This window comes from Hevea brasiliensis, chromosome 3 (genome assembly GCF_030052815.1).
Source record: "Hevea brasiliensis isolate MT/VB/25A 57/8 chromosome 3, ASM3005281v1, whole genome shotgun sequence".
Classification (NCBI taxonomy): Eukaryota; Viridiplantae; Streptophyta; class Magnoliopsida; order Malpighiales; family Euphorbiaceae; genus Hevea; species Hevea brasiliensis.
The window spans coordinates 92,304,499-92,376,587 of NC_079495.1; the positions used below are offsets into that span (position 1 = coordinate 92,304,499).

General features: G+C 33.1%; 2 protein-coding genes across 3 annotated transcripts; both read right to left on the reverse strand.

Moving 5' to 3' along the window:
- Positions 1-33,028: 33,028 nt before the first annotated feature.
- LOC110650362 (ankyrin repeat-containing protein At5g02620) lies at positions 33,029-35,975 on the reverse strand. Of its 2 annotated transcripts, XM_021805303.2 has the most exons (5): positions 35,621-35,975; positions 35,381-35,427; positions 34,872-35,263; positions 34,357-34,769; positions 33,029-34,108 (listed from the first exon to the last, which is right to left on the reverse strand). In XM_021805303.2, the coding sequence occupies exons 3-5, from the start codon at positions 35,203-35,205 to the stop codon at positions 33,233-33,235; spliced, it is 1,623 nt and encodes a 540-aa protein (XP_021660995.1). In that variant the 5' UTR covers positions 35,206-35,263; positions 35,381-35,427; positions 35,621-35,975; the 3' UTR covers positions 33,029-33,232. The 2 variants fall into 2 exon arrangements, with proteins under 2 accessions (XP_021660995.1, XP_021660994.1); XM_021805302.2 differs by having other exon boundaries at positions 34,872-35,427; positions 35,621-35,974.
- Positions 35,976-52,172: 16,197 nt separating this feature from the next.
- Positions 52,173-58,528, reverse strand: LOC110650363 (ankyrin repeat-containing protein ITN1). Its single transcript, XM_021805304.2, has 5 exons — positions 58,317-58,528; positions 57,692-58,038; positions 57,384-57,576; positions 55,843-56,252; positions 52,173-53,234 (listed from the first exon to the last, which is right to left on the reverse strand). Exons 1-5 carry the CDS (start codon positions 58,336-58,338, stop codon positions 52,407-52,409), a joined length of 1,800 nt encoding a protein of 599 aa, XP_021660996.2. The 5' UTR covers positions 58,339-58,528; the 3' UTR covers positions 52,173-52,406.
- Between the last annotated feature and the right edge of the window lie 13,561 nt (positions 58,529-72,089).

Sequence of the window (72,089 nt, forward strand, 5' to 3'; positions counted from 1 at the left end):
CCCACAGCAACATGACCAATGGAAAAGTACAAGACAGGACATCAAATCTGAAAATTTTAAAATTGTAACTAAGAGACCTAAAATTTAAAGAAACAATCAAAACCAACAAATTTGGCACCCAAAATGTGGTATGTGGGTATAAGTGGATTTCCCATACGTATTAAGCATAAGAAAGTCAACATATTGATATGAATAGTAACCCCAAAATGAAAATTTCCAAGAATGTTAATTTAAGCATATTGGGGCTAGAATTGAGTATGTATGAATTAATTATTAGATTTATTGTGAGATAAGGTACTAAAACACTGTCAATTGTATGTTTTAGCTGAAAAAGACCCAGAAGGGACAAAAGATTGAGTTAAGGCCTAGAGGCGACTCATATCAGGTATGTGTACAGTAATTTTTGTTTAAATATATGATTCTTGAAAATTTGATTTTTTTTGAGTTAATTATGAATTGTGTTGTCATTTATGACTGTGAATATGACTTTGGAAATTGACCAGATTTCTCACAAATTATTTGAATAAATTATTTTGAATTGATTTTGTGTTCACACTTAGCATGACAATATCACATTATTCCTCCTCCATTTATAGGGTTGACATCATTTATTTTCCTCCCTCTCTGGCTTACCAGCTAAGGTCGAGATCGGATGATTACTCATTAGCTAGCTAGCTACCTCCCTCATTGATTTCGATTAGTGAGGTTGTAGATAGCTTTGTCGTGGTATACAACACGGCATTGATCGGAAATTTTGTGTCATGACTTAAGTTGTATATGAATTGGCAACACTGTGTTTATTAAATTGTTTGACCAAAATTGTGTTATAATAAGCTTTAAAAAATTTGGAAATGTGATTGTGAGATTTTTAAATTGTGAATTATTCATAAATATTTTATATTACTCATTTTACATTTTATTGTGCACCACTGAGTATTTTTATACTCAGCGATAGCTTCTTTTACTGTCGCAGATAGAGGCAAGGAAAAAGCAGCAGAGTAAGCTGCTGATTGTGGGGACTACTCAGAGACTTTTGTACGGGTATTTGATTATACATTTGTAATTATTTAATGTAAATAATTTTGGAGTCATATGTATTATTGTAACTGAGCAGTTGTACAGTTAATATGTAATCATATTGTCCTTTGAATTTTGATGTTTGTAAATTTAAATGCTTTGTGTATAACTTATTTTGGAAAATTTGGGATAACAATCTTATTTTAAATTGTGGAGATGGATAAGATTTGTGTTGAATTGAGTTTTGGTGGTTGATTTGGTGAAGTGTAATATTATTGGAAGTGTTTTTCCTACAGGTAAAATTTTCGATTTTTGCAAATATTGTCAGCAATCTGCCGAAATTTTTCCAGAATTTATGGAAAAATAAAATGGACAACAATTTTAACTAGCTTTTAATCTTCAATTAAATGTTTTTAGTTCCTACCAAAAATGCTCACCACTTCCAAAAGGTAAGAAAATGGTTTCAAAATCCTTTGAAGTGTACTTAATGAGTTATCGGTAGGTGAAGTTCGGTAGTTCATTAGGTATTTTACGGGATCATATTATGCCTTACAGAGGAGTAAGGTGTAACATGTTTTAGTGGTATCAGAGCATGGTTTTGAAATGAATTTTGATTGTGCATGTGCATATTTCCTTTGATAAGTACAACTGCTCAAGTGTCCTAAATTGATACATATGATATATTTACATCATGAATATGCACTAAAGGAGGTCTACCTCCTTGTGTTTGATCTCAGGAAGTAGAAATTTTTGAAAACAGAATGAAAGAGGGAGATCATTCCGTAGAGCAATCTGTTGAGGTTGAGACCCAAGGGGAAGCCCCAGCACTCCAGAACATGAGTGGGTCAGCCACTCCAGCTCCTCCTCAAGCACTGCAGTTCCTTGCTCAGTTTGCATAGCAAATGGCTGCGTTCTTTCAACAAATGGCGGGAAACGTGCCACCACAAGCTCAGATGCAAGCACCTGCAGCATAACCACAGCCCCCGGCTCAGCAATATGAAAAATTAATGAAATTTGGGGCTATTGAGTTCAAAGGCACTGTGGATCCACTGAAAGCAAAACAGTGGTTAGAACGGATGGAATGGGTACTCAGAAAGCTGCAATGTGCCGGGTATTAAAATTTGAATATTCAGTCTCACTTTTGCAAGGGGATGCATATGAATGGTGGAAGATTATTCTCCACAGTCTGGTTGAGCCACCTGTTCTTACATGGGCAGATTTCTTGAAAGAATTCAGACAGAAATGGGTCCCCAATACCTATGTTGACATGAAGGTGCAAGAATTTTTGAATCTAAAGCAAGGGGACAAGACCATAGCAGAATATGAGCGGGACTTCTCAAGGCTAAGCCACTATGCTGGAAGCTTGGTCTCCACCCCTAGAGACAGATGTAAGAGGTTTGAGGCCGGGTTAAGGCCTACATTGAGAATGCAAGTAGTGGGTTTTTGACACCCAAATTTTTCTGAGTTGATATCACAAGCCTTGGAATGTGAGAGGATAGAAATGGAAGGGTCAGTGAAAAAGAATACTTAAGAGAAATAGAAAACTGAGAAAGCTACTGGCCAACCTACTGAGAGCAATTCTGGGAAGAGGAAACAATCTGGGGGATCCAGCTCTCGCCAATCTGTTACAGGCAGATTCTCTGGCCAAAGACCACCCCGGTCTGGTTAGCAGATTCTACAAGCATCTCGGGGAGCATTATCAGTCCAGCAGTGTGAGACTTGTGGTAGAACACATGATGGGATGTGTTTTAAGTGAAGGAGCGGAAGCATGAAAAACATAAGTTTAGATCATTGAATTCAAAATTTTTCTTCTAGGGTGTCATGCATCATGCAAGATTCATTGTTTATTTATTTGATTTCAATGTTAAACAACATATTAAAACTCTTTTAATATATTTTTAGATCTACATTTTCTATTTAAGATTTTAGAATTAACAAATTAATTCATTAGAACCCTAGATTAAATCAAGAACAAGTGCGCTAACCTTTTGATGCACTGTAGTTGTGTTTGGCACCTTTGGGATGCGCCTAGGACACCAGATGTTGTCCCTCTAGCTTGTCCACACCAAGATCACTAATGACAACCCCTTGAACAACTTCTCAAGCCTTTCCAATTAATTAGAAAATCAGGTTTTTCCTTAAAAGATATTATAAATGCATAAAGGACGCTAAAAACGATTTCTAGTATTTTTAATTCAAGAGAATGTTGGCAATTCTCTTTGAAGTGATGAGAGATGAAGAAGAAGAGAGGAAGAGCACTCCAAGGGTGGCGGCACCTATGAAGAACAGCAGCTTGTTATTTTACTCTTTCATAACAACACATTATATAGCTAGGTCAACACTTAAAACCCTTGCCACATGTCACCTTCTGATTGGCTCTTAATTTAATTGACCCAATCACATTGTGCCAAGTGTCAAACTTAGATTTAATCTTGACTATGATCATCTTACATGATTAAAAGACAATTTAAAAGCTTATGTGTAGTGCCACATGTCATCATCTCATGGTGCCACATGTCACCCGGTGAAATGACCAAAATACTCCCGTGTCTTAATTTTGAGTTCTCAACCCAAAATAATTATTTCTCTTCTTCTAATCAATTCATATCAAATATAAATTAATTAATTAATCTCTATTAATTAATTTCTTATAATTAAATTCATATTTAAACACTTTAAATATAAATTTAACTTATACTATACATCCAATAACCTAGATTTGATTTCAAGCCATGCTAGGGACTTTGCAATCTAATTACAAACCAAATCTATTTAATTAATTAATTAAACTCTTTAATTAATTAATTAAATCACATTTAACTTGGTGATTACTTGTGTATGTGTGTGACTCACTAGGCTCATCACTAATTGGCAATGAGATATGATATCAACTCTTAATATCATCAGAACCCTTTCTTACCATAAATGATTTCTCTAAATCATTTTATGCTCCTCATAGACCATGGTTAACACCTAGCATAGCATGCCATGGCCACTCGATCAGTAATAAGGTTTACCTTAAATGAACCTATAATCATATGTTACCATGCACTAAAATCTCTCTGTTACAAAATCCCAATTCAAGCTGGAGTCATAGTTTATGTCAAACCCCATTTGCTATGAATATTATGTTCTCTTTTAATTCCAGTTCTTGATTAAAAGATTTTCTCGTCATGAACTCTTTTCTGATTAAATAAGAACAATTAAATAAACATAGGATTTTATCCCTATTTACTTAGGATAACAAATTCCATCTTGATCAACACCTACCTCCATATATAACTAGTAGGAGCCAACACATGCCCATATACCCATACACAGTACAAGTATGAAAGCAGTATCAAACTCAAACCACCTATATACAAGATAACTGTGCTATCTCAGGTCTAAAAATTATATGCACTGATATGATTTATGACAATATATTGACAAGAGTAAACTCTATGTGTTTGTCATAAATGTCACTGCTTCGGCTTACTTATCATGTATAAGTGCCTATCATGTTTGTTATATGGCATGAGACTCACCATTCCATCTTATTTATATCTCATATAAATACATTGGAAACAAACATGAATACAATCTTTCTTGATAAGTCATGTCCTATGTGTAGTATCCTCGATTGTGAACTAATTTATGATACTTTGTGCTAGAAATACTGTCACTCATATTCTTAACAACTTAAGAATAGAATTTCTAACAAAATATCAATGGACCTTTTCTATTACACATAAATATATTATGTAAACAAAAAAAAGTGAAAATGCCTTTTATTAATAAAACATATACAAGATACATACTAAATAATATGCTCTAGGGCATACTACTAACAATCTCCCACTAGCACTAGACCCATTCATTATAATTTCTTAGACCCATCTTCTCAAGATTTCAGTCTAACTGTGCTTGTGACAAAGGTTTAGTGAATGGATCAGCTGGATTTTCAGCTGATGCTATTTTCTGCATGACTACATCACCTTGCCCAACTATCTTTCTAATAATGTGGTAGCGCCTTTCTATGTGTTTGGATTTCTGGTGAGACTGGAGTTCCTAATATCCAAACAGCCTCTTTTGCAGCATCTGATGCAGCAATGTACTCGGCCACCGTAGTGAAATCTGCAGTCGTACTCTTTTTGGAACTCTTCCAACTGACTGCACCTTCATTACAAATGAACACATACCCAGAGGTAGACTTTTTATCATCGATATCTAATTAAAAATCAGAATCAGTATAACCATCCAATTGCAAGTTACCACCTCCATATATCAAGAATAAATCCTTAGTTCTTCTCAAGTACTTAAGGATATTCTTGACAGCTATCCAATATTCCAAACCTGGATTGGATCGATACCTGCTAGTCAAACTAACAGTATATGCGATATCTAACCTAGTATACAACATTGCATACATCAAACTTTCAATAGCTGAAACATATGGAATCCTGGCCATTTTATCTCTTTTTTCAGGTGTCTTTGGAGACATCTCTTTAGAAAGGTGGATACCATGTCTCACTGGTAACAATCCTCTCTTAGAATCAAGAATGTTAAACCTCTTTAACACCTTTTCCAAGTATAGACTTTGGGATAAACTAATTTTTCTTTTTGTTCTATCTCTATAGATGCAAATCCCAAGAATATAGGTTGCCTCCCCTAAGTCTTTCATGGAGAATGTATTTGATAACCATACCTTTACAGTTGTCAACATACCTGTGTCATTACCCATCAACAGAATATCATCCACATATAAGACAAGTGATAGCATTATCACTAACCTTCTTATATACATATGGCTCATCCTCATTTTTAATAAAACCAAATGACTTAATGGCTTCATCAAAACGGATGTTCCAACTTCTCGAAGTTTGTTTCAACCCATAAATGGATCGCTTTAGCTTGCGCACTTTGGAACCATCTTAGGATTCAAAACCCCTAGGTTGTTCCATGAAAATGTTTTCTTCAATGTATCCATTGAGAAAACCTGTTTTGACATCCATCTTCCAAATCTCATAATCATAGTATGCAGCTATTGCTAATAGAATCCTAATTGATTTAAGCATAGCAACAGGCGAAAAAATCTCCTCATAGTCATTTCCTTGCCTTTGGCGAAACCCTTTCGCTACTAGCCTTGCTTTATAGGTCTCTACCTTTCTATCAGAACTAATTTTCTTCTTGAAAACCCATTTGTTCCCTATAGGTACAATACCTTCAAGTGGGTTAACAAGATCCCAAACTTGATTCTTATACATGGAATCAATCTCGGATTTCATAGCATCAATCCATTTTGAAGAGTCTATATCTGATATAGCTTCTTCATAGGTAAGTACATCATCTCCATCGTCTACTTCTTAATGAGTATACAACTCTTGTTCTTCTTCATGAAGAAAACCATATCTCACTGGTGGATGAGATATCCTGGTTGATCTACGAGGAATAACTGTAGATGTTTCATCAATAGGTATAGGTTGACTAGATGGATCTATATTCATCTGATTTATTGGTTGGTTAGAATTCTCCAATTCTAATTCTATTTGCCTTCCTTTGCCTCCTTCTTGAATAAACTGTTATTCAAGAAATATGGCATCTCTACTTACCACAATCCTTTGTCATGTAGGCAAATAAAATATAATATCTAAAACTATCTTTTGGATATCCAATAAATTGACCCTTTTCTGATCTGGTTTTCAATTTATCAGTGTTCAGCTTTTTGATATAAGCTGGACAACCCCAAATCTTAACATACTTAAGACTTAGTTTTCTTCCATGCCATATCTCGTAAGGTGTGGAAGATATTCATTTTGATGAAATCCTATTCAGAATATACAAAGCTGATTCTAATGCAAATATCCAAAAGGAGATTGGCATATCAGTATAGCTCATCATACTACGTAACATATCCAATAGGGTACGATTTCTCCTTTCAGATACACCATTCAGCTGTGGTGTTCCTGGAGGAGTCAGCTGGGAAACAATGCCATGATCTTTCAAGTATTTATCAAATTTAGTACTCAAGCATTCACCTCCATAATCTGATCGAAGAGTTTTAATACTTTTTCCTGTTTGATTTTCTACTTCAAGTTTAAATTCTTTGAACTTTTCAAAGGATTCATGTTTGTATTTCTTCAAATACAAATATCCAAACCTTGATTTATCATCAGTAAAGGTAATAAAGTAATGAAAACCATCTCTAGCCATTTCCTTAAATGGACCACATACATCACTATGTATTAGATCCAAAATATTTTCAGCTCTTAGTCCTTGTCCAACAAAAGGTGATCAAGTCATTTTACCTTGAAGGCAGGATTCACAAGTTGGAGTAGGTCCAAAGCCCAATGAGGATAAAATCCTCATTTTCCCCAGCTTTGCAATCCTATCTTCTGCAACATGACCTAAACTTAAGTGCCAAATATATTTTGAACTTGAGTTAATTTTCATCATGGCATTGCATTCTTTTAGATTGCTTGCAGTAGATTTGTATTTAACATTATTATCTAGATAATAAAGTCTATCATGCATATAACCTGAACCAACATATTTATTTCCAAAATAAATATAGCAAACATCATTTATGAAATGAAATTCATAACCATCTCTAGTCAAACTAAATATAGAAATGATGTTGTTAAAAAGTATCAGGTACATGCAAAACCTTATTTAAATACAAAACATATTCACGCATGTATAAAGATTTAGATCCTATGGCTAAAGCTTGAACAGTTGAGCTTTTGCCAACTCGGGGTCTAATATCTCGTTACTGCAAGCTGCTACTACTTGCTATACTCTGGGAAGTTTCTATTCCAGTGCCCATCTTTCTGGCAGTGGAAACACGTTCCTTTGCCTTCATCAGCTTTAGTCTTCCCTTTCTGTTTAGCTATTTTCTTGAAAGGACCAGGAATTTGAAGTTTCTTTTTCTTATTGCCCTTCTTCTTGTTGGACTTTCCAGCAGAAGAAGATGCAATCAAAGCTACCTCTTTTCCTTTATTGCCCGGCATATTCTTTTGGATAATAACCAGCATGTTAAGCAGACTAGCCAAGGTGTATTCCTGCTTAGTCATATGGAAATTTGTCACAAAATTCCCAAATAACTTAGGAAGGGACTGAAGGATCAAATCTGTCTGCAGTTGGAAATCCATGTTAAAGTCAAGATGTTCCAGCTGCTCGATCAGCCGAATCATCTTGTGGACACAATCCCCAACATTCTGTCCCTCAGACATCCTCATGCAGAATAGCTGTCTAGATATCTCATACCTAGCATTCCTGCTGTGCTCACCATACAACTCTTGTAGGTGAAGGAGGATCTCACTCGCACTCTGTATGTTCTCATGCTGCTTCTGTAACTCATTACTCATAGAAGCAAGCATGTAACACTTGGCTCTCATATCATGCTCCTTCCACTTGTCCAAAGTTTCATGTTCCTCTTGAGTAGCCTCTGGAGGTAAGGGACCAGGAATATTTGAATCTAGAGCATATCCTATATGTTCAAGGTTCAGGACAAGTTTTAAATTTCTTAGCCAATCAAAGAGATTAGGTCCTGTCAACCTATTGCGATCAAGTATGCTTGCAAGGATATTGGATGGTGGTGGTTGTGGTGTGCTCATTATTATCAGAAAATTAACTACAAAAAATAATCAGATTAATTAGTAAATGTATCATGTATTTAACCAAAATGATTATGGTCTTTTAATCAAATTGGTCCTCCCACTAACTTAGCGAATCCTACACTTCCAAAGAAGAAATCCTAATTGGATGGATTTCTAGTGGGTGATTGAATTCTTATAATCCTATTGATCATCCTTAGGTACATCCATTATTGGAATTACAATAAACTATAAGTGAGCAACTTCTTGCTCATCACATCTCATGTGAGGTTCAATCCTTTACCTAGCTCCTAATGCTCAAAATCTCATGTACATCCATTATTGACTTATCTTGCATTAGTTAAGTTGATCCCATTGAGCCAGTAAACATGCAAATAATTTTAATGTCCGCAGGTACATCCAATATTGGCCACCAAACCATTTACATATTTACAACATCTCATGCTTAACAATTATTCTTAAGAAAATCTCTTAAATTAATTGTATCATATGTAAGTATTTAAAATTTCTTAAATAATTACCTCAATGGAAGGCCCATGTTATAATTACTTTAATTATACCATTTCCAACTTAATCATTTGTTTGGAAGATTTTGTGATCGTCGTAATTACTATTAAGGTCTCACTTTGCACATTATTCAATTAGCATGAATATATCATATACTTGCATACATGCCCATACATCTCATGCATTCATGGATAATAAATAAATATGATATGATCATGGACTTTTTAAGGGATTTAATTCTAAGCCACCAAGAATTGAATCAGGCCATTCCTAGGTGCATTTCATTCATTCATATTACAAGAGTTGCTGAAGGAGTGCATAATCAACATTTGATCTTGAATTCCTCCAACTGGTCCCACTAATGCTCTTGACCTCCTTGATCTTCTTGCAATCCAATTACACGGTAATCCTTGGCATACCAAGGCGAATTTACAAGAATGAAATAAATGAAATTACAATCCAAAAAAATATTACAACCTTTATAATACATGCCACCAAAATAAATTAAAATAAATTAATTAATTTACAACCCAAAGAAACATAAAAGAAATAAATCCAATCACATTGATCTTTTATTGTCCATGTTCATCCATCATGCATATTACTATTTAACAATTAAATAAAACATACATACTTAAATTAAATTGAATATCTCATATTCAACTTAAAAATCCAGATTTGAATATGATTCAAACAAATTTAAAAATTCAGATTTGAATCACATTGAAACAAATTTAAAAATTCAGATTTGAATCACATTCAAACAAATTTGAAAATTCAGATTTGAATCAAAATTTAATTTTGTGATTAGCACTCCTAATTAAACACTTTAATTAGTCATGGGCCTAATTATGTGCCTTGAAACCAAGCCTACAAACAAGCCCAAATAGCCATGCGCATGGTTGAATGCATCAAACCATGCGCAACATGGTGTTCTTCATCAAGCCGCCACCTTTGCTTTGCAACCAGCAATGAATCAATCATCTCATGATCAAATCACACAATTAAATCATATAATCAACAATCTAAATGACAAATATAGTGGGTCTGATACCAATTAAAGGAGCGGAAGCATGAAAAACATAAGTTTAAATCATTGAATTCAAAATTTTTCTTCTAGAGTGTCATGCATCATGCAAGATTTATTGTTTGTCTATTTGATTTCAATGTTAAACAGCATATTAAAACTCTTTTAATATGTTTTTAGATCTATATTTTCCATTTAAGATTTTAGAATTAACAGATTAATTCATTAGAACCCTAAATTAAATCAAGAACAAGTGCACTAAGCTTTTGATGCATTGTAGTTGTGTTTGGCACCTTTGGGATGCGCCTAGGACACTAGATATTATCCCTCTAGCTTGTCTACACCAAGCCTTTCCAATTAATTAGAAAATCAGGTTTTGCCTTTAGAGATGTTATAGATGCATACAGGACACTAGAAACAATTTCTAGTATTTTTAATTTAAGAGAATGTTGGCAATTCTCTTTCGAATTGATGAGAGATGAAGAAGAAGAGAGGAAGAACACTCCAAGGGTGGCGGCACCTATGAAGAACAGCAGCTTGTTATTTTACTCTTTCATAACAACACATTATATAGCTAGGTCACCACTTTAAACCCTTGCCACATGTCACCTTCTGATTGGCTCTTAGTTTAATTGACCCAATCACATTGTGCCAAGTGTCAAACTTAGATTTAATCTTGACTTTGATCATCTTACATGATTAAAAGACAATTGAAAAGCTTATGAGTAGTGCCATGGGTCACCATCTCATGGTGCCACATGTCACCCTGTGAAATGATCAAAATATCCATGTGTCTTAATTTTGAGTTCTCAACCCAAAATAATTATTTCTCTTCTTCTAATCAATTTATATCAAATATAAATTAATTAATTAATCTCTATTAATTAATTTCTCATAATTAAATTCATATTTAAACACTTTAAATATAAATTTAACTTATACTATACATCCAATAACCTAGATTTGATTTCAAGCTATGCTAGGGATTTTGTAATCTAATTGCAAACCAAACCTATTTAATAAATCAATTAAACTCTTTAATTAATTAATTAATTAAATCACATTTAACTTGGTGATTACTTGTGTATGTGTGTGACTCATTAGGCTCATCACTAATTGGCAATGAGATATGATATCAACTCTTAATATCATCAGAATCCTTTCTTACTATAAATGATTTCTCTAAATCATTTTATGCACCTCATAGACCATGGTTAACACCTAGCATAGCATGCCATGGCCACCCAATCAGTAATAAGGTTTACCTTAAATGAACCTATAATCATATGTTACCATGCACTAGAATCTCTCTATTACAAAATCCTAATTTGAGCTGGAGTCATGGTTTATGTCAAACCCCATTTGCTATGAATATAATGTTCTCTTTTAATTCCAGTTCTTGATTAAAAGATTTTCTCATCATAAACTCTTTTCTGATTAAATCTATCTGTCCTGGCCAGGAAGTTAAAACATCAAGAATAATTAAATGAACATAGGATTTTATCCCTATTTACTTAGGGTAACAAATTCCATCTTGGTCAATACCTACCTCCATATATAACTAGTAAGAGCCAACACATGCTCATATACCCATACACAATACAAGTATGAAAGTAGTATCAAACTCAAACCACCTATATACAAGATAATTGTGCTATCTGAGGTCTAAAGATTATATGCACTAATATGATTTATGATAATACATTGACAAGAGTAAACTCCATGTGCTTGTCATAAATGTCACTGGTTCGGCCTACTTATCATGTATATGTGCCTATCATGTTTGTTATATAGCATGAGACTCACCATTCCATCTTATTTATATCTCATATAAATACATTGGAAACAAACATGAATACAATCTTTTTGGATAAGTCATGTCCTGTGTGAAGTATCCTCGATTGTGAACCAATTTATGATATTTTGTGCTAGAAATACTGTCACTCATATTCTTAACAACTTAAGAATAGAATTTCTAACAAAATATCAATGGACCTTTTCTATTACACATAAATATATTATGTAAACGGAAAAGTGAAAATGCCATTTATTAATAAAACATGTACAAGATACATGCTAAATGATATGCTCTAGGGCATACTACTAACATTAAGGCCACCGGTGCATGTTTTAACTGTGGAGGGACCAGAAATTTCACCAAGGATTGTACTAGTCCACGCCGATCTGGACCTCCTGCAACATCTGAGGGATCAGCCCAAATCTCTACACCGAGAAGGTTACAGTCATCTGGTAGAGGTAGAGGCAAAGGTAGGGGTAGCACCCCAGGAAGTCAAAGCACTATTAACCAGCCAGAACCTAGTGGCGCACCAGCCAGAGTGTATCTAATGCGTCAAAGGTAGGAGGCTGAAACATCAGATGTAGTAGCTAGTATTTTCTCAATCCTTGACCAACATGTATATGTGCTATTTGATCCTGGCTCCACACATTCGTATGTCATTGCTAGTGTGATTTGTTCTACTGCTATTCCGTGTGTAAGAATGAACTATTATGTGCTAGTAACTAGTCCATTAGGACAGGAGGTCAGGGTAAATAGAATATATAGGGATTGTCCTTTGGTGATCCAAGGACACACTTTTCTGTCCGACCTGATTAAAATGCCCTTCAGAGATTTTGACATCATCTTGGGCATGGATTGGTTAGCCAGACATCACACTATGATTGACTGTAGACTTAAGACAGTCACTTTTGGTCTCCCTCAGTATGGTGATGTAGTAATACACAGGGAGAGGCAGTTATTACCATCAAACATCATTTCAGCTGCACTGGCCAAAAAGATGATCAAAAAAGGGTGTGAAGCATACTTGGCACATGTGATGGACACCCAAGTGGGGAGTCCAGCGTTAAGGGACATCCCTACTATATGTGATTATCCGAATGTGTTTCTTGATGAGTTGCCAGGATTGCCTCTGGAGAGAGAGGTGCAGTTTGAGATTGATGTTATGCCCGGTGTGGACCCAATCTCCATAACACCATACAGAATGGCACCAGCAGAATTGAAAGAATTAAAAGTACAGTTGCAAGAGTTGCTAGACAAGGCTTTATTCACCCCAGTGTGTCACCTTGGGGAGTGCCAGTGTTGTTTGTTAAGAAGAAAGATGGAACTCTCCTTTATGTATTGACTACCGGCAGTTGAATAAGGTGACAATAAAGAACAAATATCCATTGCCTCATATTGATGACCTGTTTGATCAGTTGAGGGGTGCAGCTGTGTTCTCCAAGATTAACCTGAGATCGGGTTATTATCAATTGAAGGTGCAAGAGCAGAGTATCCCTAAAACTGCCTTTAGAACCCGCTATGGCCATTATGAGTTCTTGGTCATGCCATTCGGGTTAACTAATGCTTCAGCTGCTTTTATGGATCTGATGAACACTATCTTCAGACCATACCTCGACCAGTTTGTACTGATGTTTATTGATGACATCTTGGTTTATTCGAGGAGTGCAGAAGAGCATGATAGACATCTGCACATTGTCCTGCAAACTTTGAGGGAGAAACAGCTATATGCAAAATTATCGAAGTGTGAATTTTGGCTGAATGAAATATCTTTCTTGGGGTATATAGTATCAGCTGAGGGCATCAAGGTAGATCCAAGTAAGATAGAAGCTGTCCTTAATTGGAAGCCACCCAGGAATGTTACAGAGATTCACAGTTTTCTGGGTCTAGCTGGATACTACCACCATTTTGTGAAAAGGTTCTCCATGTTGGTATCTCCATTGACTAAGCTGCTTTAAAAAGATGTGAAATTTCAGTGGACAGATAAATGCCAACAGAATTTTGATGCATTGAAGAAATGTTTGACTGAAGCTCAAGTCCTGACTTTACCTACCCCGGGTAAAGAATACACAGTATATAGCGATGCTTCTCACAATGGGTTAGGTTGTGTACTGATGCAAGATCGGAATGTCATTGCATATGCATCACGCCAGCTGAAACTGCATGAGAGGAACTATCCGACACACGACTTGGAGCTAGCAGCTATTGTTTTTGCTCTTAAGATCTGGAGACACTATTTATATGGGGAGAAGTGCTACATCTATATAGATCATAAGAGTTTGAAGTATCTGGGCACTCAGAAAGAGTTGAATTTGAGACAGAGGAGATAGTTAGAATTGATTAAGGTCTATGATTGTCTGATAGACTATCAGCTAAGGAAGGCAAATGTTGTGGCTGACGCCTTAATGGTAAGACTATGGCAAGTCTACAGGTTTATCCTTTGTCTATGGTACATGAGTTGAGAGCATTATATGTCAGCTTAGAGATTAATGATAAGGGGCAGACAGCAGTTGCATGGCATATACAGCCAGTGTTGATTGATCATATCAGAATAGCTGCTCAAAATGATCAGAAATATCAGAAGCTATTAGAAGACATCAGACAGGGTAAGAAACCAGAATTCTCAGTTAGAGGTGACGGCCTACTGCTACACCAGAGCAGGATGTGCATTCCTAATGATATTGATTTGAAGCAGATCATTATAAAGGAAGCACATGAGTCTCCTTTTGCTATGCACCCTGGTGGCGCTAAAATGTACAGAGGACTGAAAGAGCACTACTGGTGGATGGGTATGAAAAGAGATATAGCAGAATTTGTTTCCAAATGTCTAACTTGTCAGCAAGTGAAGGTAGAGCATCAAGTTCCAGCTGGTTTGTTACATCCACTACCAGTACTGAAATGGAAATGGGAGAGAATAACTATGGATTTTGTGATGGGACTTCTGAGGACACAGAAGAGCCATGATGCAGTATGGGTCATTGTTGACAGACTGACCAAGTCTGCTCATTTTCTGCCAGTCCGGATGGACTATAGCCTGGAGAAATTGGCCAAGTTGTACATTGATGAGATAGTAAGACTGCATGGAGTGCCAGTATCCATTGTATCTGACAGAGATCCTAGGTTCACTTCTAGATTCTGGTGTAGTCTTCAGAAAGCCCTAGGAACTATATTGAACTTCAGCACGACATTTCACCTATAGACAGATGGCTAGTCTGAGAGAATAATTCAGATTTTGGAGGACATACTATAGGCTTGTGTGATTGACTTTGAGGGTAGTTGGGACAGACGCTTGCCTCTGATTGAGTTTGCTTATAACAACAGCTACCAATCAAGCATTGGGATGCCTCCATATGAAGCTCTATATGGCAGAAAATGTGGAACCCTGTTGTGTTGGGATGACATGGGTGAAAGAAAGATGATTGAGCCCAAAATTGTTCAACAGACTGAAGAGAAAATCAGATTGATCAGAGATTGACTCAAGGCTACATCAGATCGTCAGAAGTCTTATATTGATCTGAAGAGGCGAGACATTGAGTATGCAGTGGGTGAGAAGGTATTCCTCAAGGTTTCTCCTTAGAAGAAAATTATGAGATTTGGCAGAAAGGGGAAACTAAGTCCTTGTTTCATCGAGCTATATGAGGTTATGGAGAGAGTGGGTCTTCTGGCATACCGTTTGGCACTACCTCTAGAGTTGGGGAAGATACGTAACATCTTTCATATATCCATGTTGAGTAGATAGAGATCCGACCAATCTCATGTATTACTAGTGGAAGAAATTGAAGTGAATTCGGACCTCACATATGAGGAAGAACCCATAGAGATTCTGGCTTATGAGGTGAAGCAGATACGGAATAAGCAGATACCGTTGGTAAAGATGCTATGGAACCATCATTCAGGTGAGGAGGCTACTTGGGAATGAGAAGCGGACATGAGGAGACAACACCTACAGTTGTTCAGAGACTAATGCCAGGTAAAATTTCGAGATGAAATTTATTTTAAGGGGGGGGGGGGAATTGTAAGACCCCTATATGCATAGCCTGATACATTTTACTGTTACGGTGACCGATGTCGGTCTGGACAATTAAGGAAATTAGAACCATATTTAAGACATATAGATAAGCCCTGAACTCAAATAATTAGTGATTGACAGATAAGTAAGTATAAATAAGAAAAACAAAGAATAAGAAGTTAAATGAGCCGGGAGTCATAGCGATGGGCGACCTTCCAAGAGAGGGACTGCGAGGTCAGTCTTAACTCTAATTTTGAACTGAAAAATGTGACGTCACAGTCCTTAGGACTATTGCGAACACAGTGGAAAAGAGAAAATCACGAAAAAGAATTGTTTAGTATGTCAAATAATTAGGTAGGGGATTCGGAAGAAATATCGAATAATTTACAAATCGGATTGAATCAGCGAGGGGCAATTTGGTCAATTCACCCCTAGAGTTGACTCCTGACCTAACTGTCTAATAAAATCGAAGAAACAAAAATTATGGAATCGAGAATTAAATTAAAGAAACTATTAAAAAATAAAGGGAAAAGAAAAAGAATTTAAAAGTTTTATTACATCACTTTGCCCCTAATTATGACATCACAAATCAATTTAAAATTTCCTACAATTTTTTACTAAGTCAAATTGACTTAATAAAAGAAAAAATCCATAAAAATTAAAACAAAAAAACCTCATCTTCTCTCCCATGTAAATTTGGCAGCCACCTTCCCTAGCTCCTCTATTGCCAAATCCACCATTAAAGTTTGGGTAAAGCTTGAGTTCACCCAACTAAACCCTAAATTCCTCAAAATTAAACCACAAAGCTTGTTATCTTCACTTAAGGAGGCATTAGAAGAAGGAAAGAAAAGAAGCAAAGGAAGAAAGTGAAGAATTGAAAGTCAAGAGAAGGTAAGCAATTTAATTTGAAAATTTTAGTTTATTATGTGTGTGTTTAGCTCAATTAACCTAGAAATTAACTTAAAAATCAAAAGAAAACAACTATGGGGGATTAATATGGAATTCGGCCAGCCATAGGAGGGGTTTGAATTGAATGAATTTGATGCATTTGAATGGTTGTTTAGGTTGAATTATGTATGTAGACCATGGATATATACTTTGATTTCATTAGATTTTAAGTTTGTGTAATTAGGGTTCTTGAACATTTTCAAAATTTGGGAAAAATTGGAGAAATTGGTCAATTGAGGCAATTGACCTTATTTGAGTTGAAAAATGGTGAATTGTGACCATTTGTGGAGTGTGTGAATTGGTAGAACCAAATTGTAATTCAGATTGGTTAGTGTTCATATTCTAGCAGCTTGACCTAGGTCCATTTTAGGGACCAAAACTGAAAATTTATCAACCCAATTGGTGTGAGGCCAATTGGGAATGAAAATAGACACATAATGACACATTTTTCATTCAGGAATCATGCCCAGAAAATGACCATAACATAATGAACAATTAGGTCAAACCTGGATGTAGTGTACTGCCACTGTACCAAAATGACCAAATTTGTTCATTTGGCCATAACTTGGGCTATACAGGTCCAAATGACCTGATTTTTTGTAGCATTGGAAAGGTATGACATAGCACCACAACTTTCATGAAGAACACCAAACCAAATTCTGCCCATAACCCAGTCATTTTGCCACCCAAAATTAGTGATCCAAAACTGCCAGAACCAAATTAAGTGCCCAGAAATTCTGGGTAGACCAATCCGGCTAGTCATGTTCAAATGGCCATAACTTGGGTTACAAAACTCCAAATAGAGTGATTCAAAAAGAGGAATTAAAGTTAAGAAAATAAGGAACAAGTTTTATGAAGAACACTTTATCAAATTCTGACAGCAACATGACCAATAGAATAGTACAAAACAGGACATCAAATCTGGAAATTTTGAAATTGTACTTAAGAGACCTAAAATTTGAAGAAACAATCAAAACCAACAAATTTGGCACCCAAAATGTGGTATGTGGATATAAGTGGATTTCCCATACCTATTAAGTATAAGAAAGTCAACATATTGACATGAATAGTAACCCCGAAATGAAAATTTCCAAGAACGTTAGTTTAAGCATATTGGGGCTAGAATTGAGTATATATGAATTAATTATTGGATTTATTGTGAGATAAGGTACTAAAACACTGTCAATTGTGTGTTTCAGCTGAAAAAGACCCGGAAAGGACAAAGGACTGAGTGAAGGTCTAGAGGCGACTCATATCAGGTCTGTGCACAGTAATTTTTATTTAAATATATGATTCTTGAAATTTTGATTTTTTTGAGATAATTATGAATTGTGTTGCCATTTATGACTGTGAATATGACTTTGGAAATTGACCAGATTTCTCACAAATTATTTAAATAAATTATTTTGAATTGATTTTGTGTTCACACTTAGCATGATAGTATCACATTATTCCTCCTCCATTTATGGGGTTGAGATCGTTTATTTTCCTCCCTCTCTGGCTTACCAGCTGAGGTTGAGATCGGATGAGTACTCATTAGTTAGCTAGTCACCTCCCTCATTGATTTCGATTAGTGAGGTTGTAGATCGCTTTGTCGTGGTGTACAACACAGCATTGATCGAAAATTTTGTGTCATGGCTTAAGTTGTGTATGAATTGGCAAAACTGTGTTTATTAAATTGTTTGACCAAAACTGTGTTATAATGAGCTTTGAAAAATTTGGAAATGTGATTGTGAGATTTTTAAATTGTGAATTGTTCATAAATGTTTCATATTGCGCATTTTACATTTTATTGTGCACCACTGAGTATTTTTATACTCAGCGATAGCTTCTTTTGCTGTCGCAGATAGATGCAAGAAAAAAGCAACAAAGTGAGCTGCTGATTGTGGAGACTATTTAGAGACTTTTGTACGGGTATTTGATTATACCCTTGTAATTATTTGATGTAAATAATTTTGGAGTTATATGTATTATTGTAACTGAGCAGTTGTACAGTTAATATGTAATCATATTATCCTTTGAATTTTGATGTTTGTAAATTTAAATGCTTAGTGTATAACTTATTTTGGAAAATTTGGGATAACAATCTTATTTTAAATTGTGGAGATGGATAAGATTTGTGTTGAATTGAGTTTTGGTGATTGATTTGGTGAAGTGTAATATTATTGGAAGTGTTTTTCCTACAGGTAAAATTTTCGATTTTTGCAAATATTGTTGGCACTCTGCCGAAATTTTTCCAAAATTTGAGAAAAAATAAAATGGACAATAATTTTAACTAACTTTTAATCTTCAATTAAATGTTTTTAGTTTCTACCAAAAATGCTCACCACTTCCAAAAAGTAAGAAAATGGTTTCAAAATCCCTTGTACTTAATGAGTTATCGGTAGGTGAAGTTTGGTAGTTCATTAGGTATTTTACAGGATCATGTTATGCCTTATAGAGGGGTTAGATGTGACATATTTATTATTGTATTTGCTAATATAGACAAATTCTTTATAATATTATATGGTCTAATTTAAATGCAATTATACTATAAAAATATTATTGTCACGACCCAAGTTCTGGGCCGGACCGGCACTAAGATCTAGGCCAGCATAAAACCTCCGAGGCCTGTAGTAAGCATTACTGTTCCCAAATCCATAACCAGAGCCAAAAATTGAGGCCCAACATGTAAATAAAATAAAATAGAATAAAATATTACATCTTTATTTAGGCTAACCCAACCCGATAATTATAAGAAATTAGAGCTAGGGGGGCCCAGCTCAATTCTGATGCCATCATTTACAAACTATTTAACTATCACAAAATTTTTCATTTATTAATACCCAAAACTTAAATTAACACAGTACCTGACAAGTGTAATACTACTGCCAACACATGCAGAGTTCTAGATTACAAATTTAGAAAATAATAATTCAAATAAATAACTACAAATAAACCTGCAAGAAAGGAAGCAGGTTATTCTTAAAAACAACTCTTTCTGTAGCCTGGAAAAATAGGGTGAACAGGAGTGAGCGTTCAACTCATAGAGTAAGATATTGATTTTAAATATAATTTCTATAGCTATCTAAAGCTAATGTATCACTAAGGATGAAATGCATCATATACCATCACATTCAACCAAGTTCAAATAATATTTGCACAAAGAATAATTTGAAGCACTCACACACCCGTGTGTCACATCAATCATATATATATATGGGAGCTGATCCCCTACACAACTCTCTTAATTCCAACCTCTACTAGCAAGATCAACTCGAGCCGAAATTTCTCTTAATAATTCAAATGAGGGGGTCAACGAGATCAACTCAAAACCGTACTCACCTCGACTTCCACAAAAAGGACCGAGCCCCAAGCGAGACTAGCTCAAGCCGATTTGTCCATCCTACCCATATCCATTACACCATACCACATGCACACCGACACACGCATATAGCTCCAAATTACTCTAAAGCGACATTCACATCCATTTTTGCAAATAAGAAAATGCAGCATAAAGCGTGCCTAGTATTTAGTTACATACATATGTTTATGTATGATGCATGAGCATGCCTTGAATATATAATAATATTGAAATTATAAATAAAATCAATATCTACTCGCTAGTTAATCGATGACTATTTTGGCGGCTGGGTGGGAAGGATGACCGACTCTGATTACCTAAACAACTATATTATAAATTTATCAGTACTAGTTCAAAACAAAACTTCCGGCAGAGTCTCTCATGTACCTAGAACCTATCCAACTTACAAAGTAGTTTAAATAACACTTCTAAAATTACAAATCTCACATCCAAATCTCATCAACATTACATGGCTCCTCCTGGGCCCTCCAATCCAAGCAAATCTCACAAAATCAAAAAATTACATTTTTGCCCCTAAAATTGATATTCTATAAAAATCATTCAAACGAGCTTTAAAAATTCTAAAATTTTGTCTTGCAGTCCTTAATAAGGTTATAAGACTATTACAAAAAGAATTATAATTTTCTAATCACCCATGAATATTTTATGAATTTTTATTCTAAACTCGATACTAGGTAATTAAAGAAACTTAGAATTCAGGTTTACCTATGCCAATTCTATTGTTTAGAATGCGTCCGGGGCATCTGTAAATGCTAGGATCGACTATAATGTTGGCCACATTCCAAGATGGGCTGCCAGGCAGTCGAATCTGGCCAAAAACGCGATCCCAATGTCGGTGAGCTATTATTGATCCGATCACACCTAAATTAAGCTCAAATTTTGTTAATAATTATCATAAAATTATTTTTAATTTTTGAGAACTGAAAAGGCCCAAAAATCTCACCAAGCAATCTGGACAGTCTAATGATTGCCTTTTTCAAACGGTGTCCGATCAGAACGGGGCCCATCCCATCTCGAAGATTTTGTCGCCCTAAGTCCAACGATGGTCTCAGATTTCTAATTCGACAGTCGGATCACTAGAAAAAGTGGCTGGGAAACTTGAAACCCATATGCTTTTCTACGAACTTTCCCTTGCGGGTTCTCCTTCCTCCGGCCACCAAACGGATTGTCACTGGTTTCATCTGAAAGCCTATCATCTTAGGAGTCTGTGGCACTTGGAATCACTAGAAATGGCTACCGGAAACAGCCGGAATGGCATCGGGAAGTTGGGTCCCCGTTATGTGATTTCTCTCCCTCTCCTCTCTTTTCTCTCTCCCTGTCTCTCTTTTTGCAGCCTATTGCTGGGTGGTGCCACCGTCTGGTGGTTGCCCTAACATGGGGGAAGGCCACCGATGCCTCACCGGTGGTAATAGTGGTTGGTCGGAGTAAAAATGGGAAGAGAAAAATGGAGGAACGGGAAGATAAAAGAAAGAAAAAAAAGAGGGAGGGGGGGGGGGGGGAGGGGTCTGTTCACGTTCCAAAATGTGATTTTTCATTATTAATAATAATAATAATAATAATAATAATAATATTATTATTATTATTATTATTATTATTATTATTATTATTATTATTATTATTATTATTATTATTATTATTATTATTATTACCAATTCCAATAAAGCAATTAAGTAAATTTTTAATTACATTTCCTTAAAATCTAACCAATTAATAATTTAAATATTACTACTAAATATTTAAATATTTCATTTAACTAAGTACAAATAATAATAAAAAAAATCTAGGTGTAAATAAAAGCATGATAATATTAATACTTTAATACTTAGTATAATATTAAACTTTAAAACAAATTATTTAAATTTAAGATTCAAACTTTAAAATAATTTTTATAAAATATGTTTAAGAATAACATTAGAAATATATATAAATGAACATATTACAAAAATTATAATTTAGTTAGACAACATTAAAATAATATTTGAATAATGTATAAAAATATAAAATTTATATTTTTAAAATTCAGGTATTACAATATTTCCCCCTTAAGAAAAATTCGTCTTCGAAATTTCGAATAAACAGGGGATAAAGAAAAGAAAGTTATTGAAATAGGTGTGAGTATTGCTCATCCAGCTATGCAAAGATTGTTAAAATACTTTAATTTTCAAACTTTTCGTATGCTATAAATCACATTCTACTACTCTCTCACTCTGCTATAGTGTTCTAGTGATCATCATTCTTTCCTAGAGAAAATTTTACCTCTTAACTATTCATTGACCATTTTCTTCTCTGGAATGGAAGTATCTTGACTTCTTCCTAAAGCTTCTTATCCTCATCATTGTAATCGACTCTACCGAGCTTTTCTCTTGTCCTTTGGATCTTTTCCACTTTCTTTTTCCTGCTTCTGCTATTGTTGATATCCTTCTAACCTACTGTACTTATTTTTTAACCTTTGTCCTCTCTCACCCGTACACCTTTTTCCTTCAATTATGTCCATCTCATCATCAACTTTAACCTTCTTTTTATTTCTTAGTCCTATCTTGATTACTAGTCCTATTACTTCTGAAATTCTAACCTTACGATTGGCTCTTACTAACACATCCTTCACATTATGTAACACTTATAATTAACCATAGAAAATTCTTCTTGTATCTCTTCTCCCAACTTCAACATCAGAATATTATCATTCCCTACTGCCTTTTGTAGGAAATTGCTCATTATGGTTAGATAGGAGCCCTTGAACTATAAGTTCCACTTAAATTAACATGGCTATGAGAAATATGTGCTATGCCATAATTTCAAATAAGATACTTCACATATTCATTCTCTTTAATATTACCACATATACTGCCCATGGCTCTCCAAACTTTAGCCTCAAATTTACCCATCAACAACAATTTCATCCACTGAAACTCATCCACAAATAGTACTTCTTTCAGCTTATAGTTCAGAAGGGTTGTAAGCCTTGGTAACTAACTTGATTTAACTCTTGTCACTACTCTTATCATCCTTTCATACTTAACATTAGGCATACACTTACTGTTATTTCCTTCTTAAGGAGAATGTGTACAGACTGGTGCCTATCAAATTCTTAAATATTGAGTCACTTCAACACTATTTTCCTTGCTTATGTCATCTTCTAGAGCCTAAAATATGAGTTACACTTGAAGAGAAGGAGAAATCTCCTCCTACAGTCATTAGCACACTGTTGTCTGTAGAATAATGTTTAACCCATATCTCTTGTTCTTCTTTTGAAATTTCATCATCTCTTTCTATAAGATATCAACTATAACAATCCTTCTGTTATACCACCGATTTGCTTGACGTAGCACCTTAAGATTTACTATCTCTACTTATACTCCATTTTTACCTTTTATGCCTACCCTCATTCTTTTGCATCCCTACATCTTATTGTATTCTAGAAGACACCTCTCACTAACAGACTCTTCCAAAATTGATTTCAATCATACTTACTACCATAACTCTTATCCTAGTACTTCTCAGTGACTTGTGACTATCACTTATGCATATCTCTTCCGGCTCTATCTCTGACTGTAGTTCTGTCACTTATTTTCATTCATGTTTCCTTATAAAGTGACCCTATTTGTCATACTGAAAATGCTTACCTAACCCTTGATCGCAAACCCCATAAATGTTATCTCACCATCTCTTCTCAGGACCTAAGCTTATGTGCCATTTTCCACCATCCTTTTTGTTCATCATGCCAATTTAAACCATTAGGTTTAGTTTTATTTAATTTACTACTTATTAATTTACTCCTTTGCCTGATGGGACCGTTCAAGACACCATTGCACATCCTATATCTTTTGCCTACTCTGGTTGCATCCCTCAACTAACTTTCCTCACATTGTTAGAAGTTTAAATGGATCTTTTTCTAGTGCTACCTACTCCATCTTGGGAACAGGAATAGATAGAGTTTGATCCATATCCTGCAACTCTGAACTCCATGTTTGTCTCCTGACACTGCCCAAACTATGAACTGCTCTGAGTTCTACACTTCTGGATCCTATATCTTGACAAATATCCTCACTCATGTAATCTCGTTTCGGGCTTCCTATTATTGCTTTTTAGTTCATCCTATTTACCTTGCCCAGGATGGCACTTTATGTACTTTATATCTCACTTTGATCTTCCTAATCTTATCCTATTCTTGACTATTTGGTTTGTTATTTAATTCATCTATTTTATCTTCCCCAAAACAGAACCTTGATTACTTTATTCTCTAGTTCCATTCTTCTTCTTAACCTAACAGCTATACTAGATAACTGTACTTTTCAGTGTCTCTACTAGGTCATCTTCACCTTTGTACTACTCGGAATTGATCTTTCGACCACTCTGATTAGCACTTCCACTGTCATTCGAATTTCTCTCCTGTTACATCTGAAACCAACTATTCAAATTTTCATTTCTATAATTCCTTTTATCTACTGACATTCTATGACTTATTCTCGTTGACTTGCGGTCATTATCCTTTCCTCTGCTTAGCTGCAAACTACCCTCTAATACCTCAAGGAGGGAATCTACAGGATATTTTTTTCCCTCACTACTCCAAAGCTCTGCATCCATCATGATCTGATCTCTTATGAACCTTATAACAAAAATTATACTCTCCCTAAGGGGGGGTACTTGAGCCACTATTTTCTATTACACTACAGTCCCATGTAGGACATTATTCCATAGATTATTATATTAATGGTACTCTTCTCTCTCTCCTAAGAAAACATTACCATACTCTGTAGCATAACTGACTGCAAGAGAGGTACTACCTCGACTGCATTACCACAACTATACAAGGCTACCTACGTTCTTTTTATATTGTAAACTTTCCTAAATTACCATTTCGTAGGCTAAGAATATTATTCATAACCTCCAGTCTCCTTTAGGGAGTAGAATCGTATTTATTCTCTACTGTTACACAAAGGAGATGCTATCTTCATTATAGTTTAGGCAATACGTCCATCGTAATGCTAACACTGCCAGCGATCTCATACCGGAGACTAGATGATCCCACTAATTAGGGGTCATTATTATACTGTGACCATACTAAAAACCCCTAGTCCCGTGCCACTTATGCTGTAACTCTGTGCTCAAGTTAGGATAACTGAGTCACTGAATTTAATTATCACCCAACTACGACCTTTGATGTTCTACCTCTGGGGTCTTAAACTCTAACTAAGAGTTTTCCTAACTCCTCTGTAGAAATAAAACTCTGTCTTGATATAACTGTATCAAAATAGAGGCTATTGCAAACACCCTCATCATGGTGCACCACGGAGAAGCACGCAGCTCTACACAATAATCTCATGTCAGTACTATAATCTGCAGGTTACAGCACAAACATCAAGAATATTGCATAGTTATTATGGTACATCCCAATAGACTAGTTTTCCTAATTTCTTATCTCTCTTGAATCCACTGATACTATGAAGTTACTCTGACTGGGCCATCCACCAATGACTGCCAGTAGTGGTACCCTCATTCCCATCTAGGGCAGCTATAATGTCAAAAATCACCTTTATGTCCTTGTGCCTTGCACTAGATAGGCACACCATTTAGCCTCACTATGATGGAAACACAACATTTCTTTGGAATACGTATCCCCATGGTAGTCCTTGACACGTCTACTAACTCTATTTCACATCTCTACATACTTCACGAAAACCAAGACACTAACTAAAGGACTCTTAATTACCCAAGGAATAACGCAGAATCTAGAAACAAGAAATTACAAAAAAAAGAAGAAACAGGATCTTAGACTCCACATGTGACCTCCTAACAAGAGTCTTCTTAAGCCTTAGACATGTACTTTCCATGAATCTGGAGCTTAAGCTCTGATACCATTATTGTCACGACCCAAATTTTGGACTAGACTGGCACTAGAACCTGGGCTAGTGTAAAGCCCTTGAGGCCCATAGTAAGCCTTACTATTCCCAAATCCATAACCAGGGCCAAAAACTGAGAACCAACATGTAAATAAATAAAATAGAATAAAATATTATATCTTTATTCGGGCCAACCCAACCCAATAACTATAAGAAATTAAAGTTAGGGGGGCCCAACTCAACCCTGATGCCATCATTTACAAACTATTTAACTGTCACAAAATTTTTCATTTATTAATGCCCAAAACTTAAATTAACACAGTACTTAGCAAGTGTAATACTACTGCCAACACGTGCAGAGTTTTAGATTACAAAATTACAAAGTAATAATTCAAATTAATAACTACTAATAAACCTGCAAGAAAGGAAGCAGGTTATTTTTTTTAAAAAAAAAATTAAAAAAAAAACTCTTCTTGTAGCTTGGAAAAATAGGGTAACAGGAGTGAGCGTTCGACTCATAGAGTAAGATATTGATTTTAAATATAATTTCTATAGCTATCTAAAGCTAATGCATCCCAAAGAATGAAATGCAGCATATACCATCACATTCAATCAAGTTCAAATAATATTTGCACAAAGAATAATTTGGAGTACTCACACACCCATGTGTCACATCAATCATATATATATATATGGAAGCTGATCCCCTACACAACTCTTTTAATTCCAACCTCTGCCAGCGAGATCAATTCGAGCTGAACTTTCTCTTAATAATCCAAATGCGAGGGTTAACAAGATCAACCCAAAGCCGTACTCACCCCGCCTTCCACAAAAAGGACTGGGCCCTAAGCGAGATTAGCTCAAGTCGATTTGCCCGTCCTACCCATATTTATTACACCATACCACACGCACGCCGACATATTCACATAGCTCCAAATTAATCTAAGGTGACATCCACATCCATTTTTGTAAATAAAAAAATGCAGTATAAAGCGTGCCTAGTATTTAGCTACATACATATGTTCATTGATGCATGAGTTTGTCTTGAATATATAATAATATTGAAATTATAAATAAAATCAATATCTAATCACTAGTTAATCCACGACTACTTCGACGGTTGGGTGGGAAGGATGGCTGACCCTGATCACCTAAATAATTATATTATAAATTTATCAGTACTAGTTCAAAACAAAACTTTTAAAAAGGCAAAAGACGCCCTAATTCATGCCGAAAATCTGGCAGAGTCTCCCTTGTACCTGGGACCTACCCAACATGCAAAGTAGTTCAAATAACACTTCTAAAATCATAAATCTCACATCCAAATCTCATCAACATCACATGGCCCCTCCTGGGCCCTCCAATTCAAGCAAATCTCAAAAAATCAAAAAATTATATTTTTTGACCCTAAAATTGATATTCTACAAAAATTATTCAAACGAACTCTAAAAATTCTAAATTTTTATCCTGCGGTCCTTAATAAGGTTATAATACTATTACAAAAAGAATTATAATTTTCCAATCACTCATGAATATTTTATAAATTTTTATTCTAAACTCGATACTAGGTAATTAAAGAACTTAGAGTTCGGGTTTACCTATGCCTATTCTGATGCTTGGAACGCATCCGAGGCATTTGAAGATGCTAGGATCAACTATAATATTGGCCACGTTCTAGGACAGGCCGCCGAGCAGCAGATCTGGCTGAAAATACGGTCTAGGCGCCGGTGAGCTATTATTCATCTGATCCCACCTAAATTAAACTAAAAATTACTAATAATTATCATAAAATTATTTTAATTTTTGAGAATTGAAAAGGCTCAAAAATCTTACCGAGCGATCTGGATCGTTCGTTGATCGCCTTTTTCAAATGGTGTTCGATTGGAGCAGGGCCAGTCCCATCTCGAAGATTTCGTGGCCCTGAGTCTAACAGTGGTCTCGGATTTTCGATCCGACGGTCGAATCACCGAAAAAGTGGCCGAAAAGCTTGAAACCCATATGCATTTCTTTGAACTTTCCCTTGCCTATTCTCCTTTCTCCGGCCACCAAACGGAGTGCCACTGGTTCCATCTGAAAGCCTATCATCCCAGAAGTCCGTGGCACTTGGAATCACAAGAAATGACTGTCGAAAATGGCTAGAATGGAGTCGGGAAATTAGGTCCCCGTTATGCGATTTCTCTCCCTCTCCTCTCTCTCTCTCTCTCTCTCTCTCTCTCTGCCGCCTACTATTGGGTGGTGCCACCGCTTGGTGGTTGCCTTGTCGGTGCCTCACCGGTGGTGATAGTGGTTGGCCGGAGTAAATATGGGAAGAGAAAAATGGAGGAAAGGGAAGAGAAAAGAAAAAAAGGGGGGGATGGGGGAGGGTGGGGGGTCTATTCATATCCCAAAATGTGATTGTCTTTTCCTTTTCCTGCTGCACATCCCATCAAAGTAAGCTATATATATATATATATATATATATATATATATATATATATATATATATTTTTTTTTTCTTCTTCCTATTGGACGTCCCATCCTGTCCAACTTTTTTTTAAAATTATTATTATTATTATTATTATTATTACCAATTCCAATAAAATAATTAAGTAAATTTTTAATTAAATTTCCTTAAAATCTAACCAATTAATAATTTAAATACTACTACTAAATATTTAAATATTTCATTTAATTAAGTATAAATATTAATAAAAAAAATCTAGGTATAAATAAAAGCATGATAATATTAATACTTTAATACCTAGTATAATATTAAACTTTAAAACAAATCATTTAAATTTAAGATTGAAACTTTAAAATAACTTTTACAAAATATGTTTAAGAATAACATTAGAGATATATATAAATGAACATATTACAAAAATTATAATTTAGTTAGAGAATATTAAAATAATATTTAAATAATGTATAAAAATATAAAATTTATATTTTTAAAATTCAGGGTATTACAATTATATTGTTACATTATTATAAAGAAAGATCTAAAAAAAATAATTAATAATTATTTAAAAAATAAAAATTTAATTTAAATTTAATAGACATATAATTATTTAAAATTTTAATACAAATTTTAATTATATTTTATATAATTAACTAAGAATTTTATCATTAGCAAATGATTTTAAAATATAAAATTTTAAAAAGTATATATTAAACTATCTTATTAAAATAAAAAATAAATAAACTACGTAAAACAACTAATTGTTATTTTAAAAGACTTTGATATATAGCTCTCAAAGAGATTGATTCAGATGGTAGGTGAGATTCATTTTATTTGAGAAGTCTCAGGTTTGAACATAATTACTGATCTTTTGATAATGATAGCATATCTAAGTCTAACTGATCTATTTATGAAAATATAGTTTTTACCCAAATTTCACCGTATAATATTTGTAACTAATAAGCTAATGGAGATGAAATTTAACACTTTATTATCATTATACCTTCCTTTTTTCCTTTTTGGCATATATATATATATATATATATATGAATGAAAAAAATCATTAATTAGAAATAGAGTAAAAAGTACAAATCAATATATTTTATTTTTATAAATGAAATTAATTATTCATATAAAAAATAATGTAAAAAATTTAGAAAATCTGATTATATAGACAAAACATGTAAATTGATCAATAAATGAATTGCACGCTTTACTCTTTTACTTTTTATGTGCTCCATCAGATTACTTTTAAATTTAGATATCTTATTGGAAAAAAAATTTGTATCTTATAGAATACATTTCTCAATAAATAATATATATATATATATATATATATATATATATATATATATATATATATATATATATATATATATATATATATATATATATATAGATATATATATATATATCTTAGCAATCAAAACACATAATAATTTCATTAAAGGAGAGAAAGCACTATAAAAATTCCATATTTATTAATAAATATAAATATGATGATTTATTAACTCAAAATCTATAACAATATATCAAATCTATGAATTATTAAAAAATAAAAAAATATATAAAAAAGAATTATCACTAATAAAAACAATTATAGATGACAATTCAAAGATAACATCAAAGGGGAAATGAAATGCAATGCCCCTGCTCCAGTCACTAGAGGAATTGTTCGCTTTGGCCCACTCCATCCTAAGCCTCATGGTTTTGTCTCATAGGTGGAATACAGAACTTCCAAGGAGGTCACCCATCTTAGGATTTCTCTTAAGCGACCACGCTTAACCCCGGAGTTCTTCCAACTCTTCAGGCCATTCCACCAAAAGGCACCTCTAGTGATTAGTTTTCCTCGTTTCAATATATAATTCGGTTTATTCCTGCCCCCCATTTGGTCAAGGTCTCAAACGAGGCCCCGTCTCTAGCCGTAGATTATTTTCCCTTGCCGTACGGGATGTTATAGGCCCACTAACTTCCTTTTGGTTCGTCCCCAAACTACACATCTACTAAAGGGGGTCCGGCTCTAATACCATCTATATCGCCCCTGCTCCAATCACTAGAGGAATTGTCCGCTTTAGCCCATCCCATTCTGAGCCTCACGGTTTTGTCTCATAGGTGGAATGGAGAACTTCTCAGGAGGTCACCCATCCTAGAATTACTTTTAAACGAGCATGCTTAACCTTGGAGTTCTTTCAACTCTCTAGGCCATTCCACCAAAAGGTGCCTCTAGTGATTAGTTTCCTCTATTTCAATGTATAATTCAGTTCACTCCTGCCCCCATTTGGTCAAGGTCTCAAGCGAGGCCCCGCCTCCAGCCGTAGATTATTTCCCCTTGCCGCACGGGATGTTACATGAAAAAAAAAATTGAGAAAAATAAGAGAGTAAGGGATTTTAAGAGATTTTATATCAAGAGGACTATTATTTTAATCCAAGTATAAATGGCCTTCTTTTTATTATGTAGATCTATTTTAGGCCCTGTTCGGTAATATTGACTATTCTAGTAGTTGTTAGCTATTCTAATAACTGTCATCTGTTTTACTAGTTGTTAGTTGTTAGATATTAACTCTTAGTGATTAGTTGTTTATATAGCTATTAAAGTAGAAATGTTCGGGAAAAATAGTTATTAGATTAGCTATAAAAATAGTGATAAAATCTTATTAACTCTAATTAAAATATTCCCTCAACCTCTAAAAGTTAAGAAGGATAGTTTTTCATGAACCACTCCTTCAACCTTTAAAAGTTAATATAAACTCTATGTCACTGATCATAATAAATTAAAAAGTAATATTTTGATTCTAATCAAAATAATAAACGTTACCTTAAAAATTATTTTTAAACAGTACATTAACAGTATAGTCAATTATAGCCAACAAGAAAAGATATGCACTGACCTTAACAATATCACTTTTAAGATTTTCAAGATGATGATGGAATAGATCAAGTACAAGTTTTTTATTATAATTTTTTAATTTGATAAATTATAATAATAATTATGGATTGTTGATTAATAAAAAAAAAACAATGAAATGTGTTAATAAAAGTAAAAATACTTTATAACCACACATTTATAATTTATATTAAATTTCTATAAAATTATTTGAAGTAGATTTTTTTAACTCTAATTTTCTAAGTCATTAGAAATTTTTTAAAAATATATTTATAATTTTATATTATAATTTATATTAAAATTTAATACAATTTTATATTCAAGTCATTGGAGAGTTGATGAAAACAAAGCTTATCATACTAATAGTCAACTTGCAAAAAATAACTTTTTAAGCTCTTCCTTCCCTCTGGTCTATCTTTCCAGCTTCTATTATTATTATTATTATTATTATTATTATTATTATTATTATTATTATTATTATTATTATTATTATTATATGTTTAACTCTATTATCCTGATAGAGACAAAAAGATGTTCAAAGAAGAAAATAAAAATCTCTTTCATTGACTTCCTCAATCTTCAATAATTTGTATCGCTCTCTTTTCTTGTTTTATGCCTAAAATATATAAGAATAGTTTGGAATTTGGAATTGAGGTCGAAAGAAAATTTTTTTAATATTATTAAAAAATAATTTAAAATTTTTTAATTATTTTATATAATCAAAATATATCAAATTTAATTTTAAATTAATTTTTATTTTTAAATTATTTTCAAATATATTTTTTTTATCATTGTGTGATATCGAAACAGTAGAATATATATATAGACACACACGCACCAAATAGAGTCATAGTGTGTTTGCATTAATTTGATTCACCCAAAAACTCAATAATAATTTCAACGGAACGGATATAGGCCATCCTATCTTTATTTTGCCTCAATTTATTAATAATATTAATAATATTAATAATAATAACCTAACTTATATAATTAAAATTTTATTATAGTGTGCCACATAGTCTATTAAATATATTTGATGATTGCTAAGGATCCTACTAAGATAATTGATGTCAATGTTGACGAAAAACCAAAATTTTGACTGAAAAGGTTGAAGATTATTTCACAAGTTCATCATTTTTTCACATTCTCTTGAGATCGTTTTTCAACAAAAATGATGCTCTAGAAATAGCAGGGTCTTAATATCACCCAGGAAAAAAGTTTGTTTTATTTGCAGGCCCATGTGCCATTTGCAGGTGCCTTCAGTTGGATAACCTTTGCTTTTGCACTCGATCCATTTATCTCAATTCTACGGACCACTAAAATGATAAACCATCACAACCAACTGCTCACAATTCTATGAACCCTCCAATCAATCTCAGTCATCAGGAGCTTCCCAAACCATAAATGGAGTAGCTCTTCACTGGACGTATCTACCTTCTCTTTATAGTATATATATATATATATATATATATATATATATATATATAGACCTTGGCAGTAATGATTTTTCTGCCAGATGCTCAAGATGGAATTACAAGAGGCATGAAAATATGTTCAAGAAAGTGAATATTCTTGAATGTCATGATGGTCAGAGAGGCCAGATATCAAAATTACCAAGTTCTCATTAATTAAATTTCATAACAAAAATATTAACATATTCTGCTTGCTGCAGATTCTGAAAAAAGAGTTAGTCAGTCGCTTCAGGAAGAAGCGAAAGCCAATAAGGTTGAAGTAAAGTTACAATGATACATATACACTGAGATGAAGAAGGGGAAGTTTTCCTAAGCTATATAATTAAGACCCATCTCAAATTGCGTAGAGCTTCTTATACTCGTTCTCCAAAATTTCTGATTCTGCCATGATTGACATCGATCCTGATAGAGACCTACTGATCGATGACCTCCTAATGCTACGCAATTTGGAAGACTCAATTCTCTGAATGATTACCCAGTAACACATTGTTCCAATAGTTGTTACCATGATTACTGTCCCTATACCTGTTGTCCAAAGTGCCAACCATCTTTCCTTGTCTCCCACAACAACATATGCCAGTGCAAGAAATGCAACTGAAATCAGCACACAAGCCAACCACATTAGCTTGTTAATCACTGACATCATTTGTTTCTTTGCCTTTCTCTCTATAACCACAACAGAAGTTTGAACAACCACAACAGCCAATGATATGAAAAGAGCAATTGAGTCAAATATGATGAAGATCATGAACTCAGGTTTTGAAGCAGCATTTGCTTGTCCAGCAGATTGTCCAGGGGCTAGATTATTTGGATCATCAGCGAATTGGCCAGGGACTTGGAAGATGGCAGCAAATGCAACAGTGGCAATTAGAACAGCAACAACAGTGGTTGAGTTGATTGCATTGTTGAGCCCTTCTGTGTGCATTTTATTCAGCCTCTTGGCTATACCTTGAACACGTTTTCTTGTGAGGCGTGTGGTCTGAAGCTGGTTGTGAACTTCGTGTTTTATATCACTCACAGTTTGCTTTAGTTCACGGGCTGTGTTTGTGGTGCTAGGCTTTATGGATTTGGCAGATCGGACGCCATGCTCTTCTAAGAAGGAAGCAATTTCAGAGTGTCCAGTTTTCTCAGCGGTGTCAAAGGCGGTTTCACCAGATTTGTTAATAGCTATTTTGTCAAGTCCACCGTGATCAAGTAGCTTCGTTACAATCTGCAAGAATACCATCATTTTCAGTGTTGGACACAAAGCAATTAGGATTCCCATTGGATACCCTTGACCATATGTATTGATTTTGCACCATATTGCTTAAAATTTAAGTCCAATAGAAACTTAAATGAAATAGCTACAAATCCTGAAACTGAAACCCTTTTATGATTCAGCTAGATCTTGATTTTTCAATAGCTCAAGAAAGCACAAATTCTTCACTGATAACAAATAGAAAATCGATAAAGGATTACCTGATCTCTACCCTTACGGGCTGCAATATGCAACGCGGTGTTGCCTTTAGAATCAACCATGTTTATCAAGGAAGCATCTGACATCATAAGTTCAGCTACCAGCTCAACATTTTGTCCTTTAACAGCCATATGGAGAGCTGTTTGGCCCTTCTTATCGACCCTTGTTGTAATCCCAGGTTCTTTACTCAAAAGGGCCTTGACGATCTCCAAATGACCATTTCTTGCAGCAGAATGCAAGGCAGTTTTAGAATTGCTTTTTGCTATGGTAACCAGGTTGCTGCTACCTCTCTCCAATAGGAAATTCACCACTTCAACATATCCCTGTGATGCAGCAGTGTGCAACGCAGTAGTATTCGATGAATCGAAAGTCATTGCAAGTTCAGGATTAGCCTCCATGAGAACTATTAAAATCTCTGCATCAACAAAGTAATGGATTAACATACAGAGAAAATAATTTCAATCAGAAACATTTATAAATCATGTTGGAATGAAAATTGGAGATGCTTTAAGCTTACCCAAGTGACCTTGCTTAGCAGCAATGTGAAAGGCGTCATAGCCGTTTCTTGCTTTGATACCAGCTGCACCAGTATCATAGTACTTGATCATCTCCTTCACCAATTCGACATGGCCACACTCTGCAGCCACATACAGCGCAGTTTCTCCTGATTGGTTCTGCTTCGACAATTGCTCCTTCAATTCTGCTTCCCCAGTTTCAGATACCATCTCCAAAACCAGTTCTAAATCACCCGTCCTGGCCGCCGCATGAAACGGCGAGTCGTCCCTTTTCCCCGTCATCTGCTTCGTCATCTTCATCTGGCGGAAGCTTTTCTGCCTCACCGGACTGTCCATTAACAGGAAGTTGCAGACAAGAAAAACAAGAAAGCCTCTGTTTCTTCCTTGTAGAAAGCTGTCAAGATTTTCAAGATTTGATCGTAGACAAAAGATCAAGAATCATATATCATGGCAAGATACGGAATGGATAAGAGTAATTTTGGAAGATTAGAGCAGTATGCACGTGAGAAACCTAGCAGGCCGGTTCCTTGAGATGCATATCACAGCCCTTAAAATATTCTGCATAAAAATTTGAAGTATTAAATTATAATCCACTGGCACCCTTCTCTACAATTAAAAATACACTACTTTCTTCTTTTTCTTCTCTAATTGATTAAAAATCATAAAGATCAAGAAAACAGAAAAATCAAAGACTGTGGATCTTGAAAAGCTTGTAGCCAATCTGAAACGATGTATAGAGAGAACTAGTTACCTGACTTGACGGAGAGAGAAAGAGTGTCACATGACAGGTTCTTGAAAGGAAAATTGATGAAAACAGAAACTAGAGAAGAATTTAGAGATAATTGAGAGACACGAAGGGTAAGGAGTAGTAAAACCAGAGGCAAAAACAGAAGAGGATATTGTAAGTGGCCAGTTGGTGGCTAGAAGCTTGAGCTTGTTAGTAGTGGTTAATGGTGATGGTGGTGGTGGCTTGCAAGAAATAATTAAAGGAGGTCCTATGAGGCCGAACTTTGTGCCCACATGGCCACATCCACAAGGGGACAGGGCCACCCAAAGTTTTCACCGCGTCTCCAATGAAAGCCAAGCATTCGCAGTGGTCTCGCATGCCATGTTCTCCGTTGGATCGGATTTTGTTTTACTTTCTTGAATCAGTACCATCTGACTGTGATTTCTTCTTTTTCCAAGTTGGTGGGACCCATACGCATCGGCCTCATTTTAGAACCGAAGCGTTGGACGCAAGATTTTATCAATTATCATGAGGAATATTATTTTAATGTTTTTCATATTTATATTTTATATTTTTCTAAATTATTAAAAATAAATTTTATAATTATTACTTTTAATATATTTTATAATTTTTAATTATGTATCATTTAAAAAATATAATTATCACTTTATTTCTTTTTTAATTTAGCAAATTTTGTAAAACTTGTAATTTAATTAAAATATATTTAAAAAAAAAAGAATTATGAAACTCATAATTGTTTAAATTATTTTATCTTCTAAATTTTAGTGATAAAACAATAATTACAAGATCAAACTAATTAATTAATAAATTTTGGTTAATAATAAACCAATTTTAGTGATAAGACTAATTAATAAATTTTAATTTAGTAATATTTAATTAATCAATAATACTTAAATAAATTTTTTAATTTAAATACTAGTAGGAGTATAACCAAGTAATAATTTTTAATTTAGTATTATTAAAACTGTTTTTAAAATGGTTAAATTTTAAATTTGAATTTAATTAAAAATTTTAACTAAAAATGAAAATTGAAAAAAATGGAATTTTTAGAAATTTAGAAAAGCAAAAAAAAAAGGTGAATTAGACTTATGAAGTGACCAATCATCCGTATATTTGACCTTAGACGCTCAATATCGTGATAAACGTAGAAATGTAATAAATTGTAATAAATGCAAATAAAAAAATAATTAAGTAGCTATCCTTTGAGAGTAACAAATAAATAAATAAATAATGAAGAGCTTGTTGTAGTTTTGGATGAGCTTGGGCTCCCATTTTATTACCAAACAAATAAAATAAATAAAATAAATAAAAAGTGGAGAGAGAGAAGTTGACGGAGGCAAAACTTGGTCAAGGCCGCCACACAATAAGCGGTTTTTAATATAATTTAATTTAAAAATTAAAAAATTATTATATAAATTTTTTTATTTTAATAGAATTAATTACTCTCAATTGTTTAAAAAAATAATTTATATTAAAAATATTATTTATATAAATTATTTTTTTTAAAAAAATCTTTTATAAAAATATTTTTTATTATTTAATTATAATATTAAATTAATGATATATATTATTAAAGTTAAAAAATAATTTATATCTAAAAATATAAAAAATTATTTTTTAAAAAATAAACAGAGATTTAAAATCTATTTATTTAATAAAAAATAACTTATAAATGAAAATATTTTCTATATTTTTTTATAAAAATATTTTTATTATTTGATTATATCGTTAAACTAACGATATGTATTTATCTCATGTATATATAAGTATTTTATATTTTAATAATATTATTAAAAAATAAATTTTTTAATAAAAAATTATTTTAAAAAAATAATTTATTTTTTCTTTAATTAAAAAAATATTTTTTATCAATTTATTTTTTTAAATGTTCTATACGTTAAAAATTATAAAAAATATTTTATAAAAAAAATATATTTTTCAAGAACTAAAGGTCTAAAAATATTTTAGTTAGTCTTTAAATATTTTTTCATTTATTATTTAATCTCATTTATCATTTTAAACGTTAGTTCATTAATCTCTTAATTTAAAAAATGTAAATATACAGTCTCTTATTTTTTAAGAATGAAATTAATTAAATAATTTCTCTTTCATTTATATATATTAATTAATAAAAAATTTTAATTTAAATTAGAGGGATTAAAAAAATAAATAAAATAAAAATATAAAAATTAATTAATATATTATTTTACTAAAATAAAATTAAATAATAGTTTTTTTAATAACATTTAGATATATTGATAAATTGTGAGAGATTAAAAAAAATGAAATAAAATATAAAAAAATTATTTTTAAAATTAAAGATTAAATAATTAATATTATTAAAATAAAAAATTAAATAATAATTTTTCTAATAACATTATATGCTTGTTTTAAACACATGGTCACTTTAAAAAGTCATACGTAGGACAAAATGATGAAATAATGGCAGCCTGATATTTTAGTCTGTTTTCACATTACGCGTTACGGCCACATATCACACCGCGTGTACGTGTCTGCTTTTTGTCATTTACTGCCCACAATTAATTTCTAAGTTTTTTTATTTATAATCCTTATTATAAATTGATATAATTACAATCCTTATTATAAATTGAATATCTATTTATATTCTATTCAATATAATTGTAATGGAAAAGTACATTTAAGTTCTATGTGATTTATGTGCTGTATTGAAAGGAATTTGAGATTTTTTTTTTTAATTTAAAAGACCATTTAAGGGATAGATTAACTAAAGCATTTAAATGATAGATTGATTAACAGCTTTAGATATGTGTTAACATGATCTTGATGTGTCTGACATTACTAATGTAATATTGAAATGGCAGGCATGACAATAATATGGTAGTACATTATTAATTTTAATATCATTATTTATTTTTGAGTTCTAAATATAAAAGGCTGAAAAGTATAGATTTCTTAATTATAAAAAAAAAAGAAAAAAAGTTAAAACCTGAATGATAAAAATTTAAATTATAAGATATTTAAGTATATTTCTTCCTTTAATTTATAAATAATTCTTATATTGTGATAAATATATCTTTAAATGTTATAATTATTTTCAATTATTTCTAATCATTTCGTCTTTGTCTTTCCTTCTCTCTCTCTTTCCCTCTCTCCATGTCTTTCACCATTTTTCTCTCCTTATTTGGGTCCCTCTCCCTTTTCTCCGTCAATGTCTCCCTCTATCTATCTTTGTTCTCCCCCTCTCTTCCTTCATATTTGGGTCACTCTCCCATCTCTCTCTTCCTCTCTCTCCATTTCTATCTCCTTCTATCCATCTCTCTCCCTCCCCCTCTCCCTTTTCTCTCTCCTCATTTTCAGTTTTCTTTCTTGTGTTTCTCTCATAGTCTCTGTTTTATCCATCTCTTTTTATATTTCTCAAATGCATTTTCAAAATCCAAAAACAAGTTATAAGATTCACAACTCCAAAATAAATTGCAAAATATGAGTAAAAAATTTCTCCATGCAGTACCAAAATTGAGGAACATTAACTTGATCACAGATGGCAGGCTTTTAGATGAAAGATTGCAGGAATGAACCACCTCACATCGGAAAATAATGAAAAGAGAAGGGTTTTCATAAGGACATGATTTGCCTAATTGCATAACACACTTTTGGGCCTAATGATGGCAAGGCTCAAGGGATGAATCTATGGGATCAGGTGAGTCAAAGTAGATAATATTATGCAGTTGTCGTTACTATTCAATTCCATAGGATAGACCTGCACTAAGACTTGTACTGGCATAAGAATCTCGAAACTTATAGTAAGCCTTATTATTCACTAATCTCACATTCAAGCCCAAACTCAAATAAATGATAACAATAAATTAATTTGATTCAAATATAGGGAGTCCAACTCTATTCAATTCATAGCACAATAATATAGTTGAAATATCTATGTATTATTTGAAAATCATATTATTAAATAATAAAATATTAATAGATAATATTTAAAATTTATTTTAAAATTTTATAAGTGTTATAGTTATAGCGTGGACTAGCCTAAGAAGAAAATGAAAAAGAGAAAAAGGGAAAATTTTTAAAAGGGAAAAGAATGATAATAATTTGAAATAAGTATTCAAAATTTTTTTAGGAAAATGTACAGGATAAATTTCAACAACTATCCCTGAACTTATATGATTATAACACTACAGTCCATTAACTTAAAAATATAATATAAAACTCCCTCAACTTTTAAATTTTGCATAGTAAAATTTTTATGACTTCCAATTACCGGTTTCTCGATTAAATGTTGACGTGGACAAAATCAACATGTTACTTAGTCAGTATTTCTCTCTCCTCTCTCATGCCACATGTAACAAGACTATCTTTTAACTTTACTAGTCATAACATCATTGTCTTTTAACTTTATCATTTGTAACACCGTTATCTCATAGCTTTACATTAATGTAACACAATCATCAACATACTACTATTGATGTTTAAAACCACATTCCCATAATTCCATCTAACATAGATACACTGTAGAATTTTTAATCTTGTCTATTGAATGATATAATTTTTTTATTTTTATTTTTTATTTTTCTTAGGATATTTTTTTTACAATTTTTATTATAAATAATATATTGTTAAAAAAAATATAGACTAATTAACAATAGTTTTTTTTTATATTTTTTTAACAATATGCTACTTATAATAAAAAAAATGTAAAAAGTTAAATATACAAACAAAATTTAAAAAAAAAGTTTAAAAAAATTATATTGGTTAATAGATAAATTAAGATTAAAAATTGATATATCTATATTAAATGAGATCATGAGAATATGATTTTAAACCAGAATGGTGTTACATTGATGATTATGTTATATTGATGTAAAGTTATAAGACAATAGTGTTACAAATGACAAACTTGAAGGACAATTGTATTACAACTAATAAAGTTGAATAATGACCTTGTTAAACGTGACATGAGATAGAAAAGAGAAATACTGACTAAACGATACGTTGGATTTCTCCACGTTAGTCTTTAACTATAAAACCAGTGATTGAAGGTTAAAGGGATTTTACTATGCAAAATTTAAAACTTGAAGGAGTTTTATATTATATTTTTAGATTGAGTGATTGTGGTGTTACAATCGCATAATTTCGAGAACAGTTATTGAAATTAATTTAAAAAGTACACTTAAATATCATGTACTTTTAAACTTTTAGCATTCAGAATTTAAACTTTCTTATTTTGGCACTTAAAGGACCTATACTTTTTAGTCTTTTGCACTTAAGTGCCAAAAATAAATGACAACATTAAAATTGATGACATGGCGCCGTGTCAGTCACGTTAGCACATATTTGATGCTGTTAGTTAGCCTATTCCTTAAGTGATAACGACATTATACTTTAGGCCCTTAAGTGCAAAAAAAAAATAATAATAAATCTGGGATCTCTTTCAATAAAACACGTAAACTATAAGATACTTACGTATACTTTTCCTTATTTTTAATCTATTGAATTGAGGAAAAAAATTTGAAAGATTTAAGTTTCGATCAGGATGGAATTAGGATTTAATTAATATATTATTAAATAAATATTAAAAATAATTATAATATATTACTATAATCATTTATTTAGTATATTTTATAAATAAATATTAAATTAAAACTAATTAAATTTTAATATGTAGCTTTAAAAAGTAATTTAAAATTTTATTTACTTTTTAAATTTTAATAACAATATTTTAAAATAAAATACTTAAAAAATTTACAGTAACAAATTTATTTATGATAATAAAATTAAATTTTGATATATCAAATTTTATAACACAATAAATAAAGAAAGCTTTATTTATTTTTCTATTAGTTGAAATAAAAAATAAAAAATAATTTAAATTAGCACATTAATAAATTAAATTATTGACATTATATTAATTATTTACGTACGTTACACTTTAATAAAATGAATAATTTTTTTTATAATTATCACAAGTTAATAATTATTAATTAATTTAAATTAATAATTTAATATATAATATGTTTATATATATATATATATATATTTGTGCGAACAAAATGGACAAAAGTGAAGCGCAATTTAGTTGGCAATAAAAAGAAGGTTTTATACTGTAATCGATTCAAATTTTTTATTAAACTGATCTGATTAATCGTATCAATTCAATTCTTACAATAATAAAATTAAAAATTGCACTTTAATTTGATAATATAAAAAGGAAAATTATTATTAATTTTAAAATTTACTTTTATTTATAAATCAATTTCTTTATTTCAAAATTATATTAATTAATTTCTGTAGTTTTATTTTATCAATAAATTAATCTTTTAATTATATTTAATCATTAATAAACAATATAAAAATTACCCTCATTTAGACCCTCACCCTAAAATCTCCACCATTATTCCTCTCACCCACCCCAACGTCCTTTCAAGTTCTCACTTAGAGATGGTAACAAGTAAGTATTTTAAACATTTCACCCAACTAAATCCTATTAGAACAGAATTAAATAAGATAAATTTGAGTTTGAAAAATAATATATGTATTAAATTTAAATTTTATTTGTTAAATACATGTTAATTAAATTTATTATATAAATAATTAATTAAATATAAAATATATTTATAATTTAAATTTATACATATTAAATTAAAAAAATTTAAATATTGTGAATAATTATTAAACTTTAAAATATAAATTATAAATAAAATATATTATATATATTATTAATTAAAATATATAAAATTAAACTATTATTTAGATAACAATAATCAAAATTAGGATAGATTTAGATATTAGGTGTTTTTTACAAATATCATTTTCAATCATCGTCCTTCTTCTCTCCATTCAATTATTATATTCTGTATTTAATGAAATATGATGAACTAAGACGTTATTTTGTAAATACGTGACAATCTTGAATACATAAACTATTTTTTTTTTTATTTTTTAATCACGTGAAAAAGACAAAAATACATTTTGTTCTTTCTACAATAATTTCTAACCCCTAGTGGAGGATTCGAACCCTTACAAACCACAACTCTACATTTCTCACTTTGTCTACAAAAAGGACAGTTCATAGATTTTTCCCTTCCCATATTGCCCGTGGAAAATTCCAACGTCCTTTCCTATTCTCTTCTCCACTTCTCTAAAATTAAAAAAAAAAAAAATCTATTTGATGTATCTGAGCTTTTCAGAACTATTTTGCTCAGCTCAGCTTAACAGAGAGGGTATTATGTGAATTAGGGGTGTACAGTTTCAATATAATTCGGGATTTGCTTAGCAACTGAAACTGAATTAAAATTTCAGTATGGTTTAAATTATGTTTTTCATTGTTTCAGTTCTGGTTCATACGGTTCTTGGTTCTTCAGTTTCGATTTGATTTAATATGATTCCAATTCAATTTTTAGTTTTTGAAATAATTTTATGTAATTATTTTCTTAAAAAAATTTATATTTAAATTAGAATTTAAATTTTAAATTGAGTTATTAATACAAAATATAGCATATAATATAACTTTTAACTACTTCTAAATTATATAATCATTAACTATAAAGTAAATATATAATTTAGTATTAAGTATATTATATAATATAATAGTATAATATACATTTTTAACTATTTATTAATTATATAATATTTAACTATAAAATACAAATATAATTATAAATTAACATATATATAATATAAAAGTAAATTTATAATTAAGGTAATTTAATGTATTTATTATTAAAATTATTAAAAAATAGAGAAATAAAATATAATATTAAGTTGTATTTAGTTTATAATTAAATATACATATATAATTATATTAAAAGTATATACTATATATAAAAAATATGGAAAAACATATATATAAATTTAGTTTTCGATTTGATTTCAGTTTGATTTCGATACGGTTTTGATTTAACTCTTATTGAAGAACTAGAATCGAGCCAAAATTTCAAAATAAATTCGATTCGGTATAGTTTTTTAATTTGGATCGAAATCCCGAAAAACCGTGTACAGCCCTAATGTGAATACAAGATTTTATCTTTTTTCTTATTGTTATTGATTAATGAAATATTTCTAAAAAATAAATAAATAAATTCTAGAATTATTAGAAATTTTTTTTAAAAAAGTATATATATCTGTTTAATATATAAAAATTGATAATTTTAGAAAATTTTCTTTTATTTAATCTTAATAATTTTCATAAATCAATCTGTGTTTTAATATTTTAACAATTATTATAATTAAAGGAATTTTTAATATTTAAATTGAAAATATTTATAAATTTAATAAAATATAATTAAATACTAAATTTCTAAAGATAATTAAGCAATAACTTGATGATTTTTTACATTCTACAAATATAAAAATCTTCTATAACTCTTATTATTTGTCTTATTAATTTTTTTAATAAAAAATCACTATATAATTATTAGGTGATGCAATAGAGACTAGAATTCCGGCATTTATATACCTTAAGCTTTGCGTATGCACATGAATTGATTTTTAATTTTAGGCTTATTTAATTAGTTAATTTTAAAATTAAAATTAATTAAATCCTTAAAAAAAAAAATCAAATACAACCTGGTCCGTGATCTAAATCCACCTAGGTCCAATGCCCACAACCCAAGTCTACAATTTATCGACTCAAAATCAAAGATCCATTACCCATTTAATTTTGAGTGGTAGCCTAGCCAAATATCGATAAGTGAATTAAAAGGCCTGTTTGGTAATATTAACTGTTTTAGTAGCTATCAATTGTTTTAATGGCTATTAGCTATTTTAGCTGTTAGCTATTTTGCGTCGTTAGTCGTTAGATATTGGCTATAAATAGTTAACTATTTATATAATGATTTAAAGCATACGCGTTAGATAAAAATAGCTATTGGATTAATTGTTAAAAGTAAAACTAGTGACATAATCTTATTGATTTTAGTCAAAATGCTCCTTTAACCTCTAAAAGTTAGGTAGAGTAACTTTTCATGAACCTCTAAACATTAGTATAAACATTATGCCACCAAATAATATAAATAAAAGAGATAGTCAAAACACAAAATGCTATCTTAAAAATTATTGCTGAATAGGGTCTGTTAAATTCGGGGAGAATGTTGGTGAAATTACAATTTAATTCATTTTAATTCAGGCTTATATAAATGATTATGTTGCTTTACACATCAAAATGATTAGTCAAGTTAATGTTGCAACCCACCCACTTATATATTACTCTTTTACTTTATATTCTTTCGATGTGGGATTCCAACACTCCCCCCTCAAGTGCAACCACATGGTTGTCACTTGACAATTAGTTTGTATTTTTATTTTTTTCCCAATACGGGCCCAATTATACAGCCTTATGGGCCGCTAAAATCCAAAACCCAGTCTGGACTTTGATACCATGTTAAATTCGGAGAGAATGCTGGTGAAATTACAATTTAATTCATTTTAATTTGGGCTTATATAAGTTATTAGATTGCTTTACACATTAAAATGACTAGCCAAGTTAATGTTGCAACCCAACCACTTATATATTACCCTTTTGCTTTATATTCTTTCGATGTGGAATTCCAACAGGGTCAAAGCAGAAGTATTCGGTAAAAATATATGTGCCTCATTCTTTATAAGATTGAAAGAAGGGAAACACATCTACAAAAGTTTTGTATCGGAATCCACAAAGAAATGATCCAATTGATCAATAAGCACAATAAGGATCGTATCCATACAATTTTGCACGAAACTTCTAGTTGAGTTATCTATCTATCGCTTCTTGTATGGAACTGTTACCTTATCTTTAGAGCTCAATGGGTCTAGGGTTGTTCACCTGGTCTTCCATGCATAAATGAAGGATGTTGAATTTGATCATCACTTCGTTCGGGAGAAAGTTACTAGTGATGTAATCTTATTAACCATAGTCAAAACGTCCCCCCAACCTCTAAAAGTTAAGAGGGGTAGCTTTTAATGAATTACTCCCTTAACCTTTAAATACTAATATAAATATTATGCCACCAAACAGTATAAATAAGAGAAGTAGTATTTTAACAAGGGTCAAAACATCAAATGATACTTTAAAAGCTGTTACCGAACAGAGCCAAAAGCAGATTCTAGATTGTTCAAGAGACAATTGTTGTTTAAGGCAATTAATGGAATGTTAACTATCTGGATAAAATTAAGATGCAGTTATGACATGAGTAGTTATACATCATTTTCAGAGATAATTAAAGGAATGTGAGTAAGGGTAATGTTAAGTAATACTAGTGATTTTAGTAATTGTTAGTTGTTTTAGTAATTATTAATTATTTTCTTAGTTGTTGATTGTTATATATAGTGGTTTAAAGTAGAAGTGTTCAATAATATTTTATGATCTATTTCATCAACCTCTAAATACTAGTGTAAAAATTTATATTTTGATTAAAATCAAAATATTAAAACTATCTTAAAAATTATTACCAAGCAGAGCCTAATTGTAACACCCTTATTGGCATAGCCTGGTATATTTTACTATTCCGGTGACCGGTGTTAGTCCGGACAAATAAGAGAAGTAGAACCACATCTAAGACACCTAGGGAAATCCTGAACACAAATAATTAGTAATTGTCAATTAGTTAAGTATAAATAAGAAAAACAGAACACAAGAAGTTAAATGAGCTGAGAGTCACAGCGATGGGTGACCTTCTCGAGAAGGACTGCGAGGTCGATTTAAACTCAAATTTTGAAACATAAAATGTGACGCCGCTGTCCTTAGGACTATTGTGAACACAGTGGAAAAGAGAAAATCACAAAAAAGAATTGTTAAGCAGGTCAAATAATTAGGTCAGAGATCCGGAAGAAATATTGAATTATTTACAAACCGGGTCGAACCTGTGAGGGGCAATTTGGTCAATTGACCCCTAGAGATAACTCCTGACCTGAATGTCAAATAAAATCGGAGAAAAAAAAATTTCGGGATCAAGAATTAAATTAAAGAACTAATAGAAAAATAAATGTAAAAGAAAAAGAAAAAAAAAGAGAAAAAGTGTTATTACATCACTTGGATGACATCATGGGTGATGTCAAAATCCAATTTAATTTTTCCACAATCTTTGATCAAGTTAATTAAAGTTAAATACACATAAAATACCTTAAAAAGAAAAGAAAAAACTAATTCTTGTCTTCTCCCATCTAGTGTGCCGCCCCACCTCTCACTAAGTCACCATGGAAGAAACTCCATTGAAGCTTGAGTTCAAGCTTCAAAACTCCTACTAAACCTTACATTGACCCAAAATTAATCCATTAGAACCTGATAACCTCACTTGAGAAGAGGATTGAGCAAGAAAGAAAGAAGGAAAGAGGAGTGGAATTGAAGATTGAACTTCAAAGTTTAACATTAGTGAATTTAAATTGAAAATTTATGTTTAATATTTGTGTTCTTGGTGTAGGTAACTTAGATCTTAACTTAAAATTAAAAGAAAACAATTGTTGGGGGAGTAATATGGAATTTCGTCCATCTAGGGTTAGGGTTTGATATGAATGAGTTTGATGATTTTGAATAGTTATTTAAGGTGAATTAGGTGTGTAGATCATGAATGAACACTTTGAAATGCATTAGATTGAACTTTATGTGTAGCTAGGGGTTTGAGCATTTTGAAGAAATTGGAGAAAAATTTGAGAATTGGCCAAATGATGTAGTTAACCTTATTTGAGTTGAGAAATGGTCAATTGTGACCATTTGTGATGTGTGTGAATTGTTGGAAACAAGTTTAAATTTGAATTGCTTAGGGTCATTATGCAGGCAGCTTGACCTAGGTCCCTTTCAGAGACCAAAACTGAAAATTTACGGACCCAATTGGTGTGAGACCAATTGAGAATGAAAATAGACACAAAATGGCAAATTTTTCATTTAGGAATCATGCCCAAAAAGTGACCATAGCATAGTGAACAAATTGACCAAATCTGGACTTAGGTATTATGCCCTGTACAAAATGACCAAATAAATAGTATTTGTTCATTTGGCCATAACTTGGGCTAGGCAAGTCTAAATGACCTGAAATTTTACCAGTAGAAAGCTGAGATATATACCTACAACTTTCATGAAGAACACAAAACCTAAATTATGCCATTAACCAAGTCATTTGGCCACCTAAAATTGGTGACCTAAAACTGCCAAAACCAGTTTTGGTACCTAGAAATCTGGGTTAGGCCAATTCGGCCAGCCATGTTCAAATAGCTATAACTTGAGCTACAAAACTCCAATTGGAGTGATTCAAAAAAGAGAATAAATTTAAGATAATAAGGTATAATTTCTATGAAGAAAACTTGGCCAAATTCTAACAGCAACATGAACAATGGAATAGTGCAAAATAGGTCACCAAAACTGAAAATTTGAAAGTTTGCCTAAAAGACTTAAGTTTTGAGAAAATGACCAAAACCAACAAGTTAGGTGACCAAAATGTGGTATATAGGTATAATTGGATTTTCCATACCTTTTAAGCATAAGAAAGTTAATATTTTGAGTTGAATAGTATCGTGAATAGTAACTCCAAAATGAAAATTTTCAAAAACGTTAGTTTAAGCATATTTAGGCTAGAATTAAGTATTTATGAATTAATTATTGGATTTATTGTGAGATAAGATACTGAAACACTATAAATTACGTGTTTCAGCTGAAAGAGACTTGAAAAAGAATAGGGCAAACTGAGTCAAGGCCTAGAGGCGACTCACATCAGGTTTGTGCACAATAAATCTTAATTTATCGTTTTCTCCTAGAAAATTTGTTTAGTTATGCATTTTGAAATTATTGTGTTAATTAAGGGTTTTGAGAACTACTGTGTTGCCACTTTGGGAATGGAAATTTGACTTTAGAAAATGATTGTGTTTTGCATAAAATATTTGAATAACTTGATTTAAATTATTTTTAATTCACACTTAGTATGACAATATTAATATGTTCCTCCTCCACTTGTGGGGTGAGTTTGATATTTGACTATATTCCTCCCTCTTTGGCTTCCCAGTCTAAGGGGTGAGTTTGGATGAGTACTCATTAGCTAGCTAGCCACCTCCCTTATTGATTTCGATTAGTGGAGTGAGTTTGCCTTGTCGTGGTGTACAACACGGCATGTTTAGAAATTTTGTGTCATGGCCTAAGTTGTGTTATTGATTGGCAACATTATGATTATTAAATTGTTTGATCAAATTTGTATTATATTAAGTTTTGAAATTTGTGAAATGTTTAAATTGTAATTTGTTATAAATGTGATTTGAAAAAAAAATTTGTAAAATGTGATTGTGAAATATTTGAACTATGAATTAATGACAAATGTTTTATATTTTACATTTTATATTTATTATGCACCACTGAGTATTTTTATACTCAGCGATAGCTTTCTTTGCTGTCGCATATAGAGACAAGGAAAAAGCAGTAGAGTGAGCTACTGATTTTTTGGGACTACACGGAGGCTTTTGTACCGGTATTTAGTTATACTCTTGTAGTTTATTTTGATGTAAATAGTTTAATGTCATATGTATTAATGTAAAGTTGAGCAGTTGTACAGTAAATTGTAATAATGTTATTTTGGATTTTCTTTTGTAAATTAATATCTGTATTTATAAATTAAGTACTATATACAATGTGAATGAATTTGTGAAGTATTTTGAGATGACAAATTTTTGGTTGAGTTGTGAAATTGAATTAAACTGTGTTGACTTGAGTTGATTTGGGTTGGGAGTTGTGAAAATAATTATTGGAAGTATTTTTACAGGTTTTTAAAGAATAATTTTCTCAAAATACAGACGGCACTCTGCTGAAATTTTTATAAAATTTGCGAAAAAATAAAATAGGACAAAAAATCTTAACTAGTTTTCTAACTTCAATTAAATGTTTTTATTTCCTACCAAAATGCTTACCACTTCCAAAATGTAAGAAAATGATTTTAAAAACCCTTGTAGTATATTTAATAGGTTATCGGTAGGTAAAGTACGGTAAATCATTAGATGTACTACGGAATTATATTACATCTTACTAAGGAGTAGGGTGTGACACTAATGTATGGACAGGATTAGATGGCACAATAGTGGAGAAGTGCAGTTAACATAAGCAGTTGAAACAAATGGAATGTGGAGCCATAGAGTGTGATCAGCAAATTTCAATCTCTAGTATAGTTCAATTCTCAATTTTCAATTTCAATTTCAATCAAGCACATTTCAATTCCAAATCAGTACATACTTTTAATTTCAAGTTCAATCAATCGATTATTTACACTTTCAAGTGCAATCACTTTATTTTTCTATAATCAAGCTCTCATTTTACTTTTTCTACAAAATAAGACAAATCTCTTAAAACACTACCTATGGTACTATGACACAACTATCTTTTTGAATAGAGCTATTTATGACGGTTAGCGTATTTATTTTTAAGAGATCATATTTATTTGAAAAAATTAAACAATAATAATATGAAACTAATACATATATTTCTATTAAAAAAATATGAAAATACCCCCACAAAAGGAGAAGACAAGCACATAGAAAAATCAATGCTACACAAAGAGAGGAAAAAGAAAAAAAGAAACTCCACAGAATATAAGAAATAAAAAAAAGTGAATCTATCAATGATATGCAAAGAAAATAAAGAAAAAGAGGTCGCGATTACTGCATATTAATAACGATAATGCTAAATTAAATTTAAAATTAAAAAAATGCAAAAAAAAACAATACAATGTCTATTAAGAGATATGCTCATAAAAAGATGTTGAACTTTCAAATTTAAACCCCTTTTACTTATGTTATACCAAAATATAAAATTACCTTTAGTTTCAAATATATATATTTTTATAGAATTGGGTCTAATCAAAATTTGAATTTGAAAATTTCATAACTTTAGATATCACTCCAACACCATTAAGTTAAAATTTATTGGTAAAAATTAATTCGAATGGAGTCATTTTATTTAATATTCTTAAAAAATAAAATTATACAACACATTTTTTTTAAAATTTTCAAATGGAGTAGAGCTTATAACACTTGAAATTTGTTCAGTAATATTAATTATTTTAATAACTGTCAAATAGCTGATAGATATTAATTATTAGTAATGTGTTATTGATATAATAATTTGAAATAGAAGTTTTTAATAAAAATAATTAATAATATTTTTTTAATATAAATAACAAAAAATAATATTTTAATTAAAATTAATATATTAAATATTATTTTATAAATTATTGTCATATAATCTCAATATAAAAAAAAAATTAACCATGATAATAATATGGTATTAACGCATAAACACATTGTTTTAGATTTTGAATTAAATATGATGTGAAATTTGTGAATATAATTTTCTCGCAAGACTTACTAAAAAGGCGTTAGCTCTCCAATCTCAAAAAAGTGATGTAAAAGTTGAAGGTTCGACAGGGATGAATACGTAGACAGTCATAATGGAAGAGGAATGGAATTTCAGACAAGTCAGTGGAATTGTAACTCATAGTTGACAAAGTCCACACGCCTACTTTAAAAGTGGAAACGGGCAGTCATTTCACAAGGTCGATCATAAAAAGATTTTCTTCTTCTCGAATCTCAACTTTTTTATTTTTTATTTTTATTTTTTTGTGAAAGTGGGTGGCTGAAATAAAATTTCTCACTATTATTGATTGAGAGGAGAACAAGAAATTTCCACAAATATGAGGTAAAATTGTCATTTCCGCACCTGAGAACAATAACAAAATTAATAAATCATCAAAGGAGAAAGGCGGCTCAAAAGGGAAGCTGCGTCCATCTCATACGCACAAAAGGGACTATCACAATAGGGATCGCATCATATTTAATATTTTTAGCGTCCAATTGATCAAACCCTGTTAAAGTGAGCATGCTTAATATATATTCGTGTTTGAGGTTAGTTTAAATTTAAGAAATGATATTTATGTCGAATTTAAATTTAATATTTTTATTTTTTATTATTTAATTTATTTATATAAATAATTAATTAAATATAAAAAATATATTTTAATAATAATATTTATATTTTTTATATATTATATTTTAAATATCTAGAATTTAAATATTTTTATAATTACTAAACTTTTAAAATATAAAATAGTAATAAAAATATATTTTATATAAAATATTAATTAAATTATATAAAATTAAATAGATTTATATATTATTTAAATAATAATAATAATTAAATTTGAAGGGATTTGAAGTATTTTAGAATAAATTTTTAGTCGAATTTAAAAATAGTTTAGATAACAAAAATATTATTTGAGTTGGACTTTAATTTAAATTTTAAAAATATTAATTAAGTTCAAGTGGAATAATTTCCACTCACCAAATAACTTTAAAAGAATTGGGATGGATATTTTTTACAAACCTAGGCTTGACGTCCATTTATGAGCAGGCAGAGAAAAATTAGAATCAATCAGCACTGTAGATCCAGCTGCATCAGCTTTGGCCTTGAATGAAACAAATATGCTCTTAGATTTGTTTACCATTCATTGGAGCAGCTAGATTACATCACTTAAATATAATATAGGAGCGCTACCCTTTAGAACCAAGATATCCACCTGAAACATAATTTTTGGATAGCTTGACACTGTATCCAGTAGAAAATAACTTACAAAAGCAATTCTATACAGTGGATTGATCATATCAAATTTTCATTTGATGTGCATGAAGATGAGTAACAGAAATTTGGGTTCAATTGCAACATATCCATTCACTCCACCTTCTGCTTGCATATTTAACAATGTTGCATGCACATCAAATCATCTTACAAACATAAACTGTTCTCACTTTCTGTATAATTTCCTTTTTGTCATATAAAATTCAAAAAGAGATGGGGTTGACATCAGAGAGCATAAATTGATTTCACTTCTGACTCGGACTCAGACACATACCACGAGCTGTTTCCTGCACTTCTAGAGTGCTTCTCTTTCTTCCTCACTTTACGTTTCCTTCTTGACTTCATTACATAGTAAGTCATTGCACCAAGAACTCCTGCCATTATGACTCCTCCGATAACAGTAACAAGAATTGCAGCCCACTGGTGATGCCGACCAACCACTATATAAGATGATGAAATAAATGCCACAGAAGTGCAAACAGAGGCCAACCACATTAACTTATTGATCACTTCTACAACCCGCCTTTCTGATTTTGTCTCCCCTCTTACAATTGTGATTTGTACCACCACAACAGCCAGGGATGTGAAGAGAGCAATAGCATTAAAGACGAAGAATATCTTAAATGATGCACTTCTCACCATCACAGCCATTCCATTGTTATCATCACCACCAGGAACTGTGAAAATAGCAGCAAATGCAACTGTTGCAAAAAGTACAGCGACCACTGTGACTGAGTTAGTAGCATTGTTGATTCCTTCTCTATGGAGCCTACGGAGATCCTTAGCAATCCCACTAACATTTCTGTTGGTTTTTCGGGTTTGTTCAAGCTGAGAGTGCACATCTTTCTTTATCTGTGTTACAGTTTTCCGAAGCTCATCTCGCGGCTGGTTAAGTTCATTTGCTTTGACTGCACCATAACGAGTCAAACAATCTCTTATCTCAGAGATTTCTTCAGAGAGGGGGAGTCCCTCAGCTATATCAAGAGCTGTTTTATGGTCCCTTGTTAGTGCATTGACATTCGTGTCACGAAGAAGCAACAGTTCATTCACTATCTGCAATATAGAAGCTGCACCTTTGAGCATCCTTGTCATTGGCCAACCAAACTCATAAGCATTAAATGTAAATTTTTGGATAAACTTAAAGTTGAATATAGAATCAATTATCAGATGACATGCTCAATTTCTTTTGAGCCCTCTCAAATTAGCCCTTGCAAATTGATTGTAAAATTGAAATCATCCACGTGACCACTGAAGAAATTAATCTCTTATTTCTCTAGTAATAAAACTGATATAAACTGTGTTTTAGGGGCAGCTGGATTGGAGGGTTCTAAGATGGTGCGTGGTTGAGATATGCAGGCTGATCCTCCACACCATAGAAGGCAATAAATAATGTATGCTCCTTCTGATTAAGTTCAAAATGTACTAGATAGCGTATTTGGGGAAGAATAGCTTTTGTTGAGCCCTTTTATATTCCTTTCAGCACTTACACAGCAGGATAAGTAAATTTTGTTGATTATTCTAGCAACAGTCTGATGCAGAAAGGGGACTCTCTCATTTTATGAAATGCATTAGCAACTTATGATTCAAAAAAGGATTTGTGATCGATACAAAAGAAAATGTTTGCATTCAGTACTTGTACAAAAATTCACAGACGTGTAAGCCAAATTTTTAACTAATTACCCACTAACTTAAAACTATGTTTCAGATTTAGAGACAAAGATATCCTTAACCATACCATGCAGTTCTAACAAAAAAAAAAAAAAATAACTTCTTCAAAACCTTGCAAGCATATATAGCGGTGGTGAGTGTAGAGCCATCCCTAAATTTAGCTTGGACTATTAACCACCAAAAAGAGGAAAAGCATACAAAAGGGTTGTAAAAAAGGCACTCATATAAAGTTTAATCATCATCATCAACAAACTGAATAAGGGTCTGTTTGGTTTAATTGTTGAATACAGCTGATAACTGTTAGCAGATAGTTGTTACTGTTAGCTGATAACTAATAGCTAGTAATTGATGATAGCTGAATGTTAAGTGTTTGGTAAAACTATATTTAATTGTTATTGTTGATATGTGAAATGACTAATAAGGGTATATACTATATAATTTATTTTATTCAACTCAACTCAACTCAACTAAGCCTTTATCCCAAAAATTTGGGGTCGGCTATATGGATTCGCTTTTTCCACTCTGAACAATTTTGGGTTAAATCCTCAGAAATGTGTAATGCTTCTAAGTCATGTTGTACTACTTTCCTCCAAGTCAATTTAGGTCTACCCCTTTTTTTCTTTCTATCCTCTAACCTAATGTGCTCTACTTGTCTAACTGGAGCCTCCGTATGTCTACGCTTCACATGATCAAACCATCTCAATCTCCCTTCTCTCAACTTATCTTTAATTGGCACCACTCCTACCTTTTCTCTAATACTTTCATTACGGACTTTATCTATTCTAGTATGGCCACTCATCCACCTTAACATTCTCATCTCTGCAACTCTTATCTTAGATGCATACGACTCTTTCAGTGCCCTACACTCACTACCATATAACATAGCCGGTCGTATGGCTGTACGGTAAAAATTTCCTTTTAATTTATTGGAATCTTACGATCACATAAAACTCCCGTGGCACGTCTCCACTTCAACCATCCTGCTTTAATCTTATGACTAACATCCTCCTCACATCCCCCATCTACTTGAAGGACTGAGCTTAGATATTTAAAGTGATTACTTTGGAACAGTACCACTCCATTCAAACTAACTCCTTCCCTATCACCAGTTTGGCCTTCACTGAACTTGCAATGCATGTATTCTGTCTTCGTTCTACTTAACTTAAAACCCTTTGACTCTAGAGTACTTCTCCAAAGTTTTAGCTTCCTATTGACTCCTTCTCGTGTCTCATCTATCAGAACAACATTATCCGCAAATATCCGCAAACATCATTTATTATATTATATTATTTGTTTTATTATTAAATTAAATATACGATTATTAAATAATATATTATATCATTTATTATATTATTAAAATAAATATAAAATTATTAATCTATTATATTATATCATTTATTTTATTATTGAAATAAAAAAAATAATTAAATTTTTTTAAAAAATAATTAAATAACTTTAAAAATATAGATAAAATAATAAAGTAATTATTATTGTTGATAAAGAAAAAACTTATAATTAATTTTAAGTTTTTATATATAAATAAATATTTTATATTTTATGTTATTAATAAAAAATATTTTAATAAAGTTAAAATGTGTTAATTAAAATATTAAAATTATAAATAAAAAATATAATAGTATTAATAATATTAAATTTTGAGTTAAATTAAAAAGGATAATATGATCAAAATAAAAAATAAAATCAAATCAGCTATCAGCTGATGAGAAACAGCTCTAAAAAGCTGATACAAATTGCAGCTGTTGGGTACCATATTAGTTACCCATTAGCTATCAGTTTTATTTTTTTAAACTTATCAAACACTCCAGTTCACTCGTTTGGGTGTCTATCAGCTATCAGCTGCACTCAACAGGTGAACCAAACACCCTAAATCAAACAAATGACAAAAATTGTCCAAACAGACAGTAATTATCAACATGGTCAATAACTGAAATTATTTCTATATAATAAATGGATCAATTGTAGTAATTAATACCTCTGCCCGCTTTTTTCTTGTGGCTACATGTAATGCCGTATTGCCAAACCTGTCTGGTAGCATGACAATAGCTGCATCTGCCTGAAGAAGCAGCTTTACCACTGCACAGCTCACCCCTTTGACAGCCATATGCAATGCAGTCTGCCCCTTCTTGTCAGTCCTACGAGCCAATTGTGGGTCCTTGTTGAGCAATGCCTTAACAATATCTACATGCCCTTGGCGAGCAGCCAGATGTAATGCATTTTTTCCATTGGATCTTGCTATCTCTAGCAAACTTGAATCTTTTGACAGCAATTCGTGAACTACTGCTGTATGCCCTCTTGTAGCTGCAGATATAAGAGGAGTTGCATTTGATTGGCCAACAGTTTTGCTTAGCGAGGGGTCATGCTCTAATAGTACCTGGACGATGACTGCATAAAGGTTGTTTTTCAACTGCAATAGATCAGTGACCAGCTTTTTGCAATATGTTTACTTCTTCTCAGGAACAAGAATACAATAAACTAAGAAAAGGAAAGAATTGAAAGGGTTGACATGTAGTAGATGAACTGCATAAAAAAAATGGAAACTTGGCGGCATATAGAAAGTTCAAGTAGGAGAATCAATTGTAAAGGGGATGCAAGTTCATTTCAACACAATTGTCTAACTGTAGTCAGTAACTAAATAGTGTCACCTTTTTTTTTTCTTTTTTTGGAGCAGGTATTTGGCAACTGATTTTACTTTGGTAAAAATTACCATATTAAGATTTAGTAATTTTAAGACTAGCTATCTCTCTTGACCAGTCATTCTCATACCGAAATCTATCGAAAATGTTCACCATTGCAAAATGTTGGACAGAATATAACATTTCAGGATCCATTGACTTTTTCTTTCGTTTTCTTTTCTTTTCCTTTCCCCCCACCCCCCTCCCTCCCTTCAAATAGAAAAGAAACACAGAGAGATTTTTCAATATCTCTACAACATATTTTGCCATATGATGTGGAATCCCCCTATATACTTAAAAAAAAAAAAAGAATGAAAACTCGTCTTTTTAATTGATTTGCAAACTTCCTAAATTTATATGCATTTCCTACACAGCATTTATTTTAACAGAATATACCTTGAAGCATTCCTCCTCGATGACAACTTTTCGACCTTCTCTAGCAAAACCAATAACAATACTATATGAAACCCCTCGAGGGAGTTAATTACAAGCAATAAGGTAGTGCTACACTGAGTACCGACTTATCTCATCTAAGGAGAAAGAATATTGTACGATCAAGTTTGAACTCCCCGCATGTAGCTATGGATAATGACAAATATTATCTTGTAACATCAGGGGGATGGTTACAGGCCATTTAAAAAATGTGGTAAAAGACCAATGAGCTTTTGCTTCTCTAGGATTATCAGGTTATTATAAGTTCGAACCCATTCCAGCTCCAGAAATATCACTAGATCAGTGCAATATTTTAATACTCAAATTATTATAAAACTGATGATGGAGTTTGAACTAGTTACATACTAAAGTATAAAATCTGTGGTGTAGAAATCATAAAAGCTATCACCTTGATGACCTTGGCTTGCAGCAACATGGAGAGGATCAAACCCAGATCGACTCTTTAATGAAAGGGCCTCCTTAGTCGTATACGGCAACAGCTCCTTCACAACCTCCAAATGCCCTTTCTCAGCCGCCGTGAACAGCGCTGTTTCTCCCAACTCGTTCACCTCATTCACCACCGCAGACCTTATCTCCGCCACCTTGTCAGAAATAACCATTTAGAAATTGGTTAAACAACCCCTTACCTATAGACTTACATTGTTGAAAATACAACCATGGAAAATTAATATGAGCTGATTAAGCTAATTAACTCACCTCAGCATCAAAATCAGCTCCGCTCAGCGTCCCCATCATCTGGGCGTCAATTTCCCCGAGAATTTGCTTCACGGCGGCCAAATCTCCACGTTGTGCAGCGAGGTGCAGCTCGGTGTCATTGTGACGGCCAGTCACCTGCTTCACGTACTTCTTTTTATCGAAGCGCTTACCGGAATTAGAAAGAACTAGAGACTTGTGAGAATTGGATACAATCAGAGCCTTGCCGGAATTGGATAGCACCAGATTCGACCTTGGCGTTGACGCCGGTGACGGAGCCGGAGAAGGAAATGATGATAATTCTGAAAGACAAACCTTTCCCAAACCCTTCTCCAGATCCCTCTCAACTCCTTAGCATTAACAATCAAAACAAAAAAGTTTTAGAGGCAATTAAACGTAGTGAATACGTTAGATCTTACTACTCTGTTTGGCTGCATCGAAAACAGAGTAATTACAAATCACGAAAAGAAAACAAAAGTATCATTTCCTGACGATTCTAACAAATCATACATTCTACAAATTCATGAAAAAGAAAAATAAAACAGAATGATCATCAATGTTAACCATCATTTTTCGTGTTTCCCGGAAACCAAACAGATCGTTTCAAAGCAGAAGAAAAATAGAGCACCTTCTTCGATTCCGGAACCCATGTGGAGAAGCAAAAACGATCTCTATCAAATCATTCTAATGAATAGATAGCAGGAAAGAGTTACAGGAGAATGTAGGTTTGAAAGAGAGAGAGAGAGAGAGAGGAGTGGACTGGATGGGCAGAAAGTTGAAAGACGAAGAAGCAGAGAAAGAGAGGAGGGAAAATGGAGGGAGTGGTTCGTTTTGTGGAAAATGAGGGAAAGTTTTGTCCTGTTAACGCCGCCGGACCTACCGGGCCCACCGGATCCCGCAAGACTTTTTAGGAAGGTGCATTTCAGTTTCACAATATAATTTTGATAATATATTTTGGAAAAGGCCTTTTCAGGGCTTTTGAGATCTTTTCTTTTGAGAGGGACTTTTGCTCCCCGATTTTTTATGGCTAGGATTTTGATGCTTGATTGAGTTTGGTTTTGATAGCTTTTTCACATTCTTGTCAGTGTTAAGAAATATTGGTTGAAGCTGTTGAAAATGTTTTTGCCTCTTTAAAATTAAGAAATGGAGGAGATGCCAGATGAAGTTGTCAAATTATACCATTGTTGCTGCGAATTCTACCCAAAAGGTTAAGATTTCCTTATGCCTGATTGGGAAGCTCCTTTCATTAAAGGAGTTTAATATTCCTGCTTTTCGAACCATAAAGTTACGCAATTAAAGGCTACATAAAGGCTTTAGTTTTAAACAATTGGGTGATAACATGTTTGTCTCTCAATTGTTCTTAGCTTCTGATCGTATTAAGGTGTTAAATTGCAATGACCCAATTAAAAGTCGTTACCGGTGCTATAAAATGGGTCAACTCAAGACTGCTAGAATTCATAGCAAGCCTAAAACTTAATAAAAATATTTATTTATTTCTTAAAAACTAAAATTCCAAACATTTTATAAGCAACTACACTTTAACATTTCCATCATAAGCATAATACATTTCTTTGAAAATGGCTCAGAATTTTGAACATTCTCATAACATTTGTGAAAAGCTAAAATGTAATCCATCAATTCATACATAAGTATAAAAGAGTCTATCCATTCATACATAAGTATAAAAGAGTGCTTAAAGATTAAGGTAAATATGTAGACTATTTTGTTCTTGCATATTACATACCGACAAAATACTGAAGTAAAGCAAAGTATCTAACTATTACAATTACATGTCTACTGTTAAAGAAAAGCTCAAGTCATACATAAAACTATGCTAGACCTCTTAAATTGGCTAGCCTTGCTATAGACACCTTCTAATTTTGTTTTTCTATACTTGGGGTTAAGGGAAGAGGGTAAGCTTTGGAAGGCTTAGTAAGTAAACTAACAGAAATCATATTTCATTTTATTCCTATCATACATATGCAATGCATCAAGCATATAATTTTACATAACACAAATAATGATTTCCCATAACCAATTTGTTTGGCTCATAAAGATACTCCTCAGGACTTTCTCTTAATATATAACATAACCAATATGCTGACTTATAAGGAAGCTCCTCGAGTCTTTCTCTATCATAAATAGTTAGCCAGGGGCTTGTAACACCCCGTTTGTATAGCCTGGTAGATTTCACTGTTCCGGTGTCCGGTGTTGGTCCGGATAATTAAGGGGATTAGAACCACACTTAAGGCAACTAGATAAACCATAAATACAAATAATTAGTAATGTTCAATTAGTTAAGTATAAACAAGAAAAACAGAACAGAAGAAGTTAAACGAGCCGAGAGTCACAGCGATGGGTGACCTTCTCGGGAATGACTGCGAAGTCATTTTAAACTCAAATTTCGAACCGTAAAAAGTGACGCTACGGTCCTTAGGACCCTTATGAACACAGTGGAAAAGAGAAAATCACGAAAAAGAATCAAGTTACCAAATAATTAGGTCAGGGAGCCAGAAGGAATATAGAATTACTTGCAAACCGGGATGAACCGGCGAGGGGCAATTTGGTCAATTGACCCCGAGAGCTGACTCCTGACCTAACTGTCAAATAAAATCGGAAAAAAGAAAATTTCGAAATCGATAATTAAATTAAAGAACTAATAGAAAAAAAAAAGAGAGGAAAATGAAAAAGTAAAAAGGTGATGACATCATGCATGACATCATGCATGATGCCATAAGTGTTAATTAATAAATTAATTAATTTGATTTTTTTTGTGGTCTTCCATAAGATAAAGATAAAAGAAAAGAAAAGAAAAAAAAAATAAAACACAAGTCTTCTTCAAAAAAACGTCACTCTCTCTCTCCCACACCAAAACCACCATGAAAGCTCATTTTTGAGCTTGAAGAACCCAAAATCCAACCATAGAAAATTGTCCTACCATAACTAGACTTTGTTTGGGCAACTAGGAAAGAAGATTCAAGGAAAAGAAAGAAGAAAAATTTGAAGAAAAGGGAGAAGAAATTCTGCACACAAGGTTAGTAAACTAAACTTGAATTGTTAGTTGATTTAGTTATGTTTATAGCTTAATTAACCTAGAAATATACTTAAAATGAAAAGAAAACATCTCTAGAGGACCAAAAGAAAATTCTTCCAGCCTATGTAGGGGTGAGAATTGCATGAGTTTGATTGGATAAAATATGTTAGAAAGCTTGAATAAGTTGAGGAATTGTGTTTGTATGGTTGGAATTAGTAAAATGCAATAATTTAGTGTGATTAGGGTTTTGAGGCAAAATTTGGAGAAATGAGTAAATGGCATGTTTGACCTATTGTGAGATGAAAAATGATAAAAAATGACCAAAAGAGATGTGTGGAAATTGTAAGAATGGAAGTTAAATTCGTAGGGCAAATGGTCATGCTGCTGGCAGCATGACCAAGCCAATTTTGAAGGATCAAAACAGAAATTTTACAAGTCCAATTGATATGCCACCAATTGGGGATGAAAATAGACATAAAATAGCACAATTTTCATTAAGGAATCATGGCCAAAAACTGACCAAAACTTAGTGAACCAATTGACCAAAGTGAAATAAGAGCAGCTGCCATCAAGATAAACTGACCAAATGAACAGTAATTGTTCATTTGGTCATAACTCGAGCTAGGAAGGTCAAAATGACCTGAAATTTTACCAGTAATTAGTTAAGATATAGATCTAAAACTTTTATGAAGAACACCAACCCAAATTTTGCCATTAACCTAATCAAATGATTGAGCAAAGTTGAGTTACTGAACCTGCAAAACTGCAGATTTCCATTTGAACAGTAAAGTTCCAATGGCTATAACTCTCTCTAGAAAACTCCGATTTAGGCAATTCTTGAACCGATGGAAACCTAAGACGTAGTAGAACATTTCGTGTGAAGGAAATTAGACCAAATTATGGACTTAACTTGATCAAATTATTGAATGAAGTTAGATAAAAAATCTGCCAGAACCTAAATTGCAGCATGAACAGTGCACGTGAACAGTAATTGTATTTTGGCTATAACTTGAGCTACAAAACTTCAATTGGGGTGATCCAAAAATGAGAAAACACTTAAGACAATAAGGAACATTTTCTATGAAGGAAGTTTTGCCAAATTCCAACAGTAAAAGGGCCAATGGAACAGTACAACTTGGAGCACCAAAACTGAAAATTTGACGATTTGGCCAAAATGATTTAAGCTTTGAGAAAATGACCAAAACCAACAAATTTAATGACCAAAATAGGGTATGTGGGTGAAGTTGGAGTTCCATACCTATTAAGCCTTAGAAAGTCAACTATTTGACTTGAATAGTGTAATGAATAATAACCCGAAACACAAAAATTTCGAGAACATCGAATTTAACACGTTAGAACTAGATAAATGTGAAGCTAAATTTATTTTGGATTTGTGTTAAGTTCTAGTACTGAAACATTGTAAAATTGTGTGTTTCAGTTGAAAAGAATATCGAGAAGGAAACCGAGGAACCGAGTCGAGGCTAAGGGACGACTCGCTTGAGGTTTGTGCACAACATCTCCATGCTTTAAAATTCATTGATAAAGTGAACGAAATATGTATTTTACTTGTGCTTTGGAATTGTTGAAAGTTTATTTGTGACATTATTTATGATGTTTTGATTTAAACTGTAACACCCCAAAATTTTAATTTTTATGAGCATTTTGGTATTTTAATTTTATTTAAATTTTAGGAATTTTTTTGAGATTTTTCGGATTTTAAAAATCGGGTTCGATTTTCCGAAAATATAAACTTTGATGATTTTTAAAAATTAATTTAAAGACCACGTGATAAAACTAAAAATATATTTGGAGTCTATGTATTTTTCTGAGTTTTCTGAAATTTTTTCGGAATTTTTGGACCTCGTTTTCAGTCCCGAGGCAGGGTAAAAATTCAAAATTTTGTATTCTGAATCGAACCGGCAGAATCGAACCAGACCGGATCGGACCGATCGAATCGGACCGGCCTTTTCCTTCTTCCCTTTTTCTTCCCCGCGCGCGTTGCCCCTCTCCCTTTTCTCTCTCTTTTCTCTCTCCTCCCCACCCACCCACCACCGCCTACCACCGACGGCCGCCAGCCGCCCTCCCACGGCCGCCTAAACGGCGAAAACGCGTGAAACGCCTCGCTGCTCGCTAGCTGACTTCCCGGCCAACCGCCGATCCGGCCACCAATTGGACCGAGTCTTGTGTCTAAAATCATCTACTCGGCGAGAGCTTTCCATAGATACCAAGAACGCCGAAATCCATCCGATTTTTGCTCGGGAAGATTTTAGCCCATTTCGACTTTTGGGCTAGATTTCTCGAAAACCGTGAATCCCACGAGAAAACCGAGGCCACCAGCACGCTCCATTCGTCGAGAGCTTCGCAACGACATAAATTTTAAATTTTTTCGACATCGTTTTTCGGTGGGTCCCACGAAACTTCGCAGTATTTTTCTGAGCATTTAATGAGCTTAGAAAATTCTGAAAAATTTATGTACTAACCCCCGTGTTATGGGCTTCATGTAGGTATCCTCGATTCGCGGAAATTCGACAGTTGACCGGGTTTGCAAATTTCGGCCGACATGCACTGCTACGGAAAAGTCTCCGAATTGGACCGAGGTTTTGGCTAGCCCCCCATTGTCAGATGTCCCGAGCACGTTCCCGAAGTCGGAATCGGCAAAGGTAAACCCGAACCTTGCTTTTTCGTAATTTTCTAGTGCTTAAATAGGATTAAAAATCCATAAAATATTCGTGGTAGCTTAGAAAATTACGATTCTTTTTGCAATAGCTTAGTAATATTGCTAAGGACCGCGGCGTAAAGTTTTATAATTTTTAGAGCTTGTTTGGGCAGTTTTTGCAAAAATGATCAATAATAAGGACTAAATTGAAATTTTGCGTATTGTGATGGATGACTGATTTGATGGGCCCAGGAGGGGCTGTGTGATATGATTGAGCTGTGGATATATGGATTGTGAATATAGAAGTGTGTTTTGAGCCATTTTGCAGGTTGGGTAGGTCCTAGGTATAGGGGAGACTCTGCCGGATTTTCGGCACAACTTAGGATGTATTGGTCTTTTTCTTTGTTTGTATTGAGTCAAATTTATTAAATGATTGTAATAAAATTGTCAGGTGAGCCGGGACAGCCTTCTTCCTCCGCCCAGCCGCCACAGTGATTGTCGTCAAGTCTGTGAGTAGAATATTAATTTTAATTGTAATTTCGATATTATTATATGTTCAAGCATGCCCATGCATCACTTATATGCATATATTTATGTAGTTAAACTCTAGGCATGATTTATGTTGCATTCATAATCATGATGTGCCATGGATGTTGTTGTGGTAATTTGGAGCAGCAGCGTATGCGTTGGCGTGCGTGTGATGTGGTGTGGACTATGGATAGGACGGGGTAGTCACGGCTTGAGTAATTCGCTGGGACCCGATCCTTCGAGGGGTAGTCACGGCTTGAGTAATTCGCTGGGACCCTCGATTTGGTTATTAAGTGGAAGTCCGAGCTTGAGTAATTCGGCACCGAGTTGGATTTAAGAGAGTCAGATAGGGATCAGCTCCCATATGTTATGATTGATGCTACAGGGTGCATGAGTGCTCCAAATTACCTTTTTGATGCTATGATGTGAATTTATTGCTGATGTTGCACTTCATTCCACAGGTTGCATTAGTTTTAGATAGTTTTAGAGATTATGGTTAAAATTGATATTTTACTCTCTGAGTCGAACGCTCACTCCTGTTCAAAAATTTTTACAGGCCACAGGAGGATATTTTTTTGAGGTTAACCTGCTTTCTCCCTCGCAGGTCAATTATTACTGTTTGTATAAACTTGTTACATCTTAGAATTTCCGCATGTGTTAGAAATGTTTATTTGATTTGGGTCTGTAAACTAAATTATTATTTTGGGACCTGTAAACTTAATATGCTATGCATGTTTGATGGATTGGATGAGGGAGCTGAGCTCCCATTTATTATTATGTTGATGAGTATGTGGAGGGTGAGTTGAGCTCCCCAAATGACTATATATTGTGTTTACAGGTCGGGTGAGTCAAAAACTCCCCGTTGGAAAGTCCATTTTTATGGTCGGACTCTGTCCGTTTGTTTTCTTGAAATTGGGCCCAAATGGGCCTTAGAATTGGGTAAATGAACAGTTAGGCTTACTACGGGCCTCGGGGGCTTTAGGCTGGCCCAGGTCCTAGTGCCGGTCCGGCCCATAGGTTGGGTCGTGACAGATGTGGTATCAGAGCTTAGGCTCCAGATTCTTAGGGAATGTTTGTCTAAAGTGTTGGGAAGAGTCTACTAGGAGTCACATGCGGAAAAATAGGGTCCACATTCGTCTTGCATTGTCATCTTGGCTTCTAGTTTCTGCTCCATATATTGTGTGTGAATATGAGTCAATAGAGCTGTGTAATGTGCAGTTTCGAATTTTGTGGGCTAATGCTGCTGAATTTCAGGAAAATGCGTAGAAGCAGGAGAGCTGCCACTGCACCAGAACCAGATGTGCCTGACGAGGTGTCGGCACAGGATGAGGCGCCTGCCCCGAGGAGGCGGGGTAGGAGGCCTAGAGCTGCTCAAGTAGAAGAGCAGCTGCCCACAGTTCAGGAACAGTCTTTCATGGCACAGGGTCCTATGGACCCCATGGCAGCTTGTCACACCTTACCCCTCTGTAAGGCATAACATGATCCCGTAGAATACCTAATGAACTACCGAACTTCACCTACCGATAACTCATTAAGTACCCTACAAGGAATTTTAAAACAATTTTCTTATCTTTGACAAGTGGTGAGCATTTCTAATAAGTATTTAAAACATTTAGTTGAAATTAAAACTAATTAATATTTTTGGCCATTTTAGTTTTCCGCAAATCTTATAAAAATTTTGACAGAGTTTCCTCTGTATTTTGAAAAAACCGTTCTTCGAATACCTGTAAAAAGCACTTCTAAAAGTTTTTCTCAACCACTACTTCGGTTTCACAATCAAACTCAATCAATTTCTCAAAATACTGTCAATCAATATCATTCATATTTCATTAAAAACAAAATAATTTATACACAACCTTACAAATTTATATCAAAAGAAACACAAACTAAACTTTATTACAAACTTCATACAAATTTGTGTACAAGCTGCTCAAGACCCATTTTTACATGTCCATACATTTATGTGCAATATATACATCAAAAGAAGTATTTACAGTTAGGGTATAAATTATACCCGAAAACTTTAGGCTGGTAGCTTCTCACACCTCAGCAGCTCAGTCTGCTGCTCCTCTAGTTTCTGCGACAAAGAATAAAGCTATCACGAGTACTAGGACTCAGTGGTGCACAATATACTAAAATAATCTTTATGCAAAACTTAAAGCACATTCATTCAAAAATTTGGCTAAACATGAAAATTTAATACAATCATGCATTGTAAGATTTTACATGGAAACCAAGTTCATTTCAAAGTATCAAAACACATTTCATAAAACCCACAGCTAGATCATGCCATTCGAAACAAATAGAATCTCAATAGCCAGAGGCTAAAGAGAAATCACATGAATCTCAATAGCCAGAGGCTAAAGAGAAATCATATCACAAGGCTAGCTAGCTCAAATATATGGATATCCATTCACATCCTCTTCTACTGGCACACCTCAACACTTCTCGGAGAAGGAATCAAAATTCGAAACTAATTACCCCTACTAGTCGTGCTAGTGAGGTGTTCAAATATATGGTCATGACACTGTGGTTTTAAAACTTATCTTAACAATTTGCTAAACATTGTCATTTCAAATATACACAATAACTTTCACAATTTAAATCAAACATCATAAGAATGTCATAATCCAATATTTCACATTATTCAAAACAATATGCAAAAGATGATTATAAAAGTATACGTTGTGCACAAACCTCAAACGAGTCGTCCTTTAGCCTCGACTCGGTTCCTCGGGTTCCTTCCCGATATTCTTTTCAACTGAAACACATAATTTTACAATGTTTCAGTACTAGAACTTAAAATAAATCCAAAATAAACTTAACTTCACATTTAGCTAGCTCTAACGTGTTAAATTCGACGTTCTCGAAATTTTGTGTTTCGGGTTACTATTCACTGCACTATTCAAGTCAAATTATTGACTTTCTAAGGCTTAATAGGTATGGGAACTTCAACTTCACCCACATACCACATTTTGGTCACCAAACTTGTTGGTTTTGGTCATTTGTTTAAAGCTTAGGTCAAATTGGCAAAATTGCCAATTTTCGGTTTTGGTTCTCCGAAGTTGCACTATTCCATTGGTTGATCTACTGTTGGAATTTGACAAAACTTCCTTCATAGAAAATGTTCCTTATTGTCTTAAGTGTATTCTCATTTTTGGATCACCTCAATCGGAGTTTTGTAGCTCAAGTTATGGCCAAAATAAGTTTACTGTTCACATGCACTGTTCATACTGCAATTTAGGTGCTGGCAGATTTTTGGTCCAACTTTGGTCAATTGTTTGATCAAGTTAAGTTTATAATTTGGTCTCACTTTCTTCATATGAAATGTTGTACTATGTCTTAGGTTTCCATCGGTTCAAGAATCGCCTAAATCCGAGTTCTCTAGAGAGAGTTATAGCTATCCAAACATTACTGCTCAACTAAAAATCTGCAGAATTTCAGTACATAAATTTTAACTTTGCTCAATGATTTGAATGAGTTAATGGCCTAATTTGGGTTAGTGTTCTTCATGAAAGTTTTAGGTCTATATCATATCTAATTGCTGGTAAAATTTCAGGTCAATTTGACCTACCTAGCTCGAGTTATGACCAAATGAACAGTTACTGTTCATTTGGTCAGTTTAGTGCAGTGGCAGCCTGCTATCAACTCACTTTGGTCAATTGTTTCACCAAGTTTTTGTCAGTTTTTGGCTATGGTTCCTTAATGAAAATTGTGCTCTTTTATGTCTATTTTCATCTCCAATTGGTGGCATATCAATTGGACTTGTAAAATTTGAGTTTTGGTCCTTCAAAGTGGGTTTGGTCATGCTGCCAGCAGCATGACCATTGACCTACGAATTTGGTTTAATTTCCTACCATTCCCACACAATTCATTTGGTCATAATTGACCACTATTTCACTTCACAATAGGTCAAACATGCCATTTATGTATTTCTCCAAAATTTGCCTCAAACCCTAGGCCTCCAAACCCTAATTCATCTAATTATTGTAATTAATCACACTTAATTGTTTTAATGCTAATCATTCAACACCAATAAGCTCACATACACCTTTAAATTCACCAAGTTCATGCATACACATCCTCAAACCCTAGTTGACTAAAATTTAGGTTTGGTCCTTCAACAATTTATTTCATTGTATTTTTCCACAATTTCTAGTGTAATTCAACTACTTAATTATGAATTTAAACATAATATTAAAACTAACCACTAACCTCTTTTGTTGAATTTCTCCCTTTTCAAATCTTCTTTCTTTCCTCCTCTTTTGTTGTCAAGATGCTTGTCAAAGTCCAAGAACAAGACTTACTTAAAGGAGTTAGGAGTTTATAAATAAAATCAAGCTTTTGAAAGCTTGAAATGGGTGTTAATGGTGGAAAGGGAAATGAGAGAAATGAGGGAGAAAGAGTGACGGGAATGAAGTAATCAAAAAATTTTTTTTTACTTTTCTTTTATCTATTTTGTTTATGGAAGACCCTTAAATCCAAATTAATTAATTCAATTTATTAATTCTTTTATGACATCACCTTTGACTTTTCTAACTTCTTTCCTTTTCTTTTTTTTTTCTATTTATTTTTCTATTAGTTCTTTAATTCTATTGTCGATTCCGAAATTTTCTTTTCTCCGATTTTATTTGGATTATGTCAGAGTCACTCTAGGTCAATTGACCAAATTGCCCTCGCGGTTCATCCGGTTTGCAAATAATCTAATATTTCTTCCGCCTCGACCTAATTATTTGACCGCTTAACTTCTTTTCATGATTTTCTCTTTTCCATCGTGTTCATAAGGGTCCTAAGGACCGCAGCGTTACAAATTTGAGTTTAAAACGACTTGTTCGAGGTCACTCATCGTGACTCTCGCTTAACCTCTTATGTTCTGCTTTTTCTTATTTATAGTTAACTAATTAAACATTACTAATTATTTGTGTTTATGGCTTCTCAAATTGTCTTAAGTGTGGCCCTAATCCCATTAATTGTCCGACCGACACGATGAAATATACCGAGCTATACAACGGGAGTGTTACAATTCTACCCACCTTAAATAAATTTCGCTCGAAATTTTCACCGTATCAATCTCGAACTATGGATGTTGTCTCCTCATGTCCTCCTCTCGCTCCCAAGTAGCTTCTTGGCCCGAATGATGGTTCCACCGCACTTTTACAAATGGTCTCTGCTTATTCCGTAGCTGCTTCACCTCATAAGCCAGAATCTTTATGGGTTCTTCTTCATATGTGAGGTCTGGATTTACTTCTATTTCTTCTACTGGTAGTACATGAGATGGGTCTGATCGATACCTCCTCAACATAGACACATGGAAGACATTATGTATCTTCTCCAACTCTGGAGGTAGTGCCAACCGATATGCCAAAGGACCCACTCTTTCCGTAACCTCATATGGCCCGATAAAACGAGGACTTAGTTTCCTTCGCTAATCTCTTAATTCTCTTCCCAGGAGAAACCTTGAGGAAAACTTTCTCACCCACTACATACTCTATCTCTCTTCCTTTCAAATCAACATAGGACTTGATGCGACTTTAAGACGATCTCTGATCACCCTAATTTTCTCTTCAGTCTGTTGGACAATTTCGGGTCCGATCATCTTTCTTTCACCCACATCATCCCAACACAATGGGGTTCTACATTTCCTGCCATACAAAGCTTCATATGGAGGCATCCCAATGCTTGATTGGTAGCTGTTGTTGTAAGCAAACTACCAAAGGCAAGTGTGTATCCCAACTACCCTCAAACTCAATCACACAAGCCCGTAGCATGTCCTCCAAAATCTGAATTACCCTCTCAGACTGGCCATCTGTCTATGGGTGGAATGCAGTACTAAAGTTCAATCTAGTTCCTAGGGCTCTCTGAAGACTACCCCAGAATCTAGAAGTGAACCTATGATCTCTGTCTGACACAATAGATACCGCACTCCATGCGCCTCACAATCTCATCGATGTATAACTTGGCCAATCTTTCTAAACGTAATCCATCCGATCGGGAAAATGGGCGATTTAGTCGATCCACAACAATGACCCAAATTGCATCATGACTCTTCCGTGTCCTCAAGTCCCATCACAAAATCCATCGTTATTCTCTCCCATTTCCACTGCATCGGTAGTGGATGTAACAACCCAGGGTACTTGATGCTCGCCTTTACTTGCCGACAAGTTAGGCATTTAGATACAAACTCTGCCACATCCCTTTTCATACCCATCCACCAGTAATGCTCCTTTAGCCCTCTATACATTTTTGTGCCACCAGGGTGCATGGCAAAAGGAGACTCATGTGCTTCCTTCAAAATGATCTACCTCAAATCAACATCATTAGGAACAAACATTCTGCCCTGGTGTAGCAATAAACCATCATCTCTGATTGAGAATTCTGGTTTCTTGCCCTACCGGACTTCTTCAAGATACTTCGATCATTACGGCGACCATTCTAATCGATCAATCAACACCTACATGCCATGCAATTGCTGTTTGCCCATCATCATTAATCTCTAAACTGGCATGTAATGATCTCAACTCATGTACCAAAGACAAAGGAGTAACTTGTAGATTTGCCATAGTCTTACGACTTAAGGCGTCAGCCACAACATTAACTTTCCCTGGCTGATAGTCTATCAGACAATCATAGTCTTTTATCAACTCTAACCATCTCCTCTGTCTCAAATTCAACTCTTTCTGGGTGCCCAAATACTTCAAACTCTTATGATCTGTGTAGATATAACATTTCTCCCCATACAAATAATGTCTCCAGATCTTAAGAGCAAACACAATAGCTGTAAGCTCCAAGTCATGTGTTGGATAATTCCTCTCATGCGGTTTTAGCTGGCGTGATGCATAGGCAATGACATTTCGATCTTGCATCAACACACAACCTAACCCGTTGTGAGAAGCATCATCAGAATCAGTATATTCTTTACCCGGTGTGGGTAAAGTTAAGACTGGAGCTTCAGTCAAACATCTCTTCAATTCATCAAAACTCTGTTGGCATTTATCCGTCCACTGAAATTTCACATCTTTTCTAAGCAGCTTGGTCAATGGAGATGCCAACATGGAAAATCCCTTCACAAATCTACGGTAGTATCAAGCTAAACCCAGAAAACTACGAATCTCTGTGACATTTCTGGGTGGCCTCCAATTAAGGACAGCTTCAATCTTACTTGGATCTACCTTGATGCCCTCTTCTGATACTACATGCCCCAAGAAAGATATTTCCTTCAGCCAAAATTCACACTTCGACAATTTGGCATATAGCTGTTTCTCCCTCAAAGTCTGCACAATCCGCAGATGTCTATCATGCTCTTCGCATTCCTCGAATAGACCAATATATCATCTATGAATACCACAACAAACCGATCGAGGTATGGTCTAAAAATAGTGTTCATCGATCCATAAAAGCAAATGAGCATTAGTTAACCCAATGGCATGACCAAGAACTCATAATGGCCATAGCGGGTTCTCAAGGCGCTTTTAGAAATACTTTGCTCTTGTACTTTTAATGATAATAACTCGATCTCAGTCAATTTTGGAGAACATACCGCACCTCAACCGATCAAACAAGTCATCAATGCGGGTAATGGATATCTATTCTTTATTGTCACCTTATTCAACCGCCGATAATCAATACACAAGCGGAGAGTGCCATCTTTCTTCTTTACAAACAACACCGGCGCTCCCAAGGTGACAGGCGGATAAAGCACTTGTCAAGCAATTATTGCAACCGCACTTTCAACTCTTTCAATTCGCAGTGCCATTCTATATGGCGTTATGGAGATTGGATCCACACAGCATAACATCAATTTCAAATCGCACCTCTCTTTCTAGAGGTAATCCTGGCAATTCATCAGGAAACACATCCGAAAAATCACATACAGTAGGGATGTCCCTTAGTGCTGGACTCCCCACTTGGGTGTCTATCACATGTGCCAAGTATGCTTCACACCCCTTTCTAATCATCTTTCTGGCTAGTGCAGCTGAAATGATGTTTGATGGCAGTAAATGCCTCTCCCCGTGTATGACCACATCACCGTACAGAGGGAGACCAAAAGTGACTGTCTTCAGTCTACAGTCAATCATAGCATGATGCCTGGCTAACCAATCCATGCCTAAGATAATATCATACTCTCTGAAGGGCATCTCAATCAAGTCTGACAGGAAAACATGTCCTTGGATCACCAAAGGGCA

What these genes read in the sequence shown, in the direction of transcription:
- LOC110650362 (XM_021805303.2), bottom strand. Translation starts at nt 35,205, where the DNA reads ATGGACAGTCCGGTGAGGCAGAAAAGCTTCCGCCAGATGAAGATGACG. An exon ending in TGCTAAGCAAGGTCACTTGG is followed by an intron (nt 34,770 to 34,871) that starts GTAAGCTTAAAG and finishes TTGTTGATGCAG; the next exon opens with AGATTTTAATAGTTCTCATG. An exon ending in CCCGTAAGGGTAGAGATCAG is followed by an intron (nt 34,109 to 34,356) that starts GTAATCCTTTAT and finishes GTATTCTTGCAG; the next exon opens with ATTGTAACGAAGCTACTTGA.
- LOC110650363 (XM_021805304.2), bottom strand. Translation starts at nt 58,338, where the DNA reads ATGGGTTCCGGAATCGAAGAAG. An exon ending in TGCAAGCCAAGGTCATCAAG is followed by an intron (nt 56,253 to 57,383) that starts GTGATAGCTTTT and finishes ACCTTTATGCAG; the next exon opens with TCATCGTCCAGGTACTATTA. An exon ending in CAAGAAAAAAGCGGGCAGAG is followed by an intron (nt 53,235 to 55,842) that starts GTATTAATTACT and finishes TCTATATTGCAG; the next exon opens with ATAGTGAATGAACTGTTGCT.